Source organism: Arachis ipaensis, chromosome B8, assembly GCF_059453495.1.
Source record: "Arachis ipaensis isolate K30076 ecotype BB chromosome B8, ASM5945349v1, whole genome shotgun sequence".
Taxonomy (NCBI): domain Eukaryota; kingdom Viridiplantae; phylum Streptophyta; class Magnoliopsida; order Fabales; family Fabaceae; genus Arachis; species Arachis ipaensis.
Window position 1 is genome coordinate 20,743,243 of NC_142443.1, and position 72,089 is coordinate 20,815,331.

Sequence of the window (72,089 nt, forward strand, 5' to 3'; positions counted from 1 at the left end):
ATGCCTATTGGTTATGAAAATGATTTGATTTTGTAAGCGATTTGCTGTTAAATTGGGTTGATATTGTATATAATTTGATATTGGTGCTGGTTAATTTTGAAGAATGATTGAGGCATGAATTGACATAGAACCTGATATGATATAAAAAAATTGCTTTAAAATTTGAAAGGATTTTTAAGATTTAGCCTTTAGGGATTATTTACAGTCACATATGTAGATTAGATTGAATTGGAGTGTTTTGTACAACCATACATTCATTGTGTTCTATTTGATTTAGGTGACAGAAGCACATTGCAAATTCTTTCTCTGGGTTGATGACCACATTGTAAGGGTCAGAGAGGGGGAGGCTACAAGGGGATCGAGTGATGGGAAGCAGAATCATGTTGAAGAACATTTGGAAATGGATAACCTGATAGCACATGTAAAGGAAAGAATAATAAACCTAGAGAAGCTACTGAATAGGAAAAGTATACAAGGAGAGTTGAGGAAGAAGACTAGAGAAGTAGCTGCAAGAGAGAAGGAGGCTTCATCAACAAAGTCTAACCATTAGATCAAAACCGGAACCTGAAGCACCTCTATTAGGTTGAGAAACTTAAGAATAATTTCCTTCTTTCAGAATTTTTCTGCTAGAATGTAGACACACAATTGCTTGAAGCTTTTAAAGCAAAAATTGTCGATGTCGTTTATTTGATATGGGCAACATGGTTGGAATTTGATTATGTTTTACCTATAGATACGTATATGTTTTATGGTATTTATTTTTGTGACTTAGTTATCAAAGTTCCCTACTAATTTCAGTAGCATATGAAGGCTAATATGTTGTAGTAAGTCAGCCTGAATACCAGAAAATAGCAACCTTTTTATTAGTGAAACGAATGCTTAAGATTGCAGTCATGTTATAACTCAATCTTCGGTAATTCTATAAGAGTAGGAAGGAGAAGGGCATGACAATATACACCGATGATTTGGTGACTTCCATGACAAATCATGCAGCCACCACAATAGATAATTGACAAGATCTGTTTTTCTTCTTATATACTAGTGTGCAGCATAAATTTTAAGTTGTGAGAGAATGAAGAAGCTGAAAGTAAACTAGAATGTTATGTTAGGCTTTGGAAATTTGTTGAATTGCAACTTGTTAGTCAAGTTTAATTGCTTTCCTTTCAGAAAATTTCCTGCATAGGTTTCCAAATTCCTAATCCCTTGAACCTAAATAAATCTTAACACTTGTAGTTTATTTGATCATGATGAATGGCCACTGCTTTGTTCTAATACACATCAATTGTTCAGCAAAGGAGAGCAGCTATGATGCTTGAAATAAGCTAGCCTGTCTGTTAACATAATGGATTTTAAAGGCTTCATCTCATCAGGTATTGAAGTTGTAGATCATCATCTTTATACCCTTGCACATGATGTATAATACTCCAATTGAAAGATCTGACTTTTTAAAAAACCATAACTTCCCATTATTGCTGAATCCTTTGTTTGCTCAATTTGTTTGACTTTATTCACCCCTTCATGCACTTGATTGAATTCCTATTACTCTATAAGCCAAAGTAAATGAACGAGTGCTAATGGATTGATCATTTCAGAGACGTGGCCGTGGAGGTAGAGTGCAACATGGAGTTTGTTTATGGAGTGCTAATGGCTTATTGCAGGTCTTACCAAGTTACCATGTACTAGGTTGCTCTGTTTTTCTTCTTATAAAGTAATATTCAACGAGTATATGGCTTATTGCAGGTTTTACCGTGCACTGGGCTAGGTTCTGCCATCGTCCAACAAAGCAGTGGTGTATACAATTGTTCTCCTGAAACCCAGTGGTGTATACAACTGTTTATATGTCGTCTTTTTTGGTCGAATCGTGTTACATAGAAAAACTTTGGTCGAATTATAGGTCGAATTGTCTCGATTCACGATTATCCCGGATGAGTTCTGGTTAGGTATTAAGGTGTAACATAGTATATGATCAAAGGTCATCGAAAATTTTTTCCCCAGTGTTAGTTACTATAATTAACTGAATATTTAGTCTTTCTGTCATACTTGGGATTGGGCTCGGTCAACTAACCTGGAAAGACATTTATTTTTTGGTAGTTCAAGTCTATCTAAAAGTAAAGTGGGCTATCTATCAATTTGGGCCAGCTACAAAAACAATTAGTTGATAATTCAAGTGAGGATTAATGCAGCAACTGGCTTGAAACCGGTTAAGCCCAACTCTCTCTGGAATTTTAAAAGAAAACCAAGTTTTTCCAGGTAACTATTTATTCCATTCATGTGTGTGTTAACCGTTAATTTGATCAATCTTTTTTTGGAATAGCATTTCTTGATTGAATATTCGCGTAAAATGTTAGTAGGTTAATTGATATTTCTCACATAATCCCTATACTAGGATGGTTAGAAACAGAATAATACCATTATAAATCTCCTGTACATGAGGAACACTACATGACACATCGAATTAGATAGATTGAGGTTGTTATGCAACCATTTCTCTTAATTTTGGCTTTTTCAAACCAATGTAAAACATACACTAGTAAAGACAAACTGAAAGAAAAAACACTAGGAATTAACCAGTGTCATAACAGTTCTGGGGATTTCATTAACAAAAAAAAACATAATTAACATCAACCAGAATACAAAACATAGAGTTTCAACCAAGTTCCACAATACATGTAGTCGGAGTAGATCTAAATGTCAATTATTTCTAGACAGGAAACATCCCTACAAAATACTTGAGTGTAGACCTTACTGTGATCGGGTGTGGCATTTCTGGGTATTGCCATGCTCTCCTCACCAATAGATTTCTAGTGCCATGTTTGATGTCATATTCTGTTAACACAAGCTCTCTGTACCTGTAATTGACGAGTAACTCTCTTTCCTTTGAATTGTTCACCAACAAAAGTAGGTTATTATCCACGAATAGTATTGGATTTTCTCTGATGCTTTGACTCGCAAACCTGCAGTATTGCTCTAATATTCTGTTTCCACCGGCATCTTCATTCAAGTGCCAAATTGCTACGACATAACCAAATTCATTGTGTGTATGAGCGAGGAGTGCAACTTTTTCCTTGTGGGTTAGTAAATTGTGAACGGTATATATTGCACCTACTGGAATAGACACCTCGCTAAATGATTCATCTTCAACACTGTAACATAAAACAGACTTGGGTGTAGCATAGCTATCTCCCGTACCAGTTATCCAATACGCATGACCATTATTAAAAACAGAGTTAGGGTCAATTTTTTCTACACCAGGGAGACAATCAACGTAGTGAAACCATGTAGAACGCCTTGAACAATATCTAGAGAAAAAAAACGTAGGCATCAGCTATGTCCCTTTTGCACATATGTATGATTGTGTATGCATCTGAGTTTGGTACATGACCGAAACCATATACTGGGAAATACGATCTACTGTGGTCCCTGTGGGGGTCGTAAATTTCTCTAGAGTATTGTGTTGTCGGATTCCATACCAAAAGTCTTGTGTCGTCTTGTTCACGGGAGAACTTGAAACATATGTTCCCGTTTGACACTCCCACAATACGAAACCACCCATGGATGCCAACTCCGAAAGGTTGCTGAACATGCACTTCTTCTCCAGAAGCAGCATTCACTATATATAGTGAATATGAACCCATTAACAGTAGTGAGTATCCAACATGAAACAAAACATGTTGATCTAACACTTTCTGCCTTCGCATGTGTTGTATGCATGTCTCTGGTTGGCGTAGCTGTCGGTGCCAGAATTTATTCAAGCACATACATCTCCCTACAGCTTTGGCACTACTTTGCAGGAAGATTTCTTGTAGCAGTTCATCCGGAATAATCGGCAAGGGAAGTTGGAATTTAGTCATTTTACTAGACGCGCGTTTCGTAGTCTTGGTTTTCGGTTGTGTTTATTTTGTAGTTTTTGTATGGTTGAAGTCTGTTGCTCTCTTTTAAGTAATGAACCTAAATTTCTCTAACTTATTAATTGTGTGAGATGTTGCATTCAACGAGAATTGATGTGGCAGAATATTGTATTTACCGGTGTTATCGTAACCAGTTTGAACTAGGTGTTGTGTACCATTAAATTTGTCTTGTCTACCAAAGTTTTTGCCTATCCTAGTAAATAAATTCCGTTGGAATTCCAACATACTCCAATAAGCTTATCTTTGATTTTTTGTTTATTTAGTTTGAAATTAGAAGCAGCCGCCAATTTTCCCTATGTGTCTTGCATGTGTATTTACCTTATCTTGCTAAGTTTTATTTTGCTAATATAGTCACTCATCTGTTTACTTGATTTCCAATATTGTTGGCCTTATCACACCATTACAACCCCTCATCCTAAAGAAAACCATGTTACTCCCAATTTAATCATTTCCGCAGATTCAGCATAAAGTATTTCCAATACCTAATTAGGATGTTACCAGTTACCACTGCCACACCCTCATCCATGTAGCCACAGGAAAACAACAGTCAAGTTTTCCACATGAAAAAGTATTTGTTATCAAATTTTCTTACAAATAATGACTGGAATAAAAAATTCTTCTGATGGTAGACTTGTGTGAGAGTTGATAAAAAATAAACCAATAGATGTATATACATTAACAAAATAACGATTTTCAACACGATAATTTACATTCAGAAAATCAAAGCTATTACACAGAATACTAATCGAAGATGTCCACAAAAGTAAACATGTACATATAGACATGGCTACCGAAATACTATTACAAAATATTAGTTCACCAATAAACCTTAAACAAATTAATTTGTCATGTTCTGTCCTACGATGATGGTGTTCTCTGGTTCACAGACGAGTCGGAAGAGTCAGATGGCGAATTTCTTCCATACCTCCTACTAGGTCCTGCGATTGCCCTCCTACTAGGTCCTGCCACTGCACCTCCCCCCTGTTGACGGCGGTTGAACCTGCAGTAATTTTGGAAAATTTATTATACAACAATGAATATAAAAAAGGCTGTAAATTTACTTTCCTAAGTAAACAAGTTATTGTTACCTTGACTCGTGAGAACGCGGTGGTGAACCTTGTTGCCTCCGATGCTGCCGGCGTAATAACCTTTCGGTCTCAAACGCAGCCACCTGTGCATCCTTGTTGAAGTGTACCTTGCATCTGTCCGCCAGCCACTGTTTGATTTGGTCCGGCAATACATTGGAGGCATATATCTCATCAACGGCTCTGGGCATTTCTTTCGAATGAGTATTGTCCCATGCAAGCATGTAGAAGATACCCCAACCTACGTAACTGAGTTCCAGAATAAGCCGTGAAGTTGGTCAATAGAGAGATCTTATCCTCCCTATGTCGGCTGCTTTGATCCAGTACTTATCATCGTCTCTGTTTGGGTTGATATGGAGACAATTGTCTTGTCTGTCTATGAAGTAGAGATCACTGGTTGTGAAGAACGAAAAGTTCCATACAATGTGCTGTGGAAACCTTACATCTTCCTATAGTCAGAGAAACAAAATTAGATGTTAAACAGATTTTGAAAAGAATTAGATAAAAAAACGTAAAAAGAAGTAGCGTCTGCGGCATCTGAAATAAACTTACATCTGTTGGGAATAGGTTTAAGACGAAAGTCTGGTCAGGGCATCTTCTTACGTTCCTTAAGGCATTGACGTAACTAGCCACCACGAACCAAAAAATGAAAAGTCAGCATTGTTAAAAATAAGAAAACATGGAAGGACAGAACCGAAAGTTGAGAAGTAATCAATGTTAAAAAGAACAAACCATGCAAAGACAGATGGTCATGTGTGTGAAAAAAAATTGAACAAAAAGCAGATAATAGTTATATGCTTACCGAAATTCTGGATCCATCTTTGTTTGCTAAGATTAGTGACTAGTTTATGAAGTTGATAGGCATGGTGAGTGAATTAGAAGAGGGTTTAAAATGTTGTTGTCAAATGATTTTTTTTAGGAAGTCAAGTTTTACTTTTAAAGAGGGTAAAACCAAACGTCACACCGGTTGGATATGAAGTTGAAGGGATATCTTGAAGCCATCCATTAGGATTCAAACCTCATCACTAATCAAACCTTTTCGAAAATCTAAACTGAATAATAAATACACATAATAAACTCTATTTGAATTGTATTACTCTTATTTTGGTAAAGGTAAATGTAGTTTAATAACCATTCATTGGTATACGTATCACTAAATGAATAAACATAACGAAGGTTACACAAAATAAAATAAAAAAAATATAATAAGTTTAATCTTGTGTTTATATTTAGGTAAATTATTGAAATCATGTTTACTTAATTGATTTACAAAATATAGGAAATCATCCAAACCTTTTTTTATTAACATAACAAAATGTGGTGTTCCATTCAAAAATTAACATAAAGTACTTCAAATAACATAATAATAATTTTTACGACCCAGTAGCTTTTTCTCAATCAGTAAGCGCAACACAAAACCTAAATCAAAAATTAACATAAAGTACTTCAAATAACATAATCAGAATAAGTTATTGCAAGCATTAAAGTATTAAAAGTCTATGCAATGGACACAACTATTTTAATGCCTTAGGTATAAATAACTCAGAGCATATTTCTTATCCCCTTAACCAATTGCTCTTCCTTTTTAGATATTTCGTTGTAGTATTTCTTTGCTGCCTCAAGGACTTCCTGGGATTTCAAATTGAACGGATTCATGACCAGATCAATAGCCAGCCGTAATCTAGTGCTTTCATTTACCTAAGCGAAAAAAAAAATTCAGACGCATAGGTTAGATTAAAATTTTGAGATAATATATGAAACCATGAAACCAATTTTATTTTATAATTACCTTAATATTGTAGTTACTCCTCCATTGGCACTCCCTCATCCAGATTGTCATCCAAACTCCACAATCATTCCTTGTATATTTAAAAAAAGTTTATTGAAGTCTATAACCAACTTAATTTCTAAGGGTACATTATCATAGCAGATGGAATGGTACTGTAAGAAATATTATCTTCCTTAACCAAGGCTGGCAAGAAAAGCAATGTATAGCACAATAACAACGTCAATAAATATGTTAGCGGTCTCTTTTAGTTGTGCAAAAGGAAAATTTTTTCATCACACGTTAGCAAATTCATTGATGTCTCTCAGTAATTCAGAATTCAACAAGCAATAAAAACTTATAAGGTTTCTTACGAGTCATCATTTTGCTCGCCAATCTCTGCAGGGTGTATTATAGGATATTCCGAAATTACTGGTCTGTGTGTTGTTTGGTTAGCATAGAAGGTCGAGTCATCAAGCATCTCCTCAATAAACAGTGCCTGTAATCAAAGTAAAATTTATTTCAAGTGTCAAGTCTGCTGCCTGTTCAAGCAATTTAGAATTTATTTCCGCCTATTAGAAATTTTGAAACACTACCATTAGCTTCGCACAACGACGATGCTTGGTTCTGCTTGAGATGCATGGTTTAGAATCCAGTAATATTAGGTGTCTTTTTTCAATGTCAATTACAAGCAGGTACCAGTGCATGTTATCCTCATTCATTGGAACAAAAATCTAACAAAAAAATACACAAATAAGTTATATTGGAATAAGCATTCTTTACTTACATTATCATATATTACGATAATTAAATTAGAAACTTACCTTGCATAACGATTCAAACTCTCCTATGTATTCCTCAGCGTAATAGCGTTTCAAAGTCTTTGGGGAGTGAGTCCAATTAAGGGCAAATTGCTGAAATTTGATTTTTCGTGAACATGTATAAGATCAATGGAAACCAGGAGATGGAGAATCTCTTAATGGTTTTCACTCACCGAAAATGTAGTGGGTAAAAACCACAAGCAGGGAAAACCGATGTCCTTGCGTGCATCACACATGAGCATGCTTGATGTCAGGTTTATGATCTGCTTTATCGTTCGTTGTTTGACGGCCAATAAGAAAAAATATAAACATATATTCCCTTATTAAAATTATTTTATATGTTAGGAATTTTATTTATGAAATTAACGAATGCTAATGACTGAAAAATCCATACCTCGTCCACCAATGGTTTGTTTGGCAGTAGAGTATACATGACTCTCCTATTAGCGTGCCACAAGTTTGTCTGTGAGATTATCTCTGAATTCAATTCTTCATCCTCCAGATCTGAACCAAAGACGTAGGTTACGACTGAAACTTCGTCCTTGCACAGTGCCATATCAGCTGGAGGACGGAACAGAATAGGTGTCCACTGATAAAACGAAAACTAAGCCGTTAGTTATTAATAGTTAATTAGAACAACAAATCTTTAACACTTACTTAACATGATATAACCCACCGCAGGTATCTTTGCGGTTTCCTTCGCTAGTGGCAATTTTCTGTCAGCCGGGTTGAAGTAGCTAACATATACAGCCTTGTCTAAGCTACTCGTTATAACTGGTTCTGTAGCTGTCTTCTTTCCAGTACCATCATCGCTGAACAAACTTCGGCGAATAACATAATCATCTGGCGGTGTTTGTTCACACTTTGGAGACATTGAACAACACTTTGTAGCTATATGCAATATTGAATCTGCGGCTTGATGAATGCTGGACATGTTGGATCTAATCTTCTTGGAGGAATCCAGATTCCTCTCAAGAGTACCGGATGGCATGCTGAATCCGCTCATGATAACAGGCATTACTGTAGGGTTGAAGTTATCGGGCGGACCATTCCAAAGATTAATCGTTTGTGGCATAGTTCCAAACACAGGATAACACGTCTTGGTCTGGGAAGCAATCAGGTTTGAAAGTGTATTCATCATCGTCGACATTTGCGTTACCACTTCTTTTAGGGAACATTCTACGACTGTAGTTTTACCGAAGTCGTCGCCTATCTCTTTGCCGGCTCCACCGTTAAAATTTACATGTAGTCGCTGGTCATGCATGGTGCTTCCTCGGATACTATGAAAAACAAAACTAAAAAATATGAATACTTTATATTCGGAATCGGTTTAAAAATTCATTACTAGTTTGTCGAAATATAATTTAATTCTAACCTTGATGACAGTTCTATCACTTCCTTGTCGACAACTTTTCTTGAGATTTTTCTACTTTGTTCCATTTTGGCTTCGTCGTCTCCCTTTTCTATTTTTTGTGTTGAGCGTCGCTTCCCTCTGGCAGCCATTGGGTGTTTTAGTTGTTTAATTTTTTTATTAAAAAAAAACATGAAAAATACTGCAACATGTACAGTTAATGAGTTGCACTCCACTAGCAAGCACAATTTCTTAAAAGAATAACAAACATGGTAGGTTGTCCCTACTATTCAAAGGAGTTTTGACAGCTGATTGATATTTGGTTGTAGACCTCTAATATATAAGGCAGTTTATGTATCCAGTTTATATTCCTAAAGTTTTGCAAAAAAATAATTTACATAAAACTCTTTTTTCTGATTGGTAAAAGATAAGGCTCCAACCTTTTTTTTTATTTTTATTTTTGTTGAGTCGAAGTCTCCATCTTTTGGAACTACTTGAAGTTATTCAGCTCAATACATTAGTTTATTTACATTGATGTAGTCAAAGCTAATAAAAATTTTCTGGTAACCGTCTATTTTTTTCTTTAACCAATCGGTTACTGGAAGATTTGTTTTAATTTTCGTAATGAATGCTTGTCTCCATTAAGTTTAATCAATTACTTCTCATAAAGTAATATGCTCATATAACAGAATTGTGTTTGTTGTTATCTCTTATTATCACACACCCGGTCAAAGATTTAGTCCACAACAAAGTTTAATGCGACGGCTGAACACTCGAAAAGGTTAGTATGAAAATAATACACGTATTTGCTGATAGCTCGAGAAAAGGGAAATTTTTTTTCCATTTCCTATGAGTTATATTCCTTTTCATTAACTATGTGTATAACATTACCTGTCTCCCACACACTTCTTTGATTTTTCGTTTGTCATGGACACTCATCATCTAATTTATTGCCTAATGACTTTTTTGCTTTCCACCTTTAGGCCCGTTGCCTATTACTTATAGGAGACTGAACTTCCCATCCCTCATCGCAAAGCACTTCCTTCCCCGAAAGAAAATAACGAAACTTACAACTAACTATTAGTAATGTGTTTGGAAATTTTTTAGTATAATTGATAGTAGCATAACATTGATTCTACTCACTATAAAACTGGAACCATTAACTCGAAGACCTTATACCTAGTCACTAAACAGTACATATTGAACCGTACGCATTGAACCGGAAATCGACAAACCATAAACCATAGGCACGAACCCATTCAATCTAAAACATAGTAACTAGTCCGTGAACCCTAGCCCGTACGCATTGAACCGGAAACTGGCAAACCGTAAACCATAGGCACGAAACCATTCACTATAAGACCTAACGACCAAACCGTGAACCCTAAACCGTACATATTGAACCAGAAATCGCCAAACAATAAACCATTGGCACGAAATCATTCACTCTAAGACCTAGTCACTAAACCGTACACACTGAACCGTATGTATTAAACCGGAAACCGGCAAACCATAAACCAGATACACGAAACCATTCATTAAAAGACCTAGCGATCAAACCGTGAACCCTAAACCGTAAACATTGAACATAAACCATAGGCACAAAACCATTCACTATAAGACCTAACGACCAAACCGTGAACCCTAAACTGTACACATTGAATGGGAGACCGCAAAACAATAAACCATGGGCACGAAACCATTCACTTTAAGACTTAGTCACTAAACCGTACACATTGAACTGTACACATTGAACCGGAAACCGGCAAACCGTAAACCATATGCACGAAACCATTCACTATAAGACCTAACGACCAAACCGTGAACCCTAAACCTTACACATTGAACCGAAAACCGCCAAACCGTAAACCATAGGCACGAAACCATTCATTATAAGACCTAGTCACTAAATCCTACACATTGAAGCAGAAACCGCCAAACAATAAACCATGGCCACGAAACCATTCACTATAAGACCTAACGACCAAACTGTGAACCCTAAACCGTACACATTGAACCAGAAACCGCCAAACAATAAACCATTGGCACGAAACCATTCACTCTAAGACCTAGTCACTAAACTGTACACATTAAACCGTACGCATTGAACCGAAAACCGGCAAACCATAAACCATATACACGAAACCGTTCACTAAAAGACCTAGCGATCAAACCGTGAACCCTAAACCGTAAACATTGAACCGGAAACCGCCAAACCATAAACCATAGGCACAAAACCATTCACTATAAGACCTAACGACCAAACCGTGAACCCTAAACCGTACACATTGAATGGGAGACCGCCAAACAATAAACCATGGGCACGAAACCATTCACTCTAAGACTTAGTTACTAAACCGTACACATTGAACTGTACGCATTGAACCGAAAACCGGCAAATCGTAAACCATATGCACGAAACCATTCACTATAAGACATAACGACCAAACTGTGAACCCTAAACCTTACACATTGAACCGGAAACCGCCAAACCATAAACCATAGGCACGAAACCATTCATTATAAGACCTAGTCATTAAATCCTACACATTGAACCGTACAAATTGAAGCAGAAACTGCCAAATAATAAACCATGGCCACGAAACCATTCACTATAAGACCTAACGACAAAACCGTAAACCCTAAACCGTACACATTGAACCAGAAACCGCCAAACAATAAACCATTGGCACCAAACCATTCACTCTAAGACCTAGTCACTAAATCGTACACATTGAACCGTACACATTGAACCAGAAACCGGCAAACCATAAATCATATACATGAAACCGTTCACTAAAATACCTAGCAATCAAACCGTGAACCCTAAACCGTAAACGTTGAACTGGAAACCGCCAAACCATAAACCATAGGCACAAAACCATTCACTATAAGGCCTAAGGACCAAACCGTGAATGCTAAACCGTACACATTGAATGGGAAACCGCCAAACAATAAACCATGGGCACGAAACTATTCACTCTAAGACTTAGTCACTAAACCGTACACATTGAACTGTACGTTTTGAACCGGAAACCGGCAAAACGTAAACCATATGCACGAAACCATAAACCATAGGCACGAATCTATTCAATCTAAAACATAGTAACTAGTCCGTGAACCCTAGCCCGTACGCATACCGGAAACCGGCAAACCGGAAACCATAGGCACGAAACCATTCACTATAAGACCTAACGACCAAACCGTGAACCCTAAACCGTGCACATTAAACCAGAAACCGCCAAACAATAAACTATTGGCACGAAACCATTCACTCTAAGACCTAGTCACTAAACCGTACATATTGAACCGTACGTATTGAACCGAAAATCGACAAACCATAAACCATATACATGAAACCATTCACTAAAAGACCTAGCGATCAAACTGTGAACCCTAAACCGTAAATATTGAACCGAAAACTGCCAAACCATAAACCATAGGCACAAAACCATTCACTATAAGACCTAACGACCAAACCGTGAACCCTAAACCGTACACATTGAATGGGAGACCGCCAAACAATAAACCATGGGCACGAAACCATTCACTCTAAGACTTAGTCACTAAACCGTACACATTGAACTGTACGTATTGAACCGGAAACCGGCAAACCGTAAACCATATGCACGAAACCATTCACTATAAGACCTAACGACCAAACCGTGAACCCTAAACCTTACACATTGAACCGGAAACCGCCAAACCGTAAACCATAGGCACGAAACCATTCATTATAAGACCTAGTCACTAAACCATACATATTGAACCGTACACATTGAAGCAGAAACCGCCAAACAATAAACAATGGCCACGAAACTGTTCACTATAAGACCTAACGACCAAACCGTAAACCCTAAACCGTACACATTGAACCAGAAACCGCCAAACAATAAACCATTGGCACGAAACCATTCACTCTAAGACCTAGTCACTAAACCGTACACATTGAACCGTACGCATTGAACCGGAAACCGACAAACCATAGACCATATACACGAAACCATTCACTAAAAGACCTAGCAATCAAACCGTTAACTCTAAACCGTACACATTGAACCCAAAACCGCCAAACCATAAACCATAGGCACGAAACCATTCACTATGACACCTAACGACCAAACCGTGAACCCTAAACATTACACATTGAACCGGAAACCGCCAATCCATAAACCATAGGCATGAAACCATTCACTATAAGACCTAGCGATCAAACCATGAACCCTAAACCTTATACATTGAACCGGAAATTGCCAAACCGTAAACCATAGGCATGAAACCATTCATTATAAGACCTAGTCACTAAACCGTACACATTGAACCGTACACATTGAACCGAAAATCGGCAAACCATAAACCATAGACACGAACCATTCACTAAAAGACCTAGCGACCAAACCGTGAACACTAAACTGTACACATTGAATGGGAAACCGCCAAACAATAAACCATAGGCACGAAACCATTCACTCTTAGACCTAGTCACTAAATCGTACACATTGAACCGTTCACATTGAACCCAAAACTGCCAAACCATAAACCATAAACCATTCACTATAAGACCTAACGAATAAACCATGAACCCTAATTGTTACACATTGAACCGTATAATTTGAACCGTACACAGTGAACCGTGAACCCTAAATTGAACACATCGATATCACTAAAACTCAGTTTTGGTTTAAAGTTGCTTAAGCTAAATAACTTGGTATGATTCATAAAATATGGGGAGGTTTACCCAATTTAATTTCAATTTCTCCTTATTAGATAAAGTTATCGCATGTTCTATTTCAAGAAGAAACTATAAACCGCACCTAGTGGTATCCATAATACCATATACCTGTATACCACGTAATTAAGGCCATTAAATAATATTCCAATTAACTAGGTGATGGTTAGTCTAGGACTACGAGCAAGAACATGGTGCAATAAAGTGGAGACCATGCTGCATGCGTACAAGAAGGAGGCAATGAGTTGGTGGTCTACGCATAAAAAACTACAACTACAAACTATATGCTTACAAATTCTACCCCATACAACATGGATACTAGAAGAAAGCCCTCAAGCATGGCAATCTAATGTTTAGAAATGTTTCATGGAATCGATCGAACTGCATTCAGGATGCTGACACAAGTCCTTCACCGTGAAGTTAAACAGTCCTTGATGGTCATGGCATTTCTACTGTCAATGGAGACCATGGGACTGAGTGGTATTGTGCAAACAGCCATAAAAAAGGAAGGCTGGTTTATGAACAGTCTTTCCAAGGAATGTGTCATCTGTTTGCAATGCCTACTATCTTCGGAGTTCTCAGGGGTTGTGGAGAAATCCAGAAAACTCGAAACCCTCAGACACATGCTGAAAACTGAGCTCACCTTATACCAGGTTCATAGGATGAGATCCGTCCTCCTAACGATAATTTTCGATACCCTCTCAAACATTTGCTCTAGAATTCTAGGCGACATAACAATGGATGCCGTGTGGTTGGAGTATCAGAGGAATCCTAAAAGACTATTGGGTTTCAACACACAGGACCAGTGCATATCAGTTGCACCAGAGGCATCGAGTAGACATAACAATGGCCGAGGATTGCATATGCAACAAGGAGGAAGGCAAACTGAGCAAGATAAGAGAAAGCAGAAGTACGTCTGCAAGGAGCTGGATGACGCGGAATGTCCAAAGACACTGACCGTATGCTTCGGTCGAGAGTCCATGCCCACTGCAGATGGCATTGCTGAGTTTTTCTGCAACTTGTTTGGTCATGTGGTTCAAAGGGTGACAGTCATGCCTCGGAGGGACAAAGACTCGGGTGATTTTGCTTTCATTCTTTTCAACGACGCATCTATCCCGCGCATTATCATAGGGGACAAAAATGTTGTTCATCATACCATACAAGGCATGAAAAGTTGGATCAGATGGTGGACATGAACACATTATCGCTGTGTGAATTAGTCTACAATAGACGATAAAGGTTAGTGTCATTTTTTCAAAATAATTTAGTTACACTAGAATCTTTACTTGTTAAGGGAGCTGATTTATACGTTATATGGTCATTTTTTATATCCAAGTTAAATTATCTTTCCATGTTACCGGATTTTGTTGATAAAATCTTGATCAATCTGGTTCCTTATTCGGCTGTGGTCATGAAGTTTAAATTGGAAATAACAAACCCTATGACCATTAATTAAGTTCATGTCGTTTGGAGTCCTTCACCATACACCTCCCAAACATAAGATATTATGATGTACTTGAACTTGTTGGGACTAACGTAGGAGACATACCAGGAATGTTTTTTGGAAATATATTAGTTGAATATCACATTTTTTAGTTGGACATTTTGAAATCGGACTGGTGTATGTGGCAGACACTTTGTGTATAAGTTTTTAGTTTTTTTCGTGGGCCCTAAAGCTGTTGTTAGAAAAAAAATCTTTCTAAAACATAAAGGATTATACACTATGTCCAAAAATTCCAATTGAAATTTAAGTGGGCCAGTGACAATGTACTTGTTTTGGAACTCTAGTACGTTTCGTTTTTTTTTAGCTTTTTAAAACCCAAAACCGGGAGAGTGCCCCAATTAACAAATAACAAAGTGAAGAAATCAAATAAACCCAACATTCTTGAGGGAATACAATATTGTGACAATGATTTTGTTATGGCCACAAAAAAATCTTAAACAAGAAGAATAGCTAAACCTCTAAAATTCTTTTTATGGCAAAACTGATTGTTTAACAGTTAACATGAAATTTTTTTTCTGTTAAATGCTTAACCTAATCAATTGTTTTCCCACATACTATTGTTATCATATATGATATGTGCAAACAGTATCATTTGCATTCAGTAGCATTGTATTTGCATTCAGTAGCAGTCACTGTTTGGTCGATACACTGCTTATAACCAAACGTAGTCTCAATAAAATAGAATGCAAGATATGCACCATAAATACAAACCATAGAATATCACAACTGGTCACCAAATGTCAAACACAGAACATCACATACAAAATAACACATTCGGAATAACATTTTGATTAATTACACTACACAGGAAATTTTAAAGGTCTGCATAAATCTGTTAAGTCGACCCCTGGTTGACGGACGAGTCAGGAGAGGTCTTGGGTCGCTGTCGCTTACTAGGACCTGCCTCAGCCCCCCACCATGTTGCCTCTTGTTTACACTGTAGTTGAGTTAAAAAAATTTAGGCATAAAACATGAAAACGTGAGAAATTAGACCAGAAAATAGTGGTCAGATGTTACTAACCCTGACTGCTGAGTATCGAAATATTGCTGTTGTTGGCTCCGGGGGTGATTCCTAAGGAACATCTCGGTGTGGTAGACTCTAAGTTGGGCTTCTTTGTTGAAGCAAGCACCGCACACCGAAGCTAAGCGTTGTATAATATGTTCAGGCAACACCTTCGATGCATACAGTTCATCAACGAAACACGGAGGTTCATCTTTCCGGTTAATGTCCCTGACGATCATGTAGAATACTCCCCAGCCAACATACCTAAGCTCCACACTCAGCAAAGAACATCGTCTATACATGCGTCGTATCCTCCCTAAATCAGCTCCCTTAATCCAAAACATGTCACTGTCTCTCTTGGGCGTGATGTGGAGGCAATTGTCTTGAGTGTCTATTAAATAAAGATCAGTGGTACTGTACCACTTGAATAGATTCACGATATTACGTGGAAATTCAACATCATCCTGTGGCGGAACAAGACAAAACCATGGCAAGTTAGTTTTCCAAATGTTTTTTAACAGAATCATAACAACGAAAGAAGGAAAAATTGTGGATATATGTACATCTGTTGCAAAGAGCCCGAAGACATAAAACTGGTTGTACGATTGTTGTATGTTCCTTAATGCATTAACATACCTAACCAACATGAAGAAACAACAACAAATAAAACATAGGGAACCGAAACCTAAAAGAAGGGAATAGCCAAATATTTTGTGACTCTTTATTTACTTATTCTCTTGCATGCAGTTATTTAAATATGCTCGATTTTATTCTTTACAGATACGGCTGCTATCAAAGGAGGTAGTAAAAATTGAAGAAGATGCTTACTGGAATCCAAGCTCCATTCTTGTTTAATTACTTCGAAGATGGCTGTGGTTGAAGGGAGGGAGATGCCAAGGAAGTGTTCAGACGAAGAATAGTTGATTAATGAGTGTAACTTTTTTTCTGTTCAGTTTTTTTGCTATGTTACTATGTTAGTTGAGAATTTATTAAACCTTTTAATGTAAAATTAATCCAAACGTCGAATCAGTGGTAGAGGGTACTTATTATTAGCCAACTCTATGTTATCCTAATTATTGGAAAACGTAAAATATCCTTTAATTGATTGATTATCAAAATATTTTGGAAATGTGTCGTTTATAAATGTGCAGAGATCCCCTTTAATTGAATCAGAAAATGTTTTCAAAATGGAATTGTTATCCATTACTAATACACGTTGTTGTTAAATACTATTAGGTATCAAGAAAGCAAGTAATCAAATGATTTCAACATTTTAACTTACCCAGTTACTTTTGCCTCAAACATGAAAGATTTTTTTAGTTTTATGTAGGTTAATAATTTTCATTGAAGAATTTAAATTTAAACACTAATAGTTATCAAAATAGGTAGTCACAGGCATTTAAAAAAAGAAAAAAGATACCCAGTAATCAAATTATTTAAAAAATTGAATTTAAATTTAAAAATTTTAAAACGTTTGTTTTGAGTTTCTACCAGTTATATTTTAATCTAGCATTAATTTTGCTAGTAACAAATGTTGAAGAATTTAATTTTCAAAGGAAATAGTAGTAGTTACGTATAAACCGATTTATTAAATTAATTATTTTATTTAAGTCATAAAATGTGTTCCAACAACTTTGCAAACATTAATTAGGTTAATAGCAAACAATTAATAATTTCATTTTCCTAGGATTTCTTTTTTTTTGGGAGGTAAATTAAATTTTATTTAGTTTTTCGTTGAAAACAGGAATCGATGGAGAGGGATTTACGGAGAGTTATTGGGATAGAACGGAATATTTATTGGAGATTATCGAAAAACGCAAGGTTTTAATAGCTAAATTAAAATTTCAATTTTTTTTAAACGCCGCGTTTTAATCCCTTATTTTTTACTTTATATTTTTTTTTCATTCACAAGCGTGTAACATAAGTATCTTTCAGTAATCATTATTCACTTTCCATCTTCCTTCACAAAACACTCCTCATAGTAACCCCAACCTAACACACAATTTGCTGCTGAAGGTATCGACTCCAACAGCTTCGTCTCGGAGAAAATGTCAAACAAGGTAAAACTCTATCCTAACTCTTCTCCTGATAGTGATCGGTTGTTAATCATCATCTGCATGTAGTGTCAATGTAATAAAAATGTAATCGTTGTAAAATCAAAATAAGACAGTTAACCTTTTTTAAATGAATGGGTGACTGATTTGGGTTTCTGATTTGTTCGTCTGAAAAGGATTTTATGCATTTAGATTTGATTAAGATTGTTCTGTTAAAGATTCAATAGATCACGACAGTAAACCATTTCAACAAAATATAGTTGCACTGTATGTGGAAAAATTGAACCACTTTGTTTCCAATTCCAAAAACATGCATGTGTGTTGATTTTAAATCAAAAGATTCAACTGTATGAGTTTTTTTAAATGAACTCTGATTTTGTTCCTTTTTGAACTTGATCACTGTGTGACACTTGCCATAGATGACGTCTTCGAAGGACAAGGGTAAGAGAGTGCAAGTGATGGATCACGGTACCACACAGAACTACAAGTTGAGGTTTCTGAAGCCAGTAATAAGCCCATCAATGTTCAAACTGGTAATTAACATCCCTTGACTACACACCTCTTAATTTTAAAGTTCTTGCAATGCTATTGATGTTTTGACAGAACTTGACCTATGTGTAACAGTCATTACCTATAACTCCCGATGAGCTACCAAACCGTACCCCCTACCTGGACCTGGTTGTGCCTGACGGAAGGAATAACCCCTGTCGGTGCTTCTGGACGCAACTCCAAAGTGGCAAAATTGCATTGACTCGTGGCTGGGAGGAGTTCTACCAGATGTACAAAATCAATCTGGACTCCATGCTATATTTCACACATAAAGGAAACTCCAATTTCCAAGTCCGGATTTTTGATTTTGGTGGCATTGAGAATTCATACCAACTCCGTGATCCTGAAGAACCACCATATGTAAGGACTGGTAATTATAAAATTGCAAAGTGTATCAACGTCCCTCCATCAGCCAGTGCTAGAGCGGTTGCCGCAAAGGTCAAAAGCAAGTGGCCTTTTTTTGTGATGGACCTAACTGCTCGCATGATGTCGTCGCGATTGTTGGTAAGCGTTAAGTTGTTGCAACATTTTGGTTGAAATATTATTTTACTGAAGAAAGCATTAAATTAGCTAATACTAACTGAAAATTCTTGTGTTATAATCAGCTGAACGTCCCTCATCTCAGTCACTTCACTGGTCAGAGGCACCCTATCATCCTCACACATGGCCACATACAGGTCGAAGCTACATATACAAGGTACAGTGGAAAAAGGGATGGTAGCTTCGGCGTTATTTCTGGAGGATGGGAGAACTTTGCTTCATTGTGCAACTTCAAGCCAGGTGGTGTGGGGGTCTTCGAGGTGATATCAAATGAGCCAGTGACGATCATCCAGGTTCGATGCAGATAGGATGCATAAGGATGAGTAACTGAAGGCGTAATCCCCTGTGTTTGACCTCTTTGTCCATATCATGCTAAGACTTTTCCCGTAGGTTTAGGAAGTATTATATGTTTCTTGCTTGTTGAACAATTATATTGACTTTTTTTGGGTGTTATTAAGTTGAAAACAAATTTCGGTATTAACTAAAACAGATTCGCATTCCCAAATATTATAGGTTTCTATTCGTTTTTTAATTGACTTTTCCATTTTAACTTGATTGGACAAAAATTAGTTTTCCAAGTACAAATGGCAGAGTTGCCTTATTTTTTTTTTTTGAAGTAATGCCAGAATAAATTGATTACTTTGTTGGCCTTTACAAAAAAAAAATCTGGCCCAATCGGTGAGGAAGACAAGAAAACCTCATATTTTTGTAAATGAAACTCTCTTAATATGTTGGGTATTAAATTGACCATTTAAAGGGGAATTTTTTTTTTTAAATTGGTTTTCTTGGACCTTAAAATGTTAAAGAAAAAAAAGTAAATCGAGAAAGATGAAAACACCGGTAATGTTTGAAGGAAGCCATATGTCACCAGTTAATTTTTTTTTTGAACTTGGTTTAATGAAAAATGTTTTTCTTTTTGGTACATGAACAGAATATTAAAAACTTAATTCAGCCCAATCAATGAGTAAAATAGCCCAATCGCAGTTTCTTTTAATGACTCAAGGATGGGTAATTTATTGTAGTTGGGCTTGGATCTCAGCTGGGTTCCAGGTCTAGCGTGGAGTGTGTACTTTTTTTTTTATTTCTTAAGGTCCTTAAGCAGATGTAATCAGAGGGTGATCCAGAATCATAAACAAAGTAGGTAACTGCATACTTTGATATCATCATACTATCACCTCAGCCATATCATGTTTGTGGTGGCTTCTACCTTTAAGGCGTTCAACCCTATATCTTCATCGTAAGAACTCCTTCGTTTTTCCTTCGATTAACATGTTTGACTTTGTACATTATAAGTTATAAGGATCTGTGTGTTTCTCATTTGCTTTTTTTTTTTAATCACCTTGAAATCAGATGGACAGGTGTTGAAACATTGGAAACTATACGGAGAAGGTTGTGTCCAATGCGAAAAGAAATTGATGAAGAACCTAATACCCAAAGACTACAGGATTCGTAGCAGTTTGGTGGATCTCTTTATTTTCGGGTATGTGAATATTTGATTTCTTTGCTTCAATGAATACGAAATTTTTGTATATGTTATTTTTGGCGTCGTTGTTTGTGCAACTAGGTTGATTTTTAAGTCATTTTTTAGGCCACCTAATTATATCCAGAAACACTAACGGATGAGGTACATGCGAACAATAGTGAAGATGATGGTCAATAACCTTTGCTGCTGCATGAAGGATGTATGAAGTCTCGATATACCCATACTGGAACACATGTAAGCTTAAGATCCAGCTATTATACAATGCTCGGACCCGTTTTCCTTCCGACCACTACAGATGAATCGGTACGTAATATTGTATTTAGCTTTGTCTATGCTGTTAGAAAATAAGCTATTAAAATTTTGTCTGACGCAAACCTAATAAAAGGGGATCTGTTTTATACTATGAAATTTGAATTCGTTGGAATTACCAAGCGGAAATGAAATAAACGCAAAGGAGAGTAAGAATGAAGAGGTTAGCGTTTGGTTAAATGAATGTTTGGTATAGAGTTCTCAAGTTACAGGGACTAAAGTCTGAGTATTTTTGTGGTATGTACGTGTTAAGGTCAATCCTAAGTTAAAATTCGTGTGTGATCCATTAATGTGACTCAGAGGTCGATTATTCCAGTTTGTCGAATTTCCGTCACAATCACTGCCGTGTTGGAAATGATTTTTCGATTCGCACGTTTGCAATCGTAACAAAAAATTTCTCAAACTACAATAATCGATCGCTGAGATACTAGATTGAATCACCATTGAATTGTAATTGGATTAACTTGTACTCTTAAAAACTACAAAATATCCATGCTTCAATCCTAGTATCTCATTAATTCTGTGCCAACCTTCATTTAACCAAACAATGATATCTTCTTTCATGCTCCATTTTCCTTTTATTTTATCTCCGGTTGGTAGTTCCAACGATATCAGATTTCATGGTTGTCTATGACCTGCGTTACAAAGCACGAACTAGCAACTGATTTTGTTTTACTAGTAGTTGCTTAATATTAATTAACGCAGAATATCATTTTGGAAATTATTCTAACACATTCTCAACTACATGCATGAGGGGTGATCCATAATCGTAAACGAAGTAGGCCACCGCATACTTTAATATCATCATCCTATCTCCTCAGCCCTATCATGTTCGTGGTGGTGAGTACCTTTCGGGCGTTCAAGTGCAAATCTTCATCGTAATAACTCATTCATCTCCCCTTGGATTAACATGTTTGACTTTGTACATTATAAGGTATTAGGATCTGTGTGTTTCTCGTTTGGTGTTTTTTTTAAATCAATTTGAAATTAGATTCAAATGTATGAAACATTGGAAACACCACGGAGTAGGTTGTGTCCACTGGGAAAGGAAATTGATGAAGAACCTAAAATCCAAAGGCTAAAGAGTAAGTAGCAGTTTTGTGGATCCTTTTTTTAGATTTATTGAATTAATTGATTTTTTTGATTCATCTATTGTGTATAGTTGTCGTGCTGAGTTTTCTTAATATCAGGTCATAATAGTCAACAATGTTACGGGTGCTAGATGACTACATTTTGGAAATATTCAAGCTCTCAATCCCAGGAAGCAAAACCCTGCCTATCAAAGTAAAGTCATGCTGTAGTCAAATAGCTGATAACATAGAAAGATTCGCTATTGTTCAACTTAAAGGAAATGTCCGCAGTGTTTCAAACATTTATTATTCCTAATGTTAAATTCTGTCAGTATGTAAGACTCTAACAACTTCAAAATGTTATTGAACCTAATAATCGAAACTATGATATGAGCGAATAAAAATGTGTTTGTGTTTACGAATTTTCTGCTTCATATATCTATATATATTTCAAACTGCTTTCATACACAGTGTGTCATTTCCCCTTAAATAAAATTTTCAATGAATATAGAAAATCCATAATAACAAAGTAGATTCACAACCTCAACGTTACAAAAGAGATTTAAAACCATCTATGAACAATTCAACCTTGGAGACTACAACCCATTCAATCTAATAATTTGGTTGGTAAATCAAATGCACTAAGAAAGGAAAAAAATCAATTAACACAGCTCTATTTTTTCAACTGTATTGCATAACCACAATGGTAGGAAGTCCTTACCCCAAATGCAACCACAATAAACTACAACTAAAATACAGCAATGTAAGCAAAACACATGCATATTATTCAACATTATTGTCATCATAATGGACTAAGTAGGGAAAAAAAATCAATTTACACAACTCTAATTGATCAACTGAATTGGATAATCATAATGGTAGCAACTCGTTACCCAAAAGTCAACCACAATTTACTGCAACGAGAATACAACAATGTAAGCAAATCACATACATATTATTGAACATAATTATCACCCTAATGGACATATTCATAGTTAACGTAAATAACTACAACTTAAAACTCCTCAATACCAAGCAGTGACAAATACATTGCGGTCAGTAAATCAGGATAGATCATGCTTTTAGAACCAATTATACTTGCATTGCACTAAATTCAGAAGACTAATTCCTTCAAATGGTCAAAGTGTCCTATGCATCGACGCGAACAATGCCATGTACGATCCTTGTTTGTTGCCACAAGGCAGTGACGATGGTAACGGATCTCGGACATCGATCTGCACATGTCGTGTGTCACATTTATCATCAATGACATCATTAACGCATTCATAGTTCGTGAATGAATGTCTCTTGTCCTGCTGTGACTCCTTCACATGCTGATAACATCATAATCCCCAATCAGAAACTATAATCATGCATAAAACCATAATAGTCATTCATCGCAAAGTGGTTAAGAGGAGTTTTACACATCACACCTGTGTTAACGAGTAGAGATTTTTATTGAAAACACCATTCGTGGACGCGATGTCAATGGATTCACTGCTTTCATGGAGGCTCCGCTGTTTTATAAATTTTTTTTTAGACAAGAAGAACGAGATCTTCATTAATTTACCCAGTTTATGACACGGAAATTAGATGTTTATATTCAAAAAAATTACCTCAACAAAAGTGTTGTCTTTACCCTTTCGGTTCCTCATACCAGTCGCCGTAAGCTTCCTTGTTCCACCCTTTTTAAAAGGCTGCGCAAACAGAGGAACATTCACATAGTTTAATGGTTTTTAAAGGGACACACACCGAACAAGATTTTCACAGCAGGAGCCTATTTAGAATAAACAAATCGTACCTTGGTATTAGGTCCTGAGTGGTGTTCGAACTTAATTGAGAACGACCTCGAAGAATTAGCAAACCTTTCTGGACTAAAACCTGAGTCCTTGGCTGATGCATTGTCGTATGATCGATCGCGAGGGTTACCTTCCACACTATGCTGCATCAGATCTGGACAGCGCTTGTAGTAATGACTGTACTTGTGGCAATTAGAGCATGCTCTCTTCTTCCTCCAAGAAGACCTCTTGGAAGGGGCTCCTTTGCTTTTGACAACAAAGGGATTGTTGATGCCTTCCACGTTAACATTAGGAGTTGACTTGCCTTGTTTGCGTGACTGTAGGCGGATAACTAAATTGACAAGTTCAGACTGGACTTCATCAAAGTCTGCAAGATCCTTGCAAGCAATATCACACAGCTTGTTGCAATTCGATGCCAATGCTCCAACTCGAAACTTTAAGACCCTTTCGATGTCATCATTCACAGGCATTTCTGTACTAATAAATTCGTTCTTTGCATTCTTTGTCCACCTTTTGTATATCATCGAATCTGGAAACTCAAGTATGTTTTCGAACTTCATGGCACAGAAGATATGACTACAGGGAATACCACGTGATTCAAACAGCTTGCACGAGCACGAGAACAGATTCTTACCTCTATCGACTTCCACCCGTCGATCTTTGGCCGGGTCTCCGAGAGCAGTCACACTGAACTCTACCTTGTCCAAGGTTATGCTTAGTACCGTTATATTCAAAGCCCCTGCCCTCTGAATCTCATAACGAATTTCCTTGAAAATGTTTCGCGTGAAATAACATGATGCAGATCTTTCATATACCTCCAACGAGGTAATCATCACTGGCTCTGAGCACTGAGACTTAAAGTCAGCTATTAATTCGTTGTTTCTATACTCCTTTAAGGCCCTATCCAGGTTATGCATGAAGTCAATGAGGGTGTTCTTGCGATTAACATAAAATCTGATGAGAGAATTTATACCTTCACACTGTGATGTCGTCCTTATGTAACCGAAAAACTTATCCCGAAGGAAACAATGGGACTACATCTCACGAGTTTCGTACGTCTTTTCCATCCAGGTACTGCCAACAAGGTTGTGCTTATCCAAAATGGCTGCCCATCTTCGATCAAAGTCTCTCTGGTCGTTGTTGTCGTATATAAGACCCTTAAAATCGCGCAGGAAATTAGGATTCTTTATATTTTCACATGCATTTCTCTGTAGATGCCATCCGCATAACCGATGGGTCGCATCAGGCAGAACATTCTTGATTGCATCTCGCATGGCAAGGTCTCCGTCAGTTATTACTGCTTTTGGACTTTTCCCACCCATAGCTTCAACAAAAGTTTCCAACAACCACTTATACGTCTCTGTGGTTTCGTCGGATAGTAGGCCGGAGCCGAAGATAACAGTCTGCCCGTGATGATTGCATCCAGAGAAAATGACCAAAGGCTTGTTGTATTTATTCTTCTTGTAGGTTGAATCAAAGGCAACAATATCTCCAAAGCAGTGATAGTCGATAATTGACTGCCCATCTGCCCAAAAAATATGCTCCAGCCTTTCGTCACTAGTGAACGTATACTTTCCAAAGAACAGCGGATCGTTGTTTGACTTGCCAATCAAATAGTTTATTGCCGCATTGGCATCCCCGTTTTTAACTTTTGCCCGACGATAGCGATCGATGTGGTTGTACAAATCTTTTCGTGTGAAGCCAGCATGACGATATCCACCCTTCTGGAATGCAATATACCCCATAATATGGCAGCTCTTGACACCAAAATTATGAAGATTTTCCACTTGGACTCTATCAGTGACAGTTAGACGACAATTGGCCGGTATCAGATGCGCAAATTGGGGTGGCGTCAAATCGTGGTTGTGAGATTCCACAAAACATGATACCTTCCATCTACCGTAGCCGTAGTCAAGCTTTACCCTAAGTCGAGCTGGACACTTGGTTCGCGTTAGTGACCTTGCCTCCCTTGATCTATCATCCATATCAAGATACCTCATATTTCTCCAGCCCTCTTTGTTGCAAACAAGTTGCCTGCTAATGATTCTACCTTGATTATCCCTAACCACGTCGTCCTTCCTCATTACAAATCCATGCCAACAAGAATAAGCGTTATAAAATTGGCAAGCCTCATCCTCCGTCCTAAACTCCAGGTTCCAAATATCCTCCACCATTAAATCCGCTATTCTTTTTACACCACAAACTTCTTCACTCTTGCTAGTGGAATCCAGCGAATCCACATCGTCGTCATCAGCATCATCTTCTGCATTCGGTTGATAATCAAAATCATCACCTAAATCATTATCAGAATCATTCTTAACATCATCCTCCTTTATGGACATAATTTAACCCCTGCCATAATTTTACCCAAAAATGTCAATAAACAGAGCCAATGACAGCAACTACGGGAAGCTAAACTAAGCTGCATGTAAAATTAAATGAACCAAAACCAATTAAACTAACCCAATTATTTTTGACCCCATTATTAGGTTTTAATTTGAATTCCCCAAAGCTAGCCACAGCATAAAACTGGATAATGTAACTTAATTTCCAAATTCAAGGATAGCAACCCAACACCCTAAACAGAGAACCGTTTAAAAGGCATAGACTATCATCCAAATTAAACTAACCTGGATTAAGAAAAAAACTTAATCGGACATACCTTGATGACAACCAGAGGTTGAGCTTCAACGGATAAAAAATGCACTGTCGGAGTCGGAGGGAGGTGACCTTTACCTAATCCGACGCACCTAATTCGAAGGCAGCCGAAAAATGAATGTTGGTAAACCAGCTTCCAGCAGCCACAGCTTCGGATTTAGCAGAAGTTCTGCTACAAATTTCTTTACCGGAGCCACATCAGTTTAGCGTTCGCCCTCTCCTCAGTTGACGTCGACGCCAATCCGACGAAAGCAGAGTACCAGTTCCGGAACCTGTTACTCGAAGGAGATCATTCTTGCTAAATGGACGCTGGGTATAGAACGAAGGCGAAAAAATCAAACAGGGTTGGGTAGTGGGTTCTAGGATAACAAATTTCAGGGTTGGGTAGTGGGTATAGAACGAAGGCGAAAAGACCAGTGGGCAGTGGGTTCTATGCGTTTTCGAGGAAGTGAAACATGAATTAAAGGCTTGTGAGACATGCATGTTGAATTTCAGAAAGTGATGGAGGGTATTTTATAAAATGAAAAACAAGTCAGAGATTATAAATTATAATTATAAATGTTCCCCAATACACTATATAGTATATGTATACAATAATTAATGTAGTATTTGTTATAGTATATGTTCATTAAAGGCTTTTACTATTATCAATGAATGCAATAATGAAAGGTTGAAAATTTTTTTGATCAATGGCTGAGATGATGACACATGTGCAAGGGTAACTTACCCACAAAATTGCCATGGGTTTGGAAGAAATCACCTACTGAGAAACATATTTTCATATGGAATGGAATAATATCGGAGGAATTCTAACTGGCCAATATTTTTTTAGTTTTGTCTTATATTTAAATTAATATTAATTTTTTGGATTTTTTATAATATTTTTTAAATTGATAGGTCAATGACTAAATTATCACAAAATTTTATTTAAGAATTAATTATTGACTATTAAATTATTACAATATTATATACACAAAGTGAGATTTAAATCTCGACTCTTAATATGAATCATCTAGAATTTCTCTTTCAATAAATATTTTTTTCTATTTTAATGAAAAATCTTTCTAAAGTTTACTTGGTTGAAACTTAAAGTTAGTCGTTTATGTCTTGGTGAAAACAAAGAAAAAATATTATTGAGAAATAATAGAGCATTTTTAATAGAGTATTTTTAAAGTATCATTTTTGATATTTTAAAAAAATGAATTGATTTATAATTAAAATATACATTAAAATTGATTGATAAAATAAAATCAGCATTATCTTAGAAATATCAGATATAATATTACTTTAATAAAAAACTAATAAAATTTTACTGCTCACATAATTATATTGATAAAATAATTAAAAATAATATAAAATTTTAACTAAATTAAGACTAAAGTATTAGAGGAATAAATTTTATTTTTAATTTTAAATTATTATTTATAACATATGCTTTTACAAATGTTTATATCATCTTATAAGACTTAAAATAAAACTGAAATTAGATGTAGCATTAGCGATGTTCTAATAAATAATAATATAGAATAGATAGAATATATACAAGATCTCAGTTTCGGAGTTGAGAGTAATAAATGATACACTAACTTGATAAGAGAACTTCTTAAGATTTAAATATCCAATCTTGTGGATAAAGTTCGCCGATGACGTAGTACATTCTTGCAAGACTAACTTTAAGTAAAATAAAAGTTACGCAAAAAAGGTCAAGCTCAAATACCTTAAATTGAAAATAGTACAACATTTCAACGCATACGTGGTTGATATATTATTGACACTGTCAAGAAGAATATAAACGATTGATGGAAGCCTTTAGCCTTCTCCTGTTATGCTTCTCTCTGCTGAATTTAATACAATTTTGTGCTCCAAGAGACACAATTAACACACTGCAATCTATCAGTGATGGTGAGACATTAGTTTCAGCAGATGAAACCTTTGCATTGAGATTCTTCAGCCCTGGAACTTCCAAGAACCGTTATGTTGGAATTTGGTTTAACAAAGATCCAACAAAGGCAATAGTATGGGTTGCAAACAGAAAAACACCCCTCACTGACTCCTCAGGGGTTTTGAAGGTCAACACCACCGAAATTCTAGTCCTTCTTGATAGTAATAATAGTCTTATCTGGTCATCCAACACGACAGGATCGGCACGAAGTCCGGTTGCAAAGCTTTTGAATTCTGGGAATTTTGTTGTGCAGGATGACAGCAATAGCGACACGGAAGATTTTGTGTGGCAAAGTTTTGCCTATCCAGGCGACACAATCTTGCCTGGACAGAAGTTGGGAAGAAACTTAGCTACAGGACTAAATCGGAGGGCAACATCATGGAAAAGCTCTGATGATCCTTCTCCAGGTAGCTTTAGCTATCAAGTCGAGATTGATGGATATCCGCAATTAGTATTAAGAGATGGCACAACAAAAAGATTTCGTTTTGGATCATGGAATGGTATTCAGTTTAGTGGGGGACCACAGTTGAAAAATGACTCTGTATTTAGATTTAGCATAATTTCTGATGAGGAAGAAACATACAGTGTATTTTGGCTTGTTGATAGTTCAGTGCATCAAAGGGTTCAGATAACATCGGACGGATTCTGCCAGCGGGCGAGTTGGAGTGCTGGAAATACAGGTTGGACCAGAATTTCGCACTTACCGGTGGATTACTGTGATTACTATGGAAACTGTGGAGCATATGCTAGTTGTGATACAACCAGGTTTCCCATGTGTAATTGCTTGGATGGATTTGTGCAGAATACAACTGATTCATCAAGTGGTTGTGTTAGGAGAACTTCATTGAGTTGCAATCATTCAGATGGGTTTGTGAAGTTTTCGGGGCTAAAGTTACCAGACACTGAAGGGACACGGTTTAATAGAAGCATGAGACTTGAGGATTGTAGGATCTTGTGCTGGAACGATTGCTCCTGTATGGCTTATGCAGCTTTGGATGTCAGCAAAGGGCCAAATGGTTGTTTACTTTGGTTTGGTAATCTGATAGATATGAAAGTGATGAATGCATCTGTTGAAGATATTTATATAAAGATGGCAGGGAAAGAAGTAGGTACTATACTTCGGAATTTTTCTTCCCTTTTGCATTTTTTCCCCTTAAATATTTGTTTCATACTTTTTTATTCTCACTATTTCCTCTGTTTTTTAAATTTTCTATTTTTTTTTTTAAATGAACATTTTGCAGAAGCAATTGAACAAAATAGATCAACGAAGTCCAAGAAACGGAAGCAAAAGATTATCATTGCCGTAAGCTGTGTGTTATCTTTTGGAATTTTGATCCTATGCTTGGCCTTCATAATCTATGGATGGAAGAAGTATCACAAAGGTAATTAAGCAATCTTAATTATGTGATTCTTGGATTCTTATATAAATTATCCAAACTGTTAGTTACAGATTAGGATAAGTTTAACCTATGATCAAGACATATGTTCTTTGTCCAAGAAGCTTAACTTTGGTTTGTCACATGACAAAATTATCTTGTCCCCATGGTTTCGTTATATCTCTCATTTGAAATGTGGTTAATCTGTAATAACTAATAAGCATCATCCACCCTATATAAAAATCTCAACAGAGAACTAACTAACTAGTAATGTTAATCAGTAATGGTGGTCTTGTACTTGTTGACAATGGTAGAAAAGTAATGTTGGTAGTTCTATTTACATCTATCATTTTTTTTTTTTAAATTATTGGGAAATAGCAGAAGTTATAATAGCATGGAAAAATGAGCTTATTAGACATTTTTGGTTCTTTTTCTTTAACTCATTACATGCTACTTTGTAGGAAAGATAAAAGAAGAAACAGAATCAGGTGCAATAAATAGTCACCATGATGAGGATGATCTGGAACTGCCCTTATTTGATATGTGCACAGTTACTTCTGCAACAAGTAATTTTTCAAGTGACAATATACTAGGGACAGGTGGTTTTGGATCAGTTTATAAGGTAATCAAATGGAAAAAAAAAAGTATGATCCCTTAGTCTAGAATGCATAATATTCTTGATCAAGTTTGTTCTTGTCAATATGTAGCAGATCTCACCTTTGTATGGTAAAACAAAGGAAAAAAAAATCTTACAACTAGATTACTCAATACTTCAATAACTCTGCTGAAATGATAAAATTGAAGCAAATATATGTCAAGTTAAATATGTATATTTTGTAGCTTACAATGGTTGCAATTTCTAGGGTATCTTGGAAAATGGACGGGAAATAGCTGTCAAGAGACTTTCACAAAATTCAAGCCAAGGACTCCAAGAGTTCAAAAATGAAGTTATGCATATTGCCAAACTTCAGCACAGAAATTTAGTGAAGCTATTAGGGTATTGCATTCAAGCAGGGGAGAGAATATTGATTTATGAATTTATGCGCAACAAAAGCTTGGACTTCTTTATATTTGGTTTGATTCCCTTGAACCATGCTCTTCCTTTTATTTAACAAAGATTACATATGGTTCAGAACCTCATCAGAAAATTAGTCCAACTCATTTTGTTTTAAACAGATTGTGAGAAGGGAAAGCTTCTAGACTGGCCAAAGCGTTTTCTTATTATTAATGGAATTGTTAGGGGTCTTCTCTATCTTCATCAAGATTCAAGACATAGAATAGTTCATAGAGATCTTAAGGCTGGAAATATTTTGTTAGATGACGAATTGAATCCTAGAATTTCAGACTTTGGACTAGCAAGAAGCTTTGTAGGAAATGAAAACCAAGCAAATACAAGGCACATTGTTGGAACTTAGTAAGTGTCTAATTACATGACATGTAGAGAGGAATATAAAATGAAAGTAATAGCTTTTTCTTGATTCAAATTTTTTTTGTTAATCTTTTGCACAGCGGCTATCTGTCACCGGAGTACATAGTTGATGGGATATACTCAACAAAATCTGATGTCTACAGCTTCGGAGTACTGGTGTTAGAGATAGTTAGCGGGAAGAGAAATAGAGGATTCATCCATATTGATCACAATTTTAATCTTCTTGGGCATGTAAGAATAAGTGTTTTGTTTGTCCTCCATATTCATTTATAGTTTCCAACCAAATAGCATCATCCTAATTTATGTACTTATTGCAATATATACAAATGCAGGCATGGACGCTTTTCGTAGAAGGCAAGTGCTTACAAATAGTTGATCCATCTATCAAAGACTCAATTGATTTTCCAGAAGTCCTAAGATCAATTCATGTTGGTCTGCTATGCGTGCAACGAAATTCAGAAGATCGGCCAAGCATGTCGTGTGTGCTTACGATGCTGAGTAGTGAATGGGCATTGCCTCATCCAAAGAAGCGAGGGTTCTTTGTTGAGAGAGATGTGGTTGGTAACCATTCTTCATCAAGCAACAATAAACTATCTGTTAATAATCTGACAGTTACTCAAGTCTCTCCCCGATAGATTTTGATTCAAAATTGATAAGCTCATAGATTATCACAATGATAAGCCAATTCAATATACAATAGTAAATAAATATATAGAAGTGTTTAGTCCTTTTATATGATGCATTGATTTCGTTATCATCTATTTATTTTTCATTATCTTGGCGTTATATATTTACATAGTTTTATGGTACTAAAAATATTATAAAATCTAAGTAAACTCGTATATCTTGATTTTTAGTTTTTTCTTGCGCGAATTTAAATTTGGTTAAAATTGAAAAGAAAGATATACTTTATGAGCAATGCTAGGGGACCAACAACTTTTGTGATTGGTAGTCATCAAATAGCCATCAATAATGATTTAATGGTGTGAGATTGGTGTGAAATTTCATCTAATGACTCACCTTTCTTTGATAGTTACATGCTGGTCAAAATTCAATAAAATTGCTGCCCCTAGACTTTTCCATACTTTATTTCATAATAAATTGACATCTACAATAAAATGTTAATATCACAAAATTATAAGCAATCTTCATTACCAATATATAAAATGACTTTGGTATCAATTTTTATATGATATAAATATATGCTTTTAAAAAGTTTACATTAAATCTCAATAATAAAATTTTTACAAAATTTATAAATGTGAAGTAATTTTTTTTTAAATTAGTTTGTAAGTGTTCATACCCTGACCCAATGATAAGGCCCAGGTCCAAACGAAAGGCCCAATCCAAAGGATTAAGCCTCGCTCTATACCGACCTTCACCCCACAAAGTCGGTTCCTACCACAACTTGCTCTAAAGAAGTCGGGACGAAGATTAGTTGGCAGATAAACACCCATTCAAATGAGTAACTGCCCCTAAAATCTCTCTACCCACTTCCTGGAGCCATATCTCAACCTCCCTAAGATAAAGGGACGATTATTCCCCATGAATAATGGAACTACACCAACGGTGGTTATGGGTTCACCACTATAAATACCCTGACACTCCTCAGGTATCTCTAAGCCCAATACTCTCTAGACCTGTCTTGCTCCCTTTGCTGACTTTGGCATCGGAGTGTCTTTGCAGGTACCACCCCCATTCTCTCATACCGAAGTCGGACGAGGGCCTTGGAGCATCAATCCGCTTGGATACTCCATCATTCCAACGATTGGGCCAGCCAAACTAATCCAACCCAATAATCTCCGGTTACCCACCGTAACATTGGCGCCGTTGCCGGGGACCCGAGAGATCAACCAGTAAAGGCGGACATGTCACAGGAAGACGGTCATGTGGCATCAGATTCCGAACAAGAGAATCTGGATACCGGAAACCACGACGCAGACCTGACCCTTCACCAGGAAACCAACGACCAACACAGGGAAGGAACCTCCGGATTTAAAAATCCGAAGACAAATTCCTCGGAGGGGCATGAGTTAGAAAAGGATGGACCACCCCACGCAACTGAACTAATGGGGCTAGTCCATGTCCACCAAAGTCGCTTGGAACAGCTGGAACAGGAACGGGAGCGACAAAGGGAGATAGAAAAGCACCTAAGAGAGGAGATGGATCGACGAAAAGAGTTAGAGAAAAAACTCTTAAAATTAGAATCCTCCCTCAGAGGTCGGAACTCCCGTGAAGATCGAGAAGAGTCGCCCCCGGGAGGGGAGGACCCTTTCAGTGAGGACATAATGAGGGCAAAAGTTCCAAAAAACTTTAAAAGCCCCGATATGGACCTCTATGACGGAACCACCGATCCAAAGCATCATCTAAGCAACTTTAAAAGTCGGATGTATCTGGCTGATGCTTCTGATGCAACACGCTGCAAAGCTTTCCCGACCACCTTATCGAAAGCAGCGATGAAATGGTTCGATAGTCTCCCTCCAAGGTCGGTCACCAGCTTCGAGGACCTCTCGAGGAAGTTTCTGATGAGGTTCTCCATTCAGAAAGATAAAGTAAAGCATGCACCAAGTCTCCTGGGAATAAAGCAGGAGGTCGGAGAACCTCTACGAGATTATATGGAAAGGTTCAACAAAGCATGCCTAGAGATTCAAGACCTGCCCACCGAGGCAGTCATTATGGGGCTAGTAAATGGACTTAGGGAAGGTTCCTTCTCACAGTCCATATCAAAAAGGCACCCCACCTCCCTGAGTGATGTACAAGAAAGAGCTGAAAAGTACATCAACATGGAGGAAAACGCCAGGCTGAGAGAGTCGAGCTGGCGACTTGGGCACCTTCCCTCAATAAAAGAGAGAGAAAGGGAGCCCAAGAAGAAAGAAGACATCGATCCTGACAGGCCCAGGAAATATCACTCTTATACTCCTCTAAAGGTTTCTATAGTGGACGTATACAGAGAAATTTGCAATACTGAAAGGCTGCCACCTCCCAGGCCCATTAAAAATAAAAAAGGGGGAGTCACAGCGACTACTGTGAGTACCATAAAATATATGGTCACTCGACAAATGACTGTTACGACCTTAAAAATGTGATAGAAAAGCTGGCCAAAGAAGGCCGACTTGACAGATATCTCATAGAAAGGTCGGACAATCATGGGAAGAGAAAGCGAGACGATGCAGATAGAAGAGACCCACCACCGCAGACTCCGGAGAGACATATACATATGATCTCAGGCGGATTCGCAGGAGGGGGACTCACCAAGTCCGCTCGCAAAAGACACCTCAAGCGAGTATACCAGGTCAGAAATGAATCATCCGACCTCCCCACTATCTCATTTACAAAAGAGGATGGGCAAGGAGTAATCCCTGGACACGACGATCCAGTGGTAATAACTATGATCCTAGCTAATGCCCATCTCCACAGAACCCTAGTAGATCAAGGAAGCTCGGCGGATATCCTTTTCAAACCTGCATTTGACAAACTGGGGTTGGATGAAAAGGAATTAAGAGCCTACCTCGACACCTTGTACGGGCTAGGCGATACGCCAATAAAACCACTAGGATTTATACCCCTCCACACTACCTTTGGAAAGGGGGAAAAATCCAAAACTCTGAGTATAGACTTTATAGTCATCGACGTAGGGTCAGCATACAATGCCCTAATCGGCAGAACCTCCCTGAATCGACTCGGGGCGGTGGTGTCTACCCCCCATCTTTGCATGAAATTTCCGACACCTGCGGGAATAGCAACAGTGCGGGGAGACCAGAAGTTGGCAAGAAAGTGTTACAATGAAAGCCTGAACCTGAGGGGTAAAGGCAAAGAGGTTCACACCATAGAGCTCGGTGGTGCAAGGGCCAAAGAAAAACTACGACCACAGCCAGGAGGAAAAACTGAAGAAATACAGGTCGGCGAAGAGGAAAGGAAGAATACCAGCATAGGAGCCAACCTAGGGGAGACCCTGAAGCAAGGGTTGACTAAGCTCCTAAGAGACAATTCCGACCTCTTCGCCTGGAAGGCTTCCGACATGCCCGGGATAGACCCCGAGCTCATGTCCCACAAGCTCTCGATACATCCGGGATCCCGACCTGTACAACAGAAAAGGCGCAAGCTCGGCCCCGAACGAGCCCTAGTGGTGGAAGAGCAAGTTCAGGCACTCCTAGAAGCCAGCTTCATTAGAGAAGTTAAATATCCAACATGGCTAGCAAATGTAGTTCTAGTCAAGAAGCAAAATGGCAATTGGAGGATGTGTGTTGACTACACCGACTTAAATAAAGCATGTCCCAAAGACCCTTATCCACTCCCGAGTATTGATACCCTAGTAGACTCTACCTCGGGATATCAATACTTGTCGTTCATGGATGCCTACTCGAGATATAACCAAATCCCGATGTATGAGCCAGACCAGGAGAAAACATCATTCATCACGCCCAGAGCTAATTTTTGCTACGTGGTCATGCCATTTGGATTAAAAAATGCAGGGGCCACATACCAAAGGCTGATGAATAAGGTGTTCGCCCCTCACCTTGGGAGCTTAATGGAAGTCTACGTCAACGACATGCTAGTAAAAACCAAGGAAGGAGTCGACCTCTTATCAGACCTCTCGCAAGTCTTCGACACCATAAGGCTACACGGGATGAGGCTAAATCCCGCAAAATGTGCCTTCGCAGTAGAGGCTGGAAAATTCCTAGGTTTTATGCTAACACAGAGAGGGATTGAAGCAAATCCCGATAAGTGTAAAGCTATCTTGAAAATGAAGAGCCCGACTTGCTTAAGAGAGGTTCAGCAATTGAACGGCCGACTTGCAGCCCTCTCCAGGTTCTTGGCAGGATCAGCACTCAAATCCCTTCCACTGTTTTCTTTATTAAGAAAGGGATGCCAGTTCAAATGGACTCCGGAATACGAAGAAGCATTCCAAGAGTTCAAAAGGTTCTTGAGTCAACCGCCAATCCTAACCCGATCTTTAGTCGGGGAAGATCTCGTCCTTTATTTGTCCGTAGCAGACAAAGCTGTCGCATCAACCCTGATAAGGGAGGATGAGGTCGGACAGCATCTAGTCTACTTCATCAGCAAAGTTCTACAAGGCCCCGAGCTAAGGTACCACAAACTAGAGAAGTTTTCCTACTCCTTAGTAATAGCCTCACGAAGGCTACGACCTTACTTTCAAGCACATACAATAAGAGTCCGAACGAACCAACCATGAAGCAAATCCTCCAAAAGATGGATGTTATGGGGAGAATGGTTCAATGGGCAATAGAGCTCTCCGAGTTCGATTTGAAGTATGAAACTCGGACAGCAATCAAAGCCCAATGCCTCACCGACTTCATAGCTGAGTACGCAGGAGACCAAGAGGAAAAGCCAACTACATGGGAACTCTATGTAGATGGATCCTCAAATAAAACAGGAAGCGGTGCAGGCATAATACTGGCAGATGAAAGGGGAACTTAAATAGAGGTATCCCTCAAATTCGAATTCCCAGCTTCAAATAACCAGGCAGAATATGAAGCCCTGATTGCAGGATTGAAGCTGGCAGAAGAGGTCGGTGCAACAAAAGTGATGATATACAGTGACTCTCAGGTGGTGACCTCCCAGATAAATGGAGAGTATCAGGCCAAAGACCCAAACATGAAGAGATGCCTGGAAAAAACTCTGGAATACCTCAGACGCTTTGCCGAAACCGAAGTTAAGCATATAACTCGGGATCTCAATAGCAGAGCAGACACCCTCTCCAAATTAGCAAGTACTAAGCCAGGAGGGAATAATAGAAGCCTGATCTAGGAAACTCTCCAAGAGCCCTCTGTAGTAAAAGCAGAGAGCAAACAAGATATCCTCGAGGTATCCGGGCTAAATCTCGGATGGATGAATCCTCTGGTCGAATACCTAAAATTCGACATCCTCCCCAAAGAGGAAAAAGAGGCCAAGAAAATCCGGAGGGAAGCACAATATTACGCTCTGGTGAAAAATATCCTTTATAAAAGAGGAATATCAACGCCATTGTTGAAGTGCGTACCGACCTCAAGGACCACTAAAGTGCTAGAGGAGGTCCACAATGGGATCTGCAGAAACCATCTCGAAGCCAGGTTGCTAGCCAGAAAAGTAATCCGAGCTGAATTCTACTGGCCGACCTTGCAGAAAGATGCCACAGAATTTGTAAAAAATGCTAACCTTGCCAAATGCATGCAAATTTCCACATAGCCCCCCTCCCCCCCCCCCCCCCGAGGAGCTCATTAGTATAACTTCTCCCTGGCCCTTCGCAAAATGGGGAATGGATTTGTTAAGTCCTTTTCCCCAGGCGCCAGGGCAAGTCAAATACTTAATTGTGAGAATAGACTACTTCACAAAGTGGATAGAAGCAGAACCATTGGCCACCATCACCGCCCAGAGAAGTCGGAGGTTCCTCTACAAAAATATCATCATAAGGTATGGGATACCTCACTCCATTACCACGGATAATGGAACCCACTTCACCAATTCTACCTTCAGAAGCCTAGTGGCCAGTATGAAAATCAAACACCAGTTCACCTCGGTGGAACACCCACAAGCAAATGGACAAGCCGAGGCAGCCAACAAAGTCATAATGGCGGGGCTAAAGAAAAGACTACAAGATGCAAAAGCAGCCTGGACAGAGGAGCTCCCCCAAGTGTTGTGAGCTTATCGGACGACACCCCAATCTGCAACTGGAGAAACACCCTTCCGACTCGTCTATGGGATAGAAGCTATGATACCAGTGGAAGTTAGTGAGCAAAGCCCAGGAGTGATTCTCCATGATGAAATCGGAAACATACAGGGGCACAAAGAGGAGCTCGAGTTGCTCCCCGAAGTCCGAGAACAAGCCCAGATAAGAGAAGCAGCGCTGAAGCAAAGGATGGCTACCAGATATAACAAGAAAGTCATTCGAAGAAGTTTCGCACTAAGCGATCTGGTCTTAATCAGAAACGACATAGGAGTCAACAAATCGGGGGAAGGAAAACTTGCTGCCAATTGGAAAGGACCCTATAAAGTTAGCGAGGTCTTAGGAAAAAGTTATTATAAGGTGACCGACCTAAGCGGCGCCGAGTTACCAAGATCGTGGCATGCTTGTAATATGAAAAGGTACTATAGTTAAAAGCGAACTCTACTCCCTGATGTACTCTTTTCCCAACTTCACGATTTTTTCCCAAACATTAAAGGGTTTTTTTCTGAAGAAGGGTTTTTAATGAGGCATCATAGTAGAGGCTAAGGGGGAAAAGATTATTAAAAACCCTTAGTAGCAGTAAAGTACCTTCCCAAATTAATAAAGATCTTTTACAATATCTCTTATAAATTTCTTCTCGTTTATTTTTTCCAACGAAATGCGCCGACTTAAGCTCGACAAAACGTGAAAATCCCATGAACCGACCTAGATGGTCGTCAGGATAAAACGACGAGGTACAAGTCGGTGTAAAGAGGTTATAAAAGTTGATCGTGAGAAACTCGGAGACATTCCGACTCATAAGTCGGAATGAAAAAACCAAGTAGAAAAGAAAGCGCATCGCAAAAATAACCTAAGTCATAAAACTCAATAAAACAAAGTTGAGTATAAGGAATAACAAAAAAGAGATCGAAAAACCTAGGAAAAAGCTTAAAGGCTATCCCAAAGTCCTTAAAGCGGAAAGACTTAGAAAGACAAACAAGAAAAAGGTTTTTGGAAAAGATTAAAGGGACTTTGAAAAATCACAATCAGAAAGCATGCACACAAAAAGGTAGCTGAAACCCTTATACCAAAAAGGGTATTTTCGTTAAATAAAACCCTTATCCAAAAAAGGGCAATTATAAATATTTTTGTTTACGGCCATAAAAGGCCAAGGCAAATGTCAATATACCACCACCACAAATATAAAGAGTTTAAAAAAGAGGGAACCCACAGGCCGGGCCCCCATATAGCCAACAAATTTTTAAAGAGCATCACCACCAGGACCGAAGGGAGTAGTCGGATCACCACCAGAGTCGAGAAGAGGAGTCGGAGCGCCATCAGAACCAGGGAGAGAAGTGTCCATAGGAGTCGGAGAAGAAGCGCCGTAAGGTCTTGAGGAACTCGGAACATCCTTTTGACGAGGAGGGGACTCAATGATTCTCTGCCCTCGAGTCTTCAAATCTGACTCAGTGACGACCTCGGGAGCTGGAGGATAAACTATGGTACCATCAATAACGACCTTGTCAGGATCCAAAGGAAAGAGATCCAGGTCGGGAGCAAGAACTCCGACCTGCTCCTTAAAAATCCTCCAGGCCTCCTCGGCCCCCTCAGCAATAGAATCCTCCAACTCGGCATAGGCAGTCCGAGAGTTCAACAAGTCCCTCCTTACAGCCACAAGGTCCTCAAATAAACTCTGATAACTCTCCTGCGCCTTCTTTCTCAAGCCCTCCTCCATGTTACATAGGGCTTGTAACTTGCTCTCCTTCTCTCGGAGGCCATCGCTCTCCTCCTTCAATTTGGCAACCTCCTTCTTCAACTCCTTCTCATGTTCCTGATATATGAGAAGCCTTCCCTCAAACTCTTCAACCTTAGAGGTTGAACCCAGAGAGCTAAGAGGAGTCTTCTAAAAAATATCAAGGAACTTGGCACAAATCCCTGCCGCCCTGATGCTCTCCTCAGCTAGAATAGTGAGGTGGTTCCGAATAGAAACATCATCCATACCTATTAGGGGTGTTCGCGGTGCGGTTTGGTTCGGTTTTTGAAGGAAAAGCCATCCGATCCGATCGTTTAATTAAGCTGCGGTTCGGTTTGGTTCGGTTTTTTTTTCAAGGTCATCCGAACCAAACCAAACCAATTAAAATCGGTTTGGTTTGGTTCGGTTTTTTCATTCAAAAAAAATTCTACCATACTATTATGCAAAGTCATAACATTGAAATTGACAAACCAAAATACACAATAGCTAACAAAGTCTTGATCTAATGAAATATAACGACAACAGAATTCAAATACGACAATTAAAGAAGTTTAATAGTTCAACAGTAAACACAACTGAAAATAAAAATAAATTGTCATTAGCAAAGTTATGGTGTCTTCTCCAACAAAATAGCTAAACTTCATAATGCAAACCAACCTGAAATTAAAAAAAAAATAGTTACATAATAAGAACAACAACAATAATAATTATAACAATAATAATAATAATATAAGGAAAACAATTCCTACCATAACAACTTAACAAGATGTACTTTAATCAGACTCAACACCAGAATCTTCTTCATTGGGATCACGAGTGGGTGCAACTTCTACAAAATATATAAAACAAGAAAAATCATAACAATTAATATATATTAATAAAAACTAGATTAAAATAAAGAAAATTATAAGTAGAAACTTAACCATACCTAATTCCAACTTCTCCAATTCCTCGATGAGTTCCTCGAGGACAAGTTTTGGAGAGTTTCGGAGCCAATTTTGGGTACAAATTAACGCTTCAGCTGTCATCGGTGTTAGAAAACTCCTATAATTATTCAACACCCTTCCTCCAGTACTAAATGCCGATTCTGAAGCAACTGTGGAAACTGGCATGGCTAAGATGTCTCTTGCAATCTGCCCAAGGATTGGAAATTTAGTGGAATTCACTTTCCACCAATTTAGAATGTCGAATTGCACGCCACTCTTCTCTAATGCCTCCATAAGATATAACTCCACCTCATTCTTGTTAGCACTCTCATTGAATTGCATTTCCTTCTCAAATTCCATAGCAAAAGAAGTTTCATGTGCCTCAAGCTCTTGTGTGCTAATTTCAGGAGGATCTTGTCGAGTAGACCTTTGATAGTTACCACTAAACAGCCTGTAGCTATCAAACACCCTGAAAAGCGTCTCCTTCACCTTTGAAGTTAAGAATTCAGCATCTTCTTTTTCATACAACTTTTCAAAACTCCACTTAATCAATTGAAGCTTATACCTAGGATCAAGAACAACTGCAATGAAAATCATCATGTTTGTATTCTTTATATTTCCCCAATACTTATCATACTTGGACTTCATTTTCTCAGCCATGCTTGAAAGTACCGTATCCAAGCTTCCCATCCAATGCTTAAGTGTAGACAATATTTTACAAAAGTCATTAAAGTGTTGAGAAGATGTCACAAACGTTGAACCAGAAACTTTGTTAGTAACCTCGTAAAATATTTTTAAAAACTTCACAAAATGCCTTGCATTCTCCCAATCCTCAGACCTAGGAATCCCACCAGCCATAATAGCATACTCAGAATCTCTCTCCCCCAAACGTTTAAATGCCTTTTGAAACTTCAAAGCACTTTCAAGCATTAAAAAGGTAGAGTTCCACCTAGTAGGAACATCTAAATGGACAGTGCCTTTTTCCAGAATTCTAGCTTCCTTAATCATACTTTTAAACCTCTCAATACGACCAGGTGATGCACGCACATGCCGAACTGCATTTCTAATCTTTAAAATTGACTCATGCATTTCTCTCAACCCATCATTCACAACAAGATTTAAAATATGAGCACAACATCTAACATGTAAAAACTCTCCCCTTAATGGATGTGAGTTCCAATCCTCCATTCTATTTTTCAAGTAAGAAAGTGCAACATCATTTGAACTAGCATTATCAACAGTGATAGAAAAAACCCGGGATATCCCCCAGCTCAACAAACATCTCTCAATCTTCCTACCAATTGTTTCCCCCTTGTGATTCTTGATAGCACAAAAATTCAAGATTCTTTTTTGCAATTTCCAATTAGCATCAATGTAATGAGCAGTAAGGCAAAGATAGTTCAAGTTTTGCACAGATGACCAACAATTAGTTGTCAAACAAACATTTTGATTTGGTTGAGAGAAAACAGACTTCAACTTAACTTTTTCATTCAAATAAAGCTTCCAACAATCCCTAGCAACTGTGAGCCTTCCAGGAATTGGAAACTTGGGTTGCAAACAGCTCGTATAATAACGAAAACCCTCCCCCTTAACATGCGAAAAAGGCAATTCATCCACAATAATCATTCTAGCAAGCGCTTGTCTACAACGATCAACATCAAATGACACGACAGAAAGTGAACTACCTATCCCTTTCCTATCATCTTTTACCACATCTTGAAAACAAAGAATCTTTTGGGTAGGATCTAATGCCTCCTTCGAAAATTTTTTGCATTGCGACAACAAGTGATTTTTCATGTTACTAGTGCCATTTTTATGTGTATCACATGCATAACTAGCCCCACACCAATTACATTTAGCTCTAGGATACTGTGGATTACTAGTTTCATCTTTAGTAAAGTGATCCCATGTCCAAGACCTAGGTCTACAAGGTTTTCTCTTACCTTCATCGGTCTCAGTTTCAGCAGAGTCATCAACGGGAGCTTCTTCAACAGCCCGCCTTTTCCCTCGGCCTCTACTAGCAAGCTTCCTTGTGTTTCGATGAGGAGCTGGCACAGGAGGCAATGCAGTCGGAGATCTGATGCTTGTTGATTCATTCAGAATAGGAACGGGAGGCAATCCAGTGTCGCCTATATTCTCACTTGAACTGACGTCAAACTACATAAACAAATACAATAAATCAAGGATAGAAACCAGCAATAAACAAAATAATAAACAAAACCAGCAGTAAAAAACCAATAAACAAGCAATAAGCTATCAATAAACCAGCAATAAACAAAACAATAAATCAAGTACATAAACCAGCAATAAATAAAACTGAACAAAACCTGATAATCTAAACAAGCAATAAACAAAACCAGCAATAAAAAACCAATAAACAAGCAATAAACAAGCAATAAGCTATCAATAAACAAGCAATAAACAAGCAATAACCAGCAATAAACAAAACAAGACTAAACAAGCAATACTGAACAAAATCTGATAATCTCCTTGGACTTAGTGATGCATAATAAATTCCCAGAATAAACACCAAAACCAATACTGAGGAAAGTTTGGATCTTACAACATAGAAAAAATAAATGCTAATTAAAAAAAAAAATCTTTGACCTCCTATCATATCATAAAATTCACATATGCAGGTAACACCTTGGAACCATAAAAACACTAGATGAAATTTTCAGTGCTCGTGAAAAACTAAGCTATGTTGGCAGTGTAGCTTTCATTAGTTGCAGTGAAGGAGCAATGCAACTGCATAAGCATGGAGGATTGGAGATTGAGACTAACTCTCAAGAGTTTTCAATGGCATTGTGTTGAACTCAATTAGAGAGAAAGGAAACACGAAACGTAGTGTTTGTTAGCAAATTCTGAAACAGCAATAGCAATGGTGGTGGGAAGTGTTTTTTTGTTTTTTTTTTTCGGTAGGAATTTTCCGATGAGATCCCGGTGAGAAGTTTAAATCAATAAACTGAACAAAACCTAATAATCTAAAAATTAAATCATGGACAGTAACCAGCAACTGAAGTTTAAATCAATAAACAAACAATAAACTGAACAAAACCCTAAACCAGTAAATCAGCAAGCAAAACATTTGGGGGACAGAAACCAGCAAGCAGGCAGCAGCAACTGAAGTTTAAATCAATAACCAACAAAACATCAGTAAAGTTTACCTGAATAGATGGCTCCATATGCACTTGAATCGGTGGTTGGGTGGGAGACTAGGAGGGGCTGTCTCACAGTCTCAGTGTCTTGATCGTGGGTGACCCTACAGAACCCAGAAACACTGCTAGGTGGAGGCGGCGAGGTCGGAGGTGGCGAGATCGGTGCTGTCCTGATCGTGGGTGACCCTACAGAACCCAGAAACGCTGCTAGGTGGAGGCGGCGAGGTCGGAGGTGGCGACTGGCAAGGTCGGAGGTGGCGAGATCGGTGCTGTCTACTAGGGGTCCCCTGTGGCTTTTGGTTCAATGGGTGACTAGGTGGCTCAGGCTGGCTCCGTGGCTGGGTCTGGGTGAGTGGGTGTGCTACCCAGAGGGCGAGATGTGGTGGCTCAGGCGGCTAGCTCCGATTTGGGATTTGGGGGTTAGGGATTTGGGGATTTTGGGGAGGAACTGCGCAGCAAGGTAACGTGTTTGGGGGGGGTGGGGGTCTGGGGGGTGGGCTAGCCGGCTAGGTAGTTTTTAATTTTTAGGGTTTTGGAAAGAATCGGTTCGGTTCGGTTCGGTTAGGGTTTTAGTGGTAAGAACCGAAAACTGAACCGAACCGCAAAAAAATAGCAAAACATTGTTTTTTTCGGTTTGTTCGGTTTTTGGTTAATTCAATTTTCGGTTTCTTCGGTTCGGTTCCGCGGTTTAGTTCGGTCCGGATCGGTTTTAAACACCCCTAATACCTATACGGGTATGGAGATAGATGAACTTTCGGATAAATGCAGGAGCATCCACCTTAGCCTCACCTTCAAAAGAAGAGCCAGACTCTAAAGCCTTGCACTTCTTCTTCTCTGGCTCAGGAGAAGGTCAGGGAGGAGGGGACGGCTGAGAAGAAGCCGAAGCAGGGATAACAATGGGTTGAGAAGGAGTCCCCAAATTTCGGGAAGAAGGGGGAGGAAGAGGAAGAGGAAGAGGAGAGCTAGTTACCCTGACACCACCGGTTCTGGCGCGAGACCTCGCCTTGGCCTCCTGGACTCTCTGATAAGACTCATTAGAATTCTCCCTCGCCATCTCTGTAAAAGAAAACAAATTAGTAAAACAAGTCGGTAAACTTCAAGTCGGTAGAAACAAGTCGGAAACAAAGTAGATAAAAGCTACCTAGTTGTGTCTGGACAAAAGACGACGACCCCTGGAGAAATTTTTTGGTATCCAGATATGGGGCCCTTCCCCATACTTCTCGGAAGAACCCTACAATGGCTACCTCCACCTCATCCAGATCCTCCAAACCATATTTCTCACAGGGGGAAGCCTCTAACCAGTACAAGGGAAAGCGATGGGAAGAATTCTCATCCAAGAAAAAGGGGTGGTGACCCTCTACGCCTTGAACTTTGAAAAAATAATTTTTGAAGTCATGAAAGGATTCATCAAAAAGGGTGAAAACTCTCCGACCTTGTATAGCTCGGAAAGACACCCATTGTTGCTTATTATTTTGCCCACTGAAGGGCTTGGCCATGTGGAAGAGATAGAAGATAATTCTCAAAGAGGTCAGAAAGTCTAAAGCATGGCTGATAAACTGGTAAATTTTCAGAAAACCCCAGGAATTGGGGTGAAGTTGGGTAGGTGCAACACGACAGTGACGTAAAACAGCAATTTCGAAATCAGAAAATGGAAGGAAAACACCCAAACGGGTAATCATGCTCTCATACATAAAGAAGAAATGAGGGGCCGTCTCAGTAGCCCTCCCGAAGCAAACCCGGTCTTCCAGACCCAGGGTAAGCAGTTCATACTTTGGCTCATCCTCATCAGAGGTGCAGAGCCGGTGACGAGTGCGAAGGTCAGTAATAAAATCAGTGTCAACCAGAGGTTCCTCTCCTAAGACTGTGACATCGACCCACTGAGCAAGAATTTCTACGGAAGACATTTTCTTTTCTTAAAAAGGTGAGTGAAACCTACAAAGGAAAAAGAAAAGAAAATTAAAAACATGGTCTCTAAGGGGAATACGGAATCAGAGCCTACGAATCAACTTCTCTCTATCTAAAGAATAAAGACATGCAAACAGAAGCATTTCATAAAAGAGAAGAGGAAAAAAAAAAGACTAACCTTTGCCTGGAAACAAGGTAGAGGAAGATGCAAGCCTTCAAACAAAGAACGCCCCACGTACAGAAGAGAAGAAAATTTGAAAAACACAGAAACGAAACAACGAAAGAGAGGGAAGGCATTTATAGGCACGTTAGGGGCATAATGGTAAAAACGGAAAGCGGTCATTAATGGGCGCACCGTTACCAAGGTAATTAAAACCTACGCAAACCCCTAACGGACGCGACGTTTGATTAGACGTAACTGTGAAAACCAAAAGTCACGAAAGACATGTCGGTCCCGAACAATCACGTCGGTTCCCTCCCAAATTGGCTACGACCCCGAGTAGAATACTCGAACCCACATCTTAAAAGAATTTGGGCTCGAGCAGGGGCACTGTTCATACCCTGGCTCAATGATAAGGCCCAGGTCCAAACGAAAGGCCCAATCCAAAGGATTAAGCCTCGCTTTATACTGACCTTCACCCCACGAAGTCGGTTCCTACCACGACTTGCTCTAAAGAAGTCGGGACAAAGATTAGTTGGCAGATAAACACCCATTCAAATGAGTAACTGCCCCTAAAATCTCTCTACCCACTTCCTGGAGTCATATCTCAACCTCCCTAAGATAAAGGGACGGTTATTCCCCGTGAATAACGGAACTACACCAACGGTGGTTATGGGTTCACCACTATAAATACCCTGACACTCCTCAGGTATCTCTAAGCCCAATACTCTCTAGACCTGTCTTGCTCCCTTTGCTGACTTTGGCATCGGAGTGTCTTTGCAGGTACCACCCCCCATTCTCTCATACCGAAGTCGGACGAGGGCCTTGGAACATCAATCCGCTTGGATACTCCATCATTCCAACGATTGAGCCAGCCAAACTAATCCAACCCAATAATCTCCGGTTACCCACCGTAACAGTAAGGTAAATTAGACCCACTCAATTCTAATATGATATTAGAGTTTAACTTATCTAATGTAATTGGGACACCTACTTATTAATAATTACTTACAAATTTCGTGCTCCAAATGTGTTTCTCTAATAGACAAGTGCTGAAGTGGACTAGAAGAGATTATATGTAGATTGTTTTTATTTCTCTTTGTAATAATTGAAAACAGATTTAGAAGAATTGCATTCATGAAGACTATATATATTTCAACACAAGTTTCTTGATCATCTTATTTTCGGAACCCACATTTGCTTTGAGCACGTGAGAGCTGGTTGACCGTTTGTTGCAGTAACTGTTTGAAAGAAGCAATATTCATAGTAGTATACTAAGTTAACTTGTGCAGTAGTAAGTTTATACAAATAACAATATATATAATTAATAACTACATAAAAAATTTTAAAATATAATTAATTGGATGTCTAAAATTATCCTAACTATATAATTAATTATAACATGGGTTATCAAATTTGAATAATTTTACCTGTCTAACCTCCAATATGCTGTCTGTGACATCATTGATTGAGCATGTTCTGTTATTACTTGGAGAAGAACTTTCATCAATCATTTTTCTCTTTCTGCGAAGAACCCAGGCATTTTAGGTGGAGGTAGTGTGGATTCACTACTCAACATTTGAACAACAGATGACATGGTTGGCCTGTCATCTGGACTTTTTTGCACACAAAGCAGTCCCACATGAATTGATCTTAGCATTGAAGATAAATTTGATGTATCTCTTATTGGAGCATAAATTATTTCGTACCCTTTGTCTTCCATAAATAGTTTCCATGCCTGCATATATATTTTGCAAAGCTTGTGGTTAAGATTAGAAGCATATATAACAGAAGTGATTACTAGAATTCAGTTACACACTTACATGTCCTAGAAGATTAAATTTATGATCTTGATGAGTGAATCCTCTATTTCTACTCCCACTCACTATTTCTAACACCAATACACCAAAAGTGAATACATCGGATTTCGTTGAGTAAACTCCATCAATTATGTACTCGGGTGATAAATATCCGCTGCGCATACCCAACCAAAGGAAAAAGGAAAAGAAAGAAAAAGGGTTAAAAAACAAAAAACCTATAGTCAAGTCATCATACATACCCATATTAATAATCAGCAAAAAAGCATAAGAAACTTACTAAGTTCCAACAACATGCCGAGTGTTTGCTTTAGTTTCATTCGCTCCAAAACGCTAGTCCAAAGTCTGAAATCTTTGTATTCATTTCACCGTCTAACAAAACATTGGCAGCTTTGAGATCTCTATGAACTATTCTATGTCTTGAATCTTGATGAAGATAAAGAAGACCTCGAGCAATCCCATTGATAATGTCAAAGCGCCTTGTCCAATCTAGTAACATGCTCTTCTTTTCATCTGTTCAAAAGGTAGTCAATGATATATCTTTCTTGTGGTAAGACTGTAAACTTAAGTTGAGAAGCAATTCTTTAGTGTATGGATTAACACGTCATCTCAAATTTAATAAGAAATCACTAGTGGAAAATCTGTTTGCATATAATTTCTGTAGATAAAATATATTAATAACTAACAAGTGTTGAAAAGAAAATTAATATATTGTGGTCTATTGATTTTTGTATATTTTCAAAAAAAAAAAAATTCACATTCACCAAGTTAGAGTACAGTTGCAACTGAATTGAAAGATCATAAAGGTTTTCTGAAATCAAACCAAATATGAAGTAATCCAAGCTTTTGTTAAGCATAAATTCATAGATTAGCAATCTTTCTTCTGCATAAACGCAACATCCTAGGAGTTTCACTAAATTTCTGTGCTGAAGTTTGGCAATATGCATAACTTCATTTTTGAACTCTTGGATTCCTTGGCTTGAATTCTGTAAGAGTCTCTTAACTGCTATTTCTTTTCCATCCTTTAATACACCTGAAAGTTGTAACAACACAGACCATGTAACGTTTTCATAATGTAATAATTTATATTTTAATTTCCTTTTTTGGGCATAATTTTCCAGTCCCAAAAATACCCCTAATATAACCCCATAGGCAAAAGATTATGATTCTCTTTAGCTTTGTAAAACAAAAGGAAAATGGTTCCATTACCTTATATACCGAACCAAAGCCACCTTTTCCCAAAATATTATCAGTTGAAAAATTATTTGTTCCAGAAGAAATTGTGGACATATCAAACAAAGGCAATTGTAGATCTTCCTCTTGTTGGTCACTTATTACACCTGCATAATTAGCATCATGTGATATGTAAATACAATACATGCTCTGTTTTCTCACATTACCTAAATAATGTGTGTTACCTAACTACCTTTTCTTCGTATCTTCCATCTAAAGATGATGAAGGCCAAGCATATGATTAAAACACTAAAAGATAACGCACAAACTACGATGATCGTCTTTTTCTTTCGGATGTTCGATTTGTGTGATTTATTTTTCTGAATAGCTTCTATAAAAAGAAAAAATGCACCCGTTAAACGAAAATAAACAGTTAATTAATAAATAGAAAAAATTTGATAACAAGAATAATTAAAAAATTAGAAGATACTTATATATATACCTAGTTCTGTAGCAGCCATCCTTATGTAAATATCTTGAAGAGAATATGGAGTCAGAGCTTTAATATCATTTAAATTACCAAACCACATCAAACAACCACTTGCGCCTTCACTTATATCCAAAGCTGCATAAGCCATACATGAAAAATTCTTCAAGCACAACATCTTACAATCTTCAATGCTGATATTTCTACTATACCATGATCTTTCTGTATCTGGCAATTTCAGCCCTGAATACTTCAAAAACCCATCTCCATTACAATCCAATGAAGTTCTCCTTACACAACCATCTGATAAACCTTGCTCCTCCTTATAATTTATCTTGCACAAATCCATCTAAACAGCTACACATTGGATAGTTGTTAACATTACAACTAGAATAAGCTCCACATGTTTCATAGTAGTCACAATCATCAGCCGGTAACCTCGCCAAGTTGGTCCAACTCGATGTGTCCGGATTCCACTGGCTTCTCTGGTTGATTCCTTCCGGCGTTAGAACCACTTTATGAGGGTTTGAATTATTGATAAGTTCATACATAAAATATATCTCTTCCTCGTTCGAAACATATTTATATCTAAAGATTGGGTTTCCTTTCAATTGTGGCGTTCCACTGATTTGAACTCCATTCCATGATCCGGCACGAAATCTTTTGTTTGCACCTTCTTTAATGAATACTTGAGGATATCCCTTGATATTGATTTGTAAAGTATATCTACCTGGAAACGGATCATCCGAGCTGCTCCATGAGGTTAGATATTGATTCTGTCCTGTTTTCAGGTTTATTCCTAACTTCTGTCCAGGCAAGATTGTGTCGCATGGATAATCAAAACTTTGCCAAACGAAATCTGTTTTGCTAGCACCATTATTGCTTCTTTCTTGCACAACAAGATTTCCTGAATTCAAAAGCTTTGCTACTGGATTCAGGACGGATCTTTTTGCGTTAGAGGACCAAATAAGACTATTATTATGATCAAGAAGGACTAGAATTCCGGTGTTGTTGAGCTTGAGAACCCCTGAGGAATCAGTGAGGGGTTTTTCTCTATTTGCAACCCAAACTACTGTCTTGGATGGATCTTTGTTAAACCAGATTCCGACGTAACGGTTCTTGGAAGTTCCAGGGGTGAAGAATCCCAATGCATAGATTTCATCAGCTGAAACTATTGTCTCACCATCACTGATAGATTGCAGTGAATCAATAGTGTCCTTTGCAGTGGAAGCCACCATCATCAGAAAGAAGCATAGTAGAATCATTATTGTAAAGCCTTGCATTTGCAGTGAGAATCTGAGTCTCTCTATAAGCAGAAAAAGCAGAAAATGTGTTAATATAAAGTTTCATCAAATTGCCTTGTCTGTCAAAGTTGAAAGTTGCTTCCTGATTCACCTTTTCTGGTCAATTGTTCACTTCACATGGCCTGATTAGGTTTATTGTTAGTCAATAATATAAGACTAAATACTTGTGAGTTAGTTGCTCTGTATTTTATTTAGGTTTATTTATTCTATAGTTCTTTATAATTTTATCAAATTTTTAATTAGGTTTTTATATTCTTTGTAGAAAATGCTATTTGTCTACCAAAATTAGTTACTAAAATCAGTCACCAATATATTTATGTATAAATACATGTGTGGTTAATTTTATTTTCAATGTATATTTGTATTCCAACATGTATTTTATATTGGTGGCTGACTTTGGTGGCTGATTTTAGTGTACACGTAGCATAACCCATCTTTTGTATTTTCAATTGAGTCTCTATACTATATCAGATTTTGTAACTAAGTTTCTATGGTAACAAAAATGTTAGAATTAACGGAATATTCTGTTAAACTATATAGAATATTCAACCAAGTGTTAGACATATTCGTTTTATTTGACAGAATGTTCTGTTAATTCCAATATTTTTATCGCGACAGAGACTTAGTTACAAAATCTAATATGGTATAGAAACTCAATCGAAAAGAAAAAAGTACAAGGACTTAATTAAAAATTTAATGAAACAATAGAAACTAACAAAATAATTAAACCTTTTAGATATTGAAAAAATTTAAAAAACCAACAGCCTCTCTAACTAATATTTTAACAAATCAACTAACTTTATAACAAAATACAACAACAAAAAATAATATCCAAAAGAAAAACTCTAGAAAATCAACTATAGATAAGTTAACTTAATTAATTTTTCTTTGTTTTTAATTTTAAAATTTCAAAAAATAAGGGTAGTGAAGAATTGTTTTATTTTTTTTATGTAACTAACATGTTTTTCAACTAATTAGCTATTAGCTATTGGTTATACCCAAGTTAATTCCCTAGCAGAATTCTATCCAAAATCATTGAAAATTAATATCCATAAAGTTGGCTTCAAACATTTTTCATCTACTTATTTAACTTCTCATCTTATTTATCTTATTTATCTTTATTCATTAACCTATTCTTCTTCTCCCGTCTCCTCCAACTTTTTTTACATCTTCTTTTCTTTTTCTCATCCCCTTCTTATGCATCATGATCCATTCGTCCTCTTCTTATTTATCATCATCATTATCATCACCACCTCCTCCTTTTCTTCTTCTTTTTTCTTCTCATTCTCTATTTTATATTTGATTTCTTCTACTCCTTTTTCTTTTTCCTCCTTCGTTATTATCAATTTTGTCATCATCATAGTCATTTTCCTCTTCTTCTCTTATATATATGCAAAATTTATGTGCTAAATATAAAAAATTTTATGTTATATCAATAAGTTTATGAGTTATATATGTGTAAAATTTTTGCAAAAATTTATGTACTATATCAATAAATTTATGTGACATGTGCAAAAAATTTTTAAATGAGAATTTTTTTTTATAATAAATTGTTGTCAAACCATCCAAGTACTAGCATTTCATTTTGGTTTCGTACAATTTTTAGTTTTAAAAGTAACTTATTAAAATTTAATTTTAAAGATAATTTTTAAAATTTGTAATATCTATGTTTGATAAATCAAATTAAAAATAATTTTTAATAAATGAAGTAAAAAAAAATCATGTTTAGTAAATATAATTTTTAAAATTCTAAAAAATCATAATAAACATAAAGTAATTTTTAATCTATCCTCTCATAAATAAAAAGTTAATTACTCTCTATAATATATCTGTTCGTCTGCTCAGACGAACGATGATTCAGGTCAGATTGTTGCTGGGGCAAGGACTTGATAGGGTTAGGACCTAAGCGCGAGTTGGTGGTGGAGTCGGGTTCTGACGTCGGATGGACGGCGGGTGGATCACCTGTAAGGACTCAGACACTCAAATTAGAGTCCGTATGAAAAGGCGGCTAATTAGAGTTAGAATAGTGACGTACTTCTGGAGAGGGTTAGGTCCCTCCCATTTTATGGCTCGTACTTGGGTGGACCTCTTGTGGCTAGGCCACCTTCCTGAAAGCTTTGCTAGCTGTCCAGGTTCCACGTAGGTGAGGAGATGACGTGCGGGTAGGGGTGGAAACAGGCCAGGCCAAGCCAGACTTTGCTCTTAACAGGCCTGGCCTATCATACAGTTAATTGGCCTGAGCCTGGCCTGCAGCCTATTATAGGCTTTTTATAAAGTACTAGGCCTGGCCTATTATTCAGCCTGGCTTGGCCTGAAACCTGTTAAAAGGCCTGATAATTTTTTTTTACAAAAATAAAAATATTATTTAAAAAAATTATTTTTTAATAAAAATATTTATATGTAATATGTCATATATTTAATATTTATAAAAGATTTTAAACTTTTAACGTATTTAAAATATACAAAAATATTTATAATAAAATATAATAAATTTAAAATATCTCATAATTTTGTTAATAATAGATAATTATTTATATATTTAATTATATTTTAACTGGTCCAAGCAGGCCTGACAGGCCAGTAAGGGTAATTAGTAAGGATGGACCTGGCCTATTAACGTATTAAGGCTTTTAAAAGAGTCTGGGCCTGTGCTTATTTTATAACAGGCCAGGCCAGACTAGACCAAACACAGGTCAGTCTGCAGGCTCCTAGCAGGCCGCTTGGCCTTTTTCCACCCCTACGTGCGGGTCACTTCTTGACTCGGGTTGGTTGACCCATTGAGTCGGCTATTCATGTTTGGAACCGGATCGCTGGTAGGCTGGGTCGGAACAATATCTAATTATTATTGGAGCAATTAAATTGAGTTAGAAAATCTAAATGATTTAACTATGGTAAAACTATTTTTAAAAAATTTTAAGAATTTTCAAAAAACTTTTTGTTCGGTTTTTCAAACCACTAAAATTTTAAATCCGCTCAAGCAAAAAAAATGAAAACAAAGAATACAAAAATAAAAGAAAGACGCGATATGATCATGTCAAAAGAAAATTATGTCAGTTGAAGATTGTTACGGACTCGCATGGTCCAGACCCAAAAACCCGGCGGGTCGGGAACCCCGCCTCCGGCCCAGACCCGAATAACCACAATAGGGAAACTCGACGGGTCGGTCTCCCGCGTCCGACCCGAAGTCCAAGCGACTTGCCACCACGGCTTAAGTCCACACCCAGCAAACCGGTCGAGTCGGTACCCTCGGGGCACCACCCGAACCCTCGACCCGATAACTGGAACGACCTGCACCTCCCACGCGAACTGAAACAACTCATAGAAGCTCCCTGGCCAGTGGGCTAGGTCATTTATAGGCCCGTCCAGCAACAGTATATAAGGGGAGAGGTCAGCGCTCCCTCTAAGGTACGTCACATCTTACCTAATTTGGTCATCCCTTCGTACGGACACTAACTTGACCGTCGGAATGTCCTTGCAGGTGGCCACCCCCCTCGTCCTCCTCTCCTCCGGCGCCATCAACTCACTAAGCACACCTCAAATGCCCGCTTCAGATCAACCCCGGGGTTTCCCCCTCCAACCCTCTCATCATCACCCGATCCCCCGAGCACCCGAGATCCCACGGTAACGAATATTGGCGCCGTCTGTGGGGATCCTGGAGCAGACATGGAGCGGCTTCCCACGTCGGAGGAGCTTCGCGAAGGAGTAGGGGCCCACCTGAGTAGGGCGAGCTCGACGGCTCGTGCCGCCGAACACCCCCGGTCCTCCGTCCAGCCTAACCAACAGATCTACACCAAAACCCCCGAAAGGCGTCCCTTCGGGGGGACGGGAGCCGATAGCGCCAGAATCATGCAGGAACTCAGACACAGAGTACAAAACCTTGAACGGGAGCTGGCAGTAAGGAGCCGATCCTACGGAGACGTCAGCCACTCCCGCGGCGATGCCAGCCGATCTCGCACCCGCTCCCCGTCCCGAAGACATCTAAGCCGAGAAAGGAGCCCAACAAAGCACGATGAGACGCATGCTCAGGCGACCTCTCGACCTCACCAGGACAGGTCTGAGAGCCACGGGGAGTCCCAAAGAGGGAAGGCCAAGAGACAGAGGGAACCCATCATCATGGGAGCCACCCCTTTCCACCCCTCGATCCTCAAGGTCCGTCTTCCAAAAAATTTCGACAAGCCAACAGACATGAGGTACAACAGGACCAAGGATCCCCAGGAGCACCTCACAGCTTTCGAAGCAAGAATGAATCTGGAAGGAGTAGGCGATGCGGTCAGGTGTCGAGCATTCCCTGTGATGCTGGCCGGCCCAGCGATCCGGTGGTTCAACGCACTCCCACAGAAGTCCATCACGGCCTTCGCGGACATCTCCCAAAGCTTTCTAGCTCGGTTCACGACACGCATAGCCAAGGCAAAGCACCCAATTAACCTATTAGGGATTACCCAGAAACCCGGAGAGCCGACCAGGAAATTCCTGGACAGGTTCAACGACGAATGCTTAGAGATCGACGGCCTTACGGACTCAGTCGCCAGTCTTTGCTTAACAAACGGCCTGCAAAACGAGGACTTCAGGAAGCACCTCACAACTAAGCCCGTATGGACCATGCAGAAAATTCAAAGGGTGTCCAAGGAATACATAAATGATGAGGAAGTTAGTCAGGTTGTAGCAGCCAACAAACGGCAGCTCGCTAACCCCCCAGCTCGGTAGGCATCCCAGGTCGACAGATACAAAGAAGCTCCCATGGACGGCATCCTACCCAAGCAACCTAAGCAACCCCTATGGGTAGGAAGATTCACCAACTACACGCCACTCACGGCGCCCATAGTGGAAGTCTACCAGCAAATTGTGGACAAGGGAATCCTATCCAGACCCAAACCTTTGAAAGAAAAAATGAGAGGTAACAAAAGCCTCTACTGCGATTATCACAAGGGCTTTGGTCACAAGACGCAAGACTGTTTTGACCTCAAAGATACTCTAGAGCAGGCGATCCGGGAAGGAAAATTGAGTGAGTTCTCCCAACTTATCCGAGAACTAATGAGACGGGAATGGGAGCGCTCAGAAGAAGATCATAGCCGAACCGTCAAGGCTAGACAAGAGCCCACAGGGAACACCGACAACCCCCCAACTTTTGTGGTTAACGTTGTGATTGGATGCGACACCCCCCCCAAATCCAAGTCGGCAGTAAAAAAGGACACCCGGATCCTTTCAATATCAACAGGAAACCCCGCCGCCTCAAAAGGAAGACCCCCCCATGATATCATTCGGCCCAGAAGATTAGTGGTTTCACGATATCTCCGAAACCCCCCCCATGGTGATCACGGCAATGGTCAGGACCGGGTTGGTCAAGCGAATACTCGTCGGTACTGGAGCTGACTCCAACATCCTATTCAGGAATGTGTTTGACGCCATGGGACTCAGGGAGTCCGACCTCAAGAGCCATCAACACGGGGTCATGGGGTTAGGCGACAACTATATAAAACCCGACGGGACGATCTCTCTCCCAATCTGCCTTGGAGCTGGTGACGCTAGGAGGTCGGTTATGGCAGACTTCGTAGTCCTCAGAGACTCCACGGCCTACAACATCATTCTAAGAAGAAAGACCATCAACGAATTTTCAGCTATGATATGTACTAAATTCCTAACGATGAAGTTCGTGACGGACAAAGGAGCTGTTGGGTCCATTAGGGGAGACTTGGAAGCGGCGGTCACCTACGACAATGCCAGTCTCTCCCTAAGGAAAGAGTCTAAAAAGGCAGATGGCGTGTTTTTGGCAGACCTAGATGTAAGGATAGAAGACAAGCTGAGACCAGAACTAGAGGGGGACATGGAGAAGTTCCAGATAGGGAAGTCGGCAGAACAGTTCACCTTCGTAAACAAAAATCTGCCCCATGAACTCAAAGGCCTCCTCATGGAGGTCGTAAGGGAAAACGGCGACCTCTTCGCATGGACGCTGTCAGACATGTCGGGCTTGGATCCCGAGGTCATGTCCCACCGACTAGCTATCAAACCAGACGCAAAGTCAGTAGCACAGCGACGAAGGAAAATGTCCCAAGAAAGGGCCAATGAGGTTGCCAAACAAACAGCCGGGCTACTCGAAGCCGAATTCATCAAAGAGCTCGAATACTCGACGTGGCTATCCAACGTCGTCCTAGTCAAAAAAGCTAGTGGAAGATGGAGAATGTGTGTCGACTATTCCGACCTAAACAAAGCATGTCCTAAAGACTCTTTCCCCCTCCCCAACATTGACACCTTGGTGGACTCAGCGGCAGGGTATCGTTTCCTCAGCTTCATGAACGGGTACTCCGGCTATAACCAGATCTCGATGCACTGGCCTGATGAGGAGGAGACGGCGTTCATAAAACCAGGAGGCACTTATTGTTACAAGGTAATGCCATTTGGATTAAAGAACGCGGGGGCCACCTACCAAAGACTAATGAGAAAAGTCTTCCATGATCTCATCGGTAAGACAGTGGAGGTTTATGTCGACGACATCTTGGTGAAAACAGCAGAGCCAAGCAGCCTTATAGACGACCTCCAAGTTGTCTTCGAAGCACTAAGGAAATTCAAAATGAGGCTCAATCCACTCAAGTGTGCGTTTGCTATGGAGGCCGGAAAGTTCCTAGGATTTATGATAACACAACGGGGGGTAGAAGCTAACCCAGACAAGTGCGAAGCCGTCCTCAAAATGGCAAGGCCAGGGTGTGTCAAAGATGTGCAACGACTCACTGGGAAGCTTACGGCTCTATCCCGGTTTCTCGGAGCCTCGGCGGAAAAGGCCCTCCCATTCTTCAACCTAATGAAGAAAGGAATCACCTTCGAGTGGACCCGAGCATGCGAAGAGGTGTTCAGCAATTTCAAAAAGATACTTTCAGAACCACCCGTGCTCAGCAAACCCAGAGAGGGAGAACCTCTATACCTATACCTACCAGTGACCGCGTAGGCCATGGCAGCGGTTCTTGTCCGAGAAGAAGATAAGACTTAGCGCCCAATATACTTCATCAGCAAAGTACTCCAAGGGGGGCGGAGTTGAAGTACACCAAGCTGGAAAAGCTGGCTTATGCCCTGCTAACCTCCTCAAGAAAGCTCAAACAATACTTCCAAGGGCATGTGATCATCCTAAGAACCGACCAGGCCATTCGGCAAGTTCTCTAGAAATCCGACCTCGCAGGGAGAATGATGGCATGGGCAGTAGAGCTGTCCCAATATGACTTGCAATACGATCCCAGGCAAGCAATCAAAGCCCAAGCAATGGCCGATTTCCTGGTAGAAGTCACAGGAGAGGCACCTGACATGCCGAACACACGGTGGAAGCTCCACGTGGATGGAGCATCCAACCAAATGTTCAGAGGGGCCGGAATCATCCTTGAGAACTCGGCAGGGGTAGCCTACGAGCAGTCGATCAAGTTCGATTTCCCCGTCTCCAACAACCAGGCAGAATACGAAGTGCTGATAGAAGGGCTAATCCTAGCTAAAGAAGTCGGAGCATCCAGGATAGAAGTTAGTAGTGACTCCCAGATCGTCACATCCCAGATAAACGGCAGCTATCAGGCCAGGGACACACTACTACAAAAATACCTAGAAAAGGTAAAAGAGTTATGCAAAAGCTTCAAGGAAGTCATAATCCAGCATGTCCCTAGCGAAAGGAACGCCCAAGCCGACCTCCCCTCCAAGCTAGCGAGCACCAAGCCTGGGACAGGAAACAGGTCTCTAATCCAGGGATTGGCAATTGAACCAGCAATCATCTTATATGCAGCCCAGACCCCTAGCCTCCCTCATGGATAGACCCTATCTTCCGATACCTAGAACACGGCGAAATACCCCAAGACGAGAAGGAAGCACAAACCACCAAAAGGGAAGCCCCCCAAATATGTGATCATACAAGGGCAGTTGTACAAGCGAGGGCTCCACCAACCCTTGCTCAAATGCCTACGCCCCGACCAGACGAACTACGTCCTAAGCGAAGTCCATGAGGGGTGTTGTGGTCACCATATTGGAGGAAGGTCGCTGGCAAGGAAGATCATCCGAGCAGGGTATTACTGGCCCACAATAATGTCGGATGCTCAGGAGTTCGTCAGAAAATGCAAGAAATACCAAGAAAACGCCAACTTCTACAAAGCTCCACCTGAGGAACTTAGTTTAATGATGGGACCCCGACCTTTCGCCCAATGGGGAGTCGACCTCTTGGGGCCATTCCCACCCGGGCCAGGACAAGTAAAATACTTAATAGTAGCTATAGACTACTACACCAAATGGGTAGAGGTAGAATCACTAGCCAGCATATCCTCAGCAAACTGTCAAAAATTCATGTGGAGGCAAGTGATCACCAGGTTCGGAATCCCAGAGTCTGTCATATCAGATAATGGGACACAATTCACTGACAAGAAATTCAAAGAATTCCTCTCAGGACTAGGGGTCAGGCAAAGGTTCTCTTTAGTCAAGCACCCTCAAAGCAACAGACAGGTAGAAGCAGCCAACAAAGTCATTCTAAAAGGGCTAAAGAAGCGACTCGAAAGGAAGAAGAGCTCATGGGCAGATGAGCTAGCCTCGGTCTTATGGTCTTACGAAACCTCTCCTCAGTCATCTACCGGCGAAACCCCCTTCCGACTCATATACGGGGTCGACGCGGTCATCCCAGTCGAAATAGGGGAGCCGAGTCCAAGATTACTCCTTGGGGGAGAAAATGAGGCAATCGAGAAAGACCTAGTTGATGAAACAAGACAGATGGCACACCTAACAGAGACAGCAATCAAGCAAAGGATAGCCCTAAGATACAACGGCAAAGTGCTAAGGAGAAACCTCGGAGAAGGCGACCTGGTCTTACGACGTAACGACATAGGGCCGCCAACCCCAGGAGAAAGCAAGTTGGCCGCAAATTGGGAAGGACCTTACAGAGTCAGAGAAGTCCTCGGGAAGGGTGCATATAAGCTAGAAAAGCTAGATGGAAGCGAGGTGCCAAGGACATTGAACATGGCGAACCTAAAAAGATTTTACTCATAAGAATAAGCGACCTGACGGGCTAACGACCCCTCCACATCCACTTTAGCTTTTTTTCCATTTCCCTTTGTTTTCATTTTCTTTAACTATGTATCACATTACCCCTTTACTTCAAGTTCTACATATGCATATATAACAAACTTTGTCTTTTGCAAGATTTTTGCCAAATACAACGGAGCAACAAAAACCACGAGTGGTCGACCTAACAGAAACCCAGAACTGATCACCTCGGGAGCCAAAGGGACCGAAAGGTAAAAAAGCAACAAGCGATTAAAACGGTAAGTACCATAAAAGCGGTAAACCAAAAGGCCATGACGACTCGGGTAAGCAAAATCAATAAAATAAGCAAAAGCCACGATGGCTCGAGCAAGCGAATAATTATCATAAAGTGACTTAATTAAAAAGAAGTATCAAAATATTCATTACAACTGAAGGCGCCTTAAAAGGCCCAAAAGCAAAAAACAAAATTACAAGAACAGAGACAAAGAGTATAAAAGCTGAAAAAAAAAAAAGAAGAACCAATCTCAAGACTTGAGGATGTCAACAATCTTCCCGTCCTCAACAGTCTTGAGAGCGCCTACTTTGGAAAGGTCGAGGTCGGGAGCCAGCACAGCAACCTGAAGCTTAATCCCCTCCTCAGTCAGCTTCACGGCCTCCCGGGCCCCCTTAGCGATCTCCTTGTTTTTCTTCTTCAAGGCTGCTGCTTCCTGACGGGCAGCCGACGCCGAGCTCTCCGCCAGTTTCAGCTTTTCCTCTAAGTCTTGGATCTTCTTCTCAGCAGCAGCAACCTCACCACGGGAAGTATTCAAATCTTTCATCAAGGCGATGTCCCGCTCTACCAACCTATTGATTTCCTTGGCATCTTCCCTAGCCTTCTCCTCCTACTCACCCAACTTCACCTTCAGGGACTCCTCCCGGGACCTCGAGTCCGTCAGATCCTTCTGGGAGCTCCGAAGTTTTCCCTCCATGGCATGAATGTTTCCCAAGACAGGTTCCACCTTCTTGGCAATAGCAGCAGCCCAGAGAAGACTACGGTAGATCCACCTCGCCTGACCAGCAAGGTCGGCATCCCGGAAGAACTCCTCAGTTCTAGGAACCAGCTGGGACTCGATAAAACCCCCAGCATCAAAATTCTTTTCCATAACATAGAGGGTCTTTCCCGAGTCCCGCTTCCTCTTTTTCGGGTTGCCGACAACTTACAGGTCGTCATCCCCAGACTCCGCATCCTCCTCAAGAGGAACCTCCTCCTCCACATTTGGGTTCCCTTGGGCGTCCTCAGAAGGAACCACTGCTCTCCCCGACTTCTCCCTAGCCTTGACTAGCTGTAGGAGTCGCCGAAGAGTCCTCATCACCTTTGTCACCATCTCGAATGAGATTCATCAAATCAGCCAAAGTGGTTTTCCCGCCAGCCATGGAAACTACACACAAGAAGCAAAGTGTGAGCAATAGGAAAGTGAAACACTAAAGCAAAAAGCACAAGAAAAACAAACTCACCAACATACGACCGACCGGACTCCCGATCCCCCATAACCATACGAGAGTTAAGATTTTTCTCGCCAAAAATGGCCAACAAGATGTCGGCGATGTTACACTCTTCCGGGATCAACCAATCATAAGAGATTTTTATTAAATAATCAGAGCTCGCCCCAAAACTCCAATAAGTCAGGATCCGCCTTTCCCCATCGGCGGTAAGCCAGAAGGGTTGATGGCCCTCAACTGGTCTGACTTTGAAAAAAGTATGCTTAAACCCATGGAAAGAATTCTCAAAGAGACCAAAGATCCTCCGAACTTGTTGGGCCCTAAGGTAGCGTTTGGTGGAGAGACAAAGACGGAAAGACTGAGACTAAGAGACAGAGACTAAGAGACAGGGATTAAAATAAATCTCAGTATTCTGTTTGGTGCAAAATAGGAGACAGGAATTGAAACAAGAATAAAACTCTAATTTAATTTGCACAAAGGGTAAAATTGGAATTAATTAATTGAAATGAAAGTATTTTAGGTATAAAATGTTATTAAAGTTTCAGTCTCCATCTCTAAAAATTTCAGTCGCCTGTGTCCCTACTTTTTGGAGTTACTGAAATACTAAAATTTTAGAGACAGAGACAGAAATTTTAGTATCAGTCTCTGAATTAACAAACACGATACTGAGTCTTAGTCTCTCAGTCTCTGTCTCAGTACCTCAAAACAAACGCTACCTAAAAGACATATACCCCTTATTTGTTTTCCCCTTCTGAGAAGGATTGGTGAGAAGGAAGAGGTAGAGAAAAACATTCACCGACACTGGGATCTCCAGGTATTCGTAGACCATTTCGAAGCAGCGAATAGCGGCCCAGCTGTTCGGGTGCAGCTGCAACAGAGCAACATCAACCGATTTAACAAGCCCATGACAAAGGGAGAGAAGGGAAGGCGAACTCCCAAGGTTATGAATATGGGTTTATAAACCCACAACCAATCAACAACTCGAGGGGAGGCCAGGTTCTTTTGACAAATACGTTCCCGATCAACAGGAACGTAAACCTGGTACAATGCCTCCTCGGGTCCTCCTCCACACAAGAGCCCGGCCTGGCGAAGATCTTGGAGGCTCTCACGGGTGACCTTAGAAGGGGCGTCCCTCACATCGAAAGTTACCCAGGCGTAGTGGTCGACAAAGTTGGCTAGCGACCGCTGAGCCGTGTTCGGGAGCACAGGGCGGTCAGCCATACCTACAGAGGGGGCACCACTTAGTTAGAACAGGAGGTCGGAAACCCTAAAAGCAGTGAAAACAAACTACAACTCCCCAAACCACCCCCTAGGTACCCTTACACTAACCCAAAACTCAAGCAAAACCTAAGAAAATTCCAGTGGCGCTCCCTCTAAAAGAAAAAACAGCAAAAGCAAGCAAAAAACCCAGGCATGCATAGGAAAAAATGTGCAAAACACACAAAAACCAAAAGGAAGAAGCAATCAAAACCATAAACAACATACCAGGAAAATGCAGAAGCTGAGGAAGGAATCTGAAAATGCGAATAGAATCGAAGCAGCAGCGAAAGAAGAGAGTAGAAGTAGCAGCAGTTCAGGGAGATAAAAGAGAGAAAAAGGAAGAATGGGGAAATAAGGGGGTTGTAGAAATAAAAAAAGGGGGGGGGGGCAAAGAGTGTAACCGTCGAGGAAGCGCCAAAAGGCAGGAGCATAATCGCCAATTCACGCGAATTTCAAATCAAGAAATGATGGGCATTTAATGCCCTGCACAGAAGCCAAGGAGACAGCGCCAAGGCAGAGACGAGATGGCCGCGCGTGGGGAACACGAACGGTACCAGCGAGCTCCCGAGAAGGGGAGTACACCCCGACTCGGCGAGTAAGTCAAACGCGCCCAGCCACGAGTTTCAAACCTCGAGACTAGCGCGTTGGGGGCACTGTTACGGACTCGCATGGTCCAGGCCCAAGAACCCGGCGGGTCGGGAACCCTGCCTCCGGCCCAGACCCGAATCACCACAATAGAGAAACCCGACGGGTCGGTCTCCCACGTCCGACCCGAAGTCCAAGCGACGTGCCACCATGGCTTAAGTCAACACCCAGCAAACCGGTCGGGTCGGTACCCTCAGGGCACCACCCGAACCCCCGACCCGGTAACTGGAACGACCTACACCTCCCACGCGGACTGGGACAGCTCATAGAAGCTCCCTGGCTAATGGGCTAGGTCATTTATGGGCCCGTCTAACAACAGTATATAAGGGGAGAGGTCAGCGCTCTCCCAAGGTACGTCACATCTTACCTAATTTGGCCATCCCTTCGTACGGCTATTATCTTGACCGTCGGAGTGTCCTTGCAGGTGGCCACCCCCTCGTCCTCCTCTCCTCCGGTGCTATCAACTCACTGAGCACACCTCAAACGCCTGCTTCAGATCAACCCCGGGGTTTCCCCCTCCAACCCTCTCATCATCACCCGATCCACCGAGCACCCAAGATCCCACGGTAACAAACAAAAATTAAATATTTTAGTTCAAGCATCAAATCTCTGTTATATAGTTCTACAAAGAATTAATTTTTTTTATCTTTCTTCTTTAATAATTAATTTATGGATATCCAAATTAAAAAAGTTGAACATAGTCATTAATTTCCAACATTTCATATAAAGTCACGACAAGGAGAGATCAATTTTTTTTTTTTTGGATATTTTTTTTAACTGTTACTTTTCTTTTGGGCAATAACAAATTTAGGAATGGAGTAGTTTGAAAAAATGACAAAAAAAAATTACAAAATACAATTATTTTTAAAACTCTTGTAATTTATAAAAATAGTTTAGCAATGTAATTAACTTATTTGTTATTTTAAATTAAAGTTGAAGAAATAGTTAATAACTTAATATTAACTACAATGACTCAATTTAATTCTCTAATAACAATTAACCATGTTATAGAGAGTAACTAATTTTTTATTTATAAAAAAATTGGCTAAAAATTGCTTAAATATAAATATAAAAGTAAATTTAGATATTTATTAATGCAGGAAGTTATATCAAATATTTTATTTTTGATAAATATAAATAAATAGTAATACTAGAACTTGGAGAGAGGGTTAAATCAAGTTAATTTCAAAAACTAAATTCTTTATGCTGTTTTTGCGGAAATTGAAATTGTAGGAGAATTTTTATTGTTTGTCATTAAAATCAGAACAAAAATAACAGTGAAGAAGAGAATCACACAAGCACATATATCTTAGTTCATTTTTCATGTGCAATAAAATTTACATTTAGTCTCTATCTATAATTATAGTGGACTTTCAACTATAATTAAACTGATTACATGCACATACAAATATCAATAAATTATAACATAATCTATTTATTTTATCCATATAAAAAATAATATCAAAATTATTCTATATTAAATAATGACATATAAATTTTTTAGAATTTTACCATATCAGTATATTAGTATAGATGTAATTCTATTATGAAACCAAATATATTTTTTCTTTCAACCTCAATGTCAATTCTTGTAACGGTTTTCATAATAATTACCCACATAATCCTTGCAATTAAAATCTCTTTTTAATAATGTTAAAGGTGCTCTTTATTCATATTTTATAAATATTCTTATAATAATTAATAAGATATTTTTATGTAAAGTATTACATGTATTGTCGTGTTGCATCTTAAATTGTAAATTAAAGTATAATCTTCAATCTTTTTTAGAGATACATGAAATAAGTTGATTATTCATTTATTTTACAATCACATTTTTTAAAATAATTTATGGGAGATGGTCTACTAGAATATTTCAAAAAATAAAAACTGATAAAAGGCTTATAGCCTTATACTATAGTTAAAAGACATCAAACTACTTTTATATAGTTTGTTTTACAGAGAAAAAAAAAATTACTATTAATTCTTAATTTTAGACTATCACAATCAATATTATGTCTAATAATTTAATACTTTTTTGCATGCACTTTAATAATATTATAAAACACGCAAATAACTATAATAATGTTAGATAAATTTATAATTTGTATTCGATCTTTATAACATTTATTTTTGAATTGATTTAAGATAAGGTAGTTATTCAATGTTATTTTATTTTATTTAAATATTTATATTTTAATTCTATTCAATAAAAAATACCATTTATTTGTACTTATCAAAATAGTTGATAATAAAGATATAAAAGGTTTTAATTTTTGAAAGAGTTAAGTATGATTTTGTCATTTTAGTCCTTAAAGTAGAGACTAAAAATTTTTTTCGTCCCCAACCTTTTTTGCATTTAAATTCGTCCCTAAGATTTAACTTAATTTTAAAATTGTCATTCGGACGAAAATACTCTTCCCCCTTCTTCTCCAAAATTAACCAGAAGCAGAAGCTAAAGCTGAACCAGAAGTTGAAGTTGAAACAGAAGCAACAACAATAAAACAACAATAACCAGAAGCAGAAGAACAATAACAATGAATAATAGAATTAGAAGAACAACAACAATAATAGATAATGGAATCAGAAGAAGAACAACAACAAAAGATCTAGAAGCAGAAGCAACCAAAAGCATCAACAAATTCACAAATAAAAAAAATTCAACAATATAATTAAGAGAATAAACAGAAGAGTTGGAACCTTAGGAAACACAACGGCGTGGACGCGAAGCACAGCGGCGAATGAGCGGCGACCGGCGAATGAGCGGCGACCGGCGAGGAGCAGCGACGACCGGCAACTGAACGAGGAGGAGGAGCAGAAACAGTGAGCGGCGCGCGACGTCCACCCTCGCGGTGAGACGATCCAGCGGCGAGGATTGAACGACGAGGAGAAGGGGCCGCGGTGAGGACTGAACGACGAGGAGCAGCTGCGGTGGCCCTTCCCCTTTTCTTCCCCACCTTCCCTTCCCCCTCTTCTTCTCTGAACCAAACCCCCCTTCCCCCCGCGTGATTCCCTTCCCTCTTTCCCCCTTAACTCATTTTCTATTTTTTTTTCTTTTTTTTAGTTAGGAGTATTTTTGGAATAAAAATTAAAAATTTGGTAAAAAAGACGATTTTAAAACTACGTTAAACCTTAGGGACAATTTTGTAAATAAAAAATGGTTGAGGACGAAAAAAATTTTCAGCCCCTACTTTAGAGACTAAAATCGTACTTAACCCTTTTTGAAACATAAATTAGTAAAGATAACTTTATATAAATAACTACCTTGCATAAAATCTCCAAATGTTTATGACCCATATTTTCATATAATTAAAGTTTCATAATTTCAAGAAATATACATTTTAAAAAATTATTTATAATTTATATTCATATTTATGTATTTAAAATTATTTTTATAATATTTATTAATCACTTTTATTATTTATTTGAATCAGTGCAATGCGTGAGTTTCATTCTAGTTTATCTAATATCAACTATTAACTTTCTAATCCAAGTCCAATAATTATCCAGTGTTATCTCAACTTGGTAAAGGAGAATCCAACTTATTAACAACCATCAGGTACTATCCAATCCAATTTGGCAACGGACCCAACTGGTTCGATGACCACCAAATACTATCTCAACTTGGCAAAAAAAAAAAACCCAAGTGATTCAATCAAACTAAATACATAGAAAATCAATTTGACTTTTTCAATCTATCTCTTTTACTTTTTTTTTCACTTATGACTTTTTTATTTTTCACCTCACCATGATTTGTCTTTTTTTCATTTACAGAAAAATAGATATCAAAAAATCCATAGCAATAAAATCTTAAATGTAGCACAAAAATAAAGAAAAATATTTATGAAGCAAGTGTATGAGATGATACTTTGAAATGTTGTAAGTACAGCTATATAGTGTGAGGCTTGCTCTCCAAATTTGTTTCACTGCCTTTGCATTTTTTCTAATTCTGCCCGTTACTCTCTCTCTTTCTTGCTAGCTTTTCTTTTTCATTTTTCATTTAATAATCTGCACCATTAATTTAAACTTTGCCTCCAAGTTTCATTCTTAGCCATTCATTTGAATCGGAAAAAGAAAGTTCATTTTTTTTCTTCCTTTCCAAATAGATGTAGTAGAGATATAGTAGTCTTAATGAACTTTTTGATTGCACAAAAATGATAACATAGCTTTTACATTTGCATTTGATCTAATGTAAATCTTTTTTGTTTTTCACTGTATCTTTTAATTTGACAAACTAAAAACTAATATGCTGCAATACTGAACTATATTTAAGAATTTATCGCTGATCAATAAATTAATGCATGCACAAGACAATTCAATACAAACTTTGATTTGTTTTAGGTTTCATTGTTTAATTTTTTCTTCTTTTTTCTTTTGTTCATCATTTCATGTGGACTGAAATTTTAATTTAAGAATTGTGAATTATTTGTTGAAACTATACATTATTGTGTGCATTTTGGTTTTGAACTTGCAACACTAACACATATATTAAACCACACTTAGGTTATTAATTGAATATAATATTTATCATCATATTAATATATATCAAAATCAATTATAACTCAGAACAAATTAACTTAAAAAAACTCCTTAAATATTTTTAAAGCGTCTTTAATTTTTTAAAACTATAAGCAAAAATGTATTTTTTTTCTATTATAAAATAAAATAAATTATTTTCCAAAAAAAATTATCTCAACTTTAATTTTTGAGATACAAATTTTTTTTGGCATTTCAAGCAAGTTCGCCGTATCCTTGGCGAACTTCGTTACTTCACTAAGATTAGTTGCACCTTCGACAAACTCTAAGTTAATTATAGAGTTCGCCGAGGGATGCATCGAACATTAGTGAAGTAACGAGGATCGCCAGGAATATGGCGAACTTTTTTAAAATTTCAAAAAAAAATTTGTATCTCAAAAATTAAAGTTAAGATAATTTTTTTCGAAAAATAAATTTTTTTTTTATTTTCTGATAAAAAAAATCCAAGCAAGAATATATGACTTTTATTTAAAAAAAAAAAAAGTGGTGCTTGTACTATTGAACAAGAGCACTTTTTCCAAAAGAATTCACCAAATCAAAAATACTATGTCAATATTGATCAATATTTCACAATACATGAATGAAATAAAGAATTATGGAAAAGTGTCCTTGAACTTTGGTATCTCAGATGAAAAATCCAGTAAGAAAAAGCTTGCAGTCATCATTGTTGATAGTTGGTACCATTTATTTTGTTCATCATGAGCATGCTACTTGGAATGGCATTATGTATATGGAGACACAAACTTGAGGAGCCAGGTTAATACATGATATTTAACATTTGACTGCTTCTACTAAAAACAATATTGTAGCTCTCTTAGAATTGCTATTTGCTAACCATTCTTATTTCGCAAGAAATATTTTGGTGGAAGCAACATGCTCGCAAAGGGGGAATATTTTATTAGTATTTAAAGTTTTTGAAAAAAATAATTTTTACGATATAATATTAAAATTTGTATAACAAAAAAAAATTTAATTCAATCTTTGATATTTATATTTTTTTAAAGAAAAAGTATAGGTAGACAATAAAAATTTTAGACAATATGAACAATGGATATATCAGATTATCAATTCACTAAGTATACGAATGATTATCTTAATATTAATATTTAGGTGAATAATTTAGGAGTATAGCATGTTTTTACTTTATTAGACCAATTTTAAAATTTATTATTTATAAAAGTTATTGTCTACCTAACATGCTTAAAAAAGCCATATACATAACACTTTTTGTTTCATGAAATAAGAAAGTTAAGTTAAAAAAAAGAGACAGAATGGAACCAACCATGAATGCTCGTTTGTCAACTCTTTAGTTGCACAATCAATATTGCTCTGGAAAATTTTATTCATTCATCATTATGCAGCCGCCTGGCCAATTGTTGCTGAATGTCTCTTTCTGTTTTTCCTATTTGATCTGCCACTTCATGGAATTGCTAAATTTCTTCAGATACTCATGTCTTATCTACGTGATTACGTTAAACTAAAACTGCAGCTACATTCATCTTATGGTTAAATACTCTGTTAGAAATTGAGATGGGCATCGTGAGAGTTGACTTTTGTGATTATATGATAATTTTTTTTTATATTTTAGAGCATCTCTAATATTTATTTTAGTTTAATTTTATTTTAAGTCTCATAAAATATTACATAAATATTTATAAAATTATATATTATAAAAATTGATTAGATTTGTCATTTTAATGTTTGATCTCATTTCAATTTAACTAACATTTGTGGACAATGTTACAATATTTATTAATGAATTTAATGAATATAAAAGTGGTTGTATTTCACTGTTTTTTTTTTTAATATGGTGCAACTAAGTATTCATCATAGTTCATTTTTTATTCGGCCATTATCTATTGTAATAATTATTTTTAGATATTATGTTTCAAATCTTCTCCCGTATATTTAGAATTTAAAATTATATCTCTTTAAAATTTGAATATTTAAATTTAAATTTAAATATAACAAAACAAAAATAACAAACGAAAATTAAACACTAAGGTCCGGTTTGGGTAACTAACTTAATTAAGCTCTTTTTGATAAAATAACTTAAACAATAAATGACTCTGTTAAAAGTAACTTATAAATAAGTTATTCTGTGTTTGGATTTTTAACTCTAAAAGTGCTTATTTTAAAGAAATGTAATGAAAATTAGAAGTATTATAAGAGAAGTCATTTTTTTTAACTTCTCTATAAGCTCCAAAATAGCTTCTTAAAAAGTTGCAATTTGATTTTGAAAATTGCACCCGACATTAATACTACTACTTATAAGGTGCTGTCTGTGGTAACTAGTTAGGATTGGTGACTAGTGTGGCTATCCTAAGTTAGCCTGTAATCAAGCGACACGTGGTGGGTTGAATAAAAATGTTGACTGCACGAATCCAAACTTAAGGACCATTGACTAAGCCTGTAATCAAGCGACACATGGTGGGTTGAATAAAAATGTTGACTGCACGAGTCCAAACTTAGGGACCAGTGACTATGCTAATGACACGGTAATTATGAGCGGTTTCACTCTTTTTTTTATGTGAAATTTGGCCCAAACAGATACCACAAAAAACCAACCATCATAAAAAACAAGCCCAATAATATTATGAACAAAAACCAAATTTCTAAACTCAAACACTAGCACACACTCATCTTTAACCTCTCCAAGCCAAGACTTAAAAAAAAAACAGTTCAACTAGTTATCTAAAAAAAATGATCTTTAATTCATCTTTTGATTATAATATTAAAAAAAGATTAAAATAAATTCATCCAAATAAATTTAGTATTTTTTTAAATTGAATACACATTTAAAATATAAACTAAAATTGAAGTTTTAAATTTTAAAATTTCTGTTTTAGTTTTAATATTTTTAATTAATAATAAATTACAATTTAAATACAAATCATAAAATCAAATTAACTAAAGTTTGAAATTTTAATTTTAAAATTAATAAAGACTTTAAAATAAAAAAATACTAGTGCTCAAATAAATAATAAAAATTTCAACTAATACTATGATAAAATATGTTAGATATATTTTTATTGAATAAGATATAAAAAACTTAACTTAATTATTCATTTTAATAATTTAAAAAATATTAATATTCAAATAAGTAACGAAAAAATCTAACTAATAATAAAAAAAGAAATATTATATGCATTTTTATCTAAAATATATAAAAAATAATTTTATTTTTAACTTTTAAATTTAAATTTTAGATTTATGATTTTGGATGTGTTTTAAAAATATTTTATATATAACTTTTTTTTTGGTGATTATATATAACTTAATAATTTTAGATGTGTTATAATTTAAAAATTTTTTTATTAACATACATTTTAATAATTTAAAAAACGTTAATGTTCAAATAAGTAATAAAAAAATCTAACTAATAATAAAAAATAAGAAATATTAGATGCGTTTTTATCAAATAGGATATAAAAAAATTAATTTTATTTTTAACGTTTAAATTTAAATTTTTGATTTATGATTTTGGGTGTGTTTCAAAAATATTTTGTATATAACTTAATAATTTTAGATGTGTTATAATTGAAAAAAAAATTTATAAACATACATTTTAATAATTTTAAAAACGTTAATGTTAAAATATATAAGTAGTGAAAAAATCCAACTAATAATATAAAAAATAAGAATGATTAGATGTACTTTTATCAAATAAGATATAAAAAAAATTATTTTTATTTTTAAAGTTTATATTTAAATTTTAGATTTATGATTTTGGATGTGTTTCAAAAATATTTTGTATGTAACTTAATAATTTTATATGTGTTATAATTAAAAAAATTATAAATATAAATTTTATTAATTTTAAAAGCATTAACGTTCAAATATATAAATGATGAAAAATTCCAACTAATAATAAAAAAATAAAAAATATTAGATGAATTTTTATCGAATAAGGTATTAAAAAAATAAAAAAACGTATAGAGAGAATAAAAAAATAATAAAATATCTACTTTATGAAATGAATAAAAAATTAAAAAAAATTAATATTTAAAATTTAAATTAATTTTAATTACTAATATATTTATCTATAGAATAAAAATATATTTTAATTAAAATTTAATTAAATAATATTATTTAAATTAAAAATTAATTAAAAACTAAAAATTAAAAAACAACAAACATTTTTCAAAAGAAAATAAAAAAGAAAAAAAAGCCACAACTTAAAACCACCTGCAACTCCAACATCCTAATAACTGGGATGCTACCAGACATTGCAAAACTCCATAGCCATAAACCAAGAACATAGGACATCAACTAACGCTCTTCGTATACCATCCAATCTAACCTACTACAACTTCTTCCTCCTTACGCAGAGAATGATCATCACATCATCGGGGTTCCACAGCAACTACTTTCAACTGCAAAACCGTCATTTCACTCGAACTGTAAAATGACAAAAATAATTATAAGAAAATAAGAAGGTTAGTGATGTACTCTCAGGCCATTGAAATTTAAAGTAATG

General features: G+C 37.9%; 5 protein-coding genes and 2 pseudogenes across 5 annotated transcripts in view; 3 read left to right on the plus strand and 4 right to left on the minus strand.

The window, feature by feature from the left end:
• The first annotated feature begins 14,018 nt into the window (after positions 1 to 14,018).
• LOC107610660 (uncharacterized) lies at positions 14,019 to 14,855 on the plus strand. The gene has a single exon (XM_016312680.2). It carries the CDS (start codon positions 14,019 to 14,021, stop codon positions 14,853 to 14,855), a length of 837 nt encoding a protein of 278 aa, XP_016168166.1.
• A 3,784-nt stretch (positions 14,856 to 18,639) lies between these two features.
• LOC107610661 (uncharacterized) lies at positions 18,640 to 19,617 on the plus strand. Its single transcript, XM_016312681.1, has 3 exons — positions 18,640 to 18,753; positions 18,845 to 19,273; positions 19,375 to 19,617. The coding sequence occupies exons 1-3, from the start codon at positions 18,640 to 18,642 to the stop codon at positions 19,615 to 19,617; spliced, it is 786 nt and encodes a 261-aa protein (XP_016168167.1).
• A 4,331-nt stretch (positions 19,618 to 23,948) lies between these two features.
• On the minus strand, positions 23,949 to 26,144 carry LOC107610662 (protein FAR1-RELATED SEQUENCE 5-like; annotated as a pseudogene).
• Positions 26,145 to 28,378: 2,234 nt separating this feature from the next.
• LOC107610663 (G-type lectin S-receptor-like serine/threonine-protein kinase At4g27290) lies at positions 28,379 to 32,130 on the plus strand. The gene is made up of 7 exons (XM_088495981.1): positions 28,379 to 29,679; positions 29,812 to 29,952; positions 30,408 to 30,568; positions 30,810 to 31,020; positions 31,123 to 31,360; positions 31,456 to 31,606; positions 31,708 to 32,130. Exons 1-7 carry the CDS (start codon positions 28,428 to 28,430, stop codon positions 32,008 to 32,010), a joined length of 2,457 nt encoding a protein of 818 aa, XP_088352107.1. The 5' UTR covers positions 28,379 to 28,427; the 3' UTR covers positions 32,011 to 32,130.
• An 8,103-nt stretch (positions 32,131 to 40,233) lies between these two features.
• LOC107610665 (zinc finger BED domain-containing protein RICESLEEPER 2-like) lies at positions 40,234 to 48,770 on the minus strand. Its single transcript, XM_088497309.1, has 7 exons — positions 48,561 to 48,770; positions 48,018 to 48,250; positions 47,744 to 47,894; positions 47,351 to 47,658; positions 40,700 to 42,854; positions 40,521 to 40,600; positions 40,234 to 40,428 (listed from the first exon to the last, which is right to left on the minus strand). The coding sequence occupies exons 4-6, from the start codon at positions 47,432 to 47,434 to the stop codon at positions 40,545 to 40,547; spliced, it is 2,295 nt and encodes a 764-aa protein (XP_088353435.1). The 5' UTR covers positions 47,435 to 47,658; positions 47,744 to 47,894; positions 48,018 to 48,250; positions 48,561 to 48,770; the 3' UTR covers positions 40,234 to 40,428; positions 40,521 to 40,544.
• LOC148547398 (G-type lectin S-receptor-like serine/threonine-protein kinase At4g27290 pseudogene) lies at positions 48,762 to 50,680 on the minus strand (annotated as a pseudogene).
• Positions 50,681 to 71,955: 21,275 nt separating this feature from the next.
• Positions 71,956 to 72,089, minus strand: part of LOC148547399 (uncharacterized) — a 4,678-nt gene continuing 4,544 nt past the window's right edge. The window contains exon 6 of the mRNA XM_088495423.1: positions 71,956 to 72,010. Within this exon, the coding sequence (XP_088351549.1) occupies positions 71,956 to 72,010 (55 nt within the window). The remainder of the gene's footprint in view (positions 72,011 to 72,089) is intronic.

Bases quoted from the DNA above. Each gene is read 5' to 3' on its own strand.
- LOC107610660 (XM_016312680.2), top strand. From the start codon at position 14,019: ATGTTTCATGGAATCGATCGAACTGCATTCAGGATGCTGACACAAGTC.
- LOC107610661 (XM_016312681.1), top strand. From the start codon at position 18,640: ATGACGTCTTCGAAGGACAAGGGTAAGAGAGTGCAAGTGATGGATCAC. The intron at 18,754-18,844 runs GTAATTAACATC...TATGTGTAACAG, and splicing joins GCCCATCAATGTTCAAACTG to TCATTACCTATAACTCCCGA. The intron at 19,274-19,374 runs GTAAGCGTTAAG...TGTTATAATCAG, and splicing joins TGATGTCGTCGCGATTGTTG to CTGAACGTCCCTCATCTCAG.
- LOC107610663 (XM_088495981.1), top strand. From the start codon at position 28,428: ATGGAAGCCTTTAGCCTTCTCCTGTTATGCTTCTCTCTGCTGAATTTA. The intron at 29,680-29,811 runs GTACTATACTTC...AACATTTTGCAG, and splicing joins GATGGCAGGGAAAGAAGTAG to AAGCAATTGAACAAAATAGA. The intron at 31,361-31,455 runs GTAAGTGTCTAA...TCTTTTGCACAG, and splicing joins AGGCACATTGTTGGAACTTA to CGGCTATCTGTCACCGGAGT.
- LOC107610665 (XM_088497309.1), bottom strand. From the start codon at position 47,434: ATGATTGATGAAAGTTCTTCTCCAAGTAATAACAGAACATGCTCAATC. The intron at 42,855-47,350 runs GTAAAATTATTC...TTGTTTATGTAG, and splicing joins GCATATTGGAGGTTAGACAG to TTTGACGTCAGTTCAAGTGA. The intron at 40,601-40,699 runs GTATGGTTAAGT...TATATTTTGTAG, and splicing joins ATTGGAGAAGTTGGAATTAG to AAGTTGCACCCACTCGTGAT.